The sequence below is a fragment of the Delphinus delphis genome, chromosome 5 (genome assembly GCF_949987515.2).
Source record: "Delphinus delphis chromosome 5, mDelDel1.2, whole genome shotgun sequence".
In the NCBI taxonomy this organism is placed as follows: domain Eukaryota; kingdom Metazoa; phylum Chordata; class Mammalia; order Artiodactyla; family Delphinidae; genus Delphinus; species Delphinus delphis.
The window spans coordinates 75987694-76054503 of NC_082687.1; the positions used below are offsets into that span (position 1 = coordinate 75987694).

The following is a 66810-nucleotide window of genomic DNA, read 5'->3' on the forward strand; positions in this document are numbered from 1 at the left end:
AAAACAGCTTCAAATTTAGATGAGAACAAGACCTCTTTTCTTCCTGAGATCATTTCTTTATTCTTTCTTGTTTAGAAGATAGTTTGAAAGTGCTTGTTAGAAGATAGTTTTCTTAGTGGAAAGTGACTCAAAAATGAAGTCTCAGTTCAAGGCCTCCTTTTTATAAAAAAGGAAGTGAGTATGAGGTAAGCTGTATAAACAAAGTACCGCAGAGATGAAACTTAAACCAGGAAGAAACATGCCATCAATGTACTTGATGAGAACACATGTGTCATGTGAAGAGACATGACAAATACAGCCCTCCTTAAATTACTTTTGGCCATGGTAATCACGTTCATTTTAATTTTGCCAGAATATTTCAAGACACCAAACAGTGAGTATTTAATTACAATCTATTTTTTCTTTTTTAATTTTTAAAACTTATGTCAGCTAATGGTTACAGGAAAGGCCTTTGTTTTTGAGTACATGTTGTGTGGGCTGAAGTTCTATGCCTGAAAAGCTAATAAAATGAGATGGCAATTTTAGTTGACTGTTATATAGTACAGTATAGTACAGTACTTAAGTATTGTAGCATACAACAATGAAATGAAAAAATGAAAAGAAATACTTGAAATCTGTAGTCTAGCTTTCAAACATTGAGTTTACGATAATCTCATCATATGATTTTGCTCTTTGAAAGTTTCCTTCAAAACAGTTTTAATTATGCTTTTACATTCTGGAATTATTTTATAAAGAAAGTAACATTTACTATGTTAAAAATGCTTGAATTCCCTCTATCACAACTATTTCACACACATCACTTACTGTCACTTTATGGAAATGTATTTAGATTTTTTTCAAAATAAGATGGGTGCAAATTTAAGCACGTGTATGCCTGTGCATATTTGCAACTAGAGAAAAATGGAACAAAATTAGCTTTGTGTGTATTTCAGAAAATTGTGATATTGCTGAAACCTAGGGTAGGAAAATAAATAGATGTAAATTTAAACTATGTTTATGTGTCAGTAAAAGATTTGAAAATATATTAGTGTGATTGTTTGAATGGTAATTGTACTCCCTAGCATTTTATAAGAAGAAAAAGTAAAAAGAAAATGTTGTGTTCTATCATTAAAAAGTTATCATATGAATTTGATTAAAATCAGAGAAAAGCTTATATTTCATGACTTTTTGCAATGATTATTTATTATTGCATATACATAATACTAAGTGGCCAGATGAAAATACTTTTGCTAATAACATTTGGTGACATATTGCAATGATTATTTAATATTGTATATACATGATGTAAAGTAGCAGATAAAATTTTTTTTGATAAATAAACACTATGAATGTCCATTTTGTGAATAATTGAATTTTTCAAATTACTCTTGGTTTTCTGGCATTATGTTGCTTAGATTAAGCAATCATAGCATATATTTTAATTCTTGATTTCACTGAGTGAAAATATAAAAGGAATAGTTAGAATTGGAATGGAGATAACCTATTTCAATTTTTAAGCTATTGTGGGCTGAGGGGTAGCTCATTTAATAGCTGTCTAAGGTAGATCAGATAGATGTATCTAGCACCTCTAAAGAAAATCAGGTTGGATCTAATGAAAACCAGGTAATCAGTCTAAAAGATTTAATGATCTATTTGCTAAGTATTGGTTAGTGTTTTGTGAGAACTGGTGACTACAAGAGCATGTTAAAAGTTTTTCTTTTGGGGGCAGATGTCTCGACAATAATCAACCATCATTGATAATGATTTTGTACTCTTAGTTTCTTAACTGATTACAATAGCTTCCAATACTACCTTTACTGCCTCCTAAAATTTAAAATACCCATTTCTCTTTTCCTTGTCCAAGAGCAACGTAGATATTTCCTCCAACTCTTTTTAGAGTGATGGATTTATCTGAGAATTTTGTTTCAAAGGAACTCTCCTTGGAACCAACAAACAAAACTGTTTGAAAACCACCATTTTGTCCTAATATCATTTTGTGGTAGAAGGAATTTTGCACAGAGCTGCCATAAATGAAAAGTTGATTCTTAGGCAAAATGTTTTACACATGCAATAGTGTAATAATAATGCTTTATATTTTATAATGGTTTATGGATCACCAGGAGCAAGTTTATATATCTTCATTTTATACAGTTCTATATTGATTAAACTAAGGGCACATAATTGTTTTGTCTTTTTTAAAAATAATATATTTTTTTCTTTTTTTTGCGGTATGTGGGCCTCTCACTGTTGTGGCCTCTCCCGTTGTGGAGCACAGGCTCCGGACGCGCAGGTTCAGTGGCCATGGCTCACGGGCCCAGCCGCTCCGCGGCATGTGGGATCTTCCCAGACCGGGGCACGAACCCGTGTCCCCTGCATCGGCAGGTGGACTCTAAACCACTGCACTACCAGAGAAGGCCTAAAATAATTTTTAATCACAATAAGTTGCCTTATGAAATGAGTTGACTTGTTAACTGATGTATTTCATAAAATATCTAGTAAGATTATTTAGATGATAAGATAAAAGAGTTCCAGAAGTGCTAAAATTAACCTTGAGAGTTTCCCATGTAGTCTTACCCTTCCTATCAGTTACTTGTGTCTTTTTTCCATTCTTATATTCTATTCACTTTAATTTCTAAGATAAATATTATAAAATGATTTTTACTTGCAAATTATTTATTGATACACTGTCTTTAATGTCGAATGAATTCAAAAGGAATCTTAATGAGGAATAATGTATTCACCAGGTTTAATAGATTTGATTTCAAAATAATAAATCCTCTGAAGGCCTAAGTTAAAAATAGAACAGTGTTTGATCATTTTTCATCAAGAATGTATCTGAATAATCATTACACAGAATATTCAATTATTATAATTACATAGTATAAGCTATTTAGTCTAACTTTAGCAAAGATGGGGAACTTCTTTAATGGTGTTTGGGACTTCTAATGACTTTACATTGGTTTGCACTGGCAAGATAGCTTATTCTAGTTTTCAGTTTATTGGAAAGGCAGCTCATACTAAGACACAGTAGTTAATATAACGGTTTCATACTCTTATATTGCATTAGATAATAGAGATATAAAAGGGTATGGATATATTTTTATTCAGAGTTCTTGAAATTAAGGGAGCTGGGTTGTTCCAAATAAAAGATGTTTTACCAACCTGCTTTAGGTGGACTTACAGTGTTTAAGAGAGAGAGAGAGACCTGGTTAACTCATATAAATCTCAGTGATCTTTGTTTATTCTTTCACTTATGAATAGTGTATAACTGTACTAGGAACCCAAGGCTACAAAAATGAAGGCAATTCTTCCTTCAAAAAGTTTTCAGTCAAGGGGAGGACTGACTGGTAAATAATTAAATACAATACTGTAATCATGAAAATAGCAACGTTAAAAAGATGCAATGGGAACATAAAAGTTGCTTCCAGTCCTGTCTGGGGGAGGATGTTTCTTCCATTTTCATTCACAAAGAGAAATAATTGTCAGGGTTCTAATGATCACCCAATATTTCTCCTTTGCTACTTGCAGGAGCACTTTCTAAAAGAAGCAATTGTTATTGATTTTCAAATAAAATATATTCGTATTTATATCTCAGAAATTCTTGAAGCCAGAAATTTTAGTGAGTTATGTGAGTATATTCCTGACTTTGGTGACGAGGACCAGGAATAGCACAGATGAAAACACCTCATACCTAATTTCATCTAGCTGTTTTGACTTCCTCTCTTACTTTTTTTTTTTTGCGGTATGCGGGCCTTTCACTGCTGTGGCCTCTCCCGTTGCGGAGCACAGGCTCCGGACGCACAGGCTCAGCGGCCATGGCTCACGGGTCCAGCCGCTCCACGGCATGTGGGATCCTCCCGGACCGGGGCACGAACCCGTGTCCCCCGCATCGGCAGGCGGACTCCCAACCACTGCGCCACCAGGGAAGCCCGCCTCTCTTACTTTTAAGAGCCAAACTGATATACACTATGTTTACCAGCTTTCATTTCCCTTCCACTTCACACTTTCTGATGGAAATGGCTGTATAGTGAGCAGTGCAATGGAAGAAAACAAAGGATAAAGGAACCTCAAATACTTACAAACTAGGATAAACCCTGAAGTATATGAGCGTATGTACATATTACTTATGTCTATATTATAAAGACCAGTGTAATCAGGGTAACTGCAATTAATTTGAGAAATTCTTATCTTAGTTCTCAAAAAATGGGCACTTTATTTTCTTATTGGCTGATGCATTAATAATTTAATCAGTAATCCCCAGTCAGGTCTGGGATATAGTCATGACTATTAAAAAAAGTTTTTTAAAAATTTAACAAATATTTATACATACATCTGCAGGTATTATACACCAAGTACTTTTACATATAATAACTTATTTTAACTCATTAAAGATTTCAACTCATTAATGGTGAAGCATCATTCTCAAGGGAGACTATTCCGAAAATCTACAGGAAGAAGGAATAAGCCTAGATGGATAAATTTGCTTTTTTAAAGATTTTATTTCTTACTGATTTTTCTGAATCATTATAGTTTTAAAATGGCTACTAATGGACATGGTATTTTTACATATATATCTTAGACATACGTACTGGCAAAAAAATTACTGCTGAAAACAATGCTTTTCACTGCTTTGGCAGAATTGGCCTTATTCTCTCATAGGCGAGGTTACAATACCAATAACCCTTGCTTGGGAAGCTTTCTCATTACATGTCTCATTCATCTGCATTGGTAGATAAATGTTCTCTTGGACTATCTTTTTTGTTTTTATAGAAAAAATGGCTTTCTCTAAAACATTAATATGGTAACGTATATTCCCCTTATACCGTTCTGTTTCTTTTCTCCATAGCACTTACCACCTATATTATTTACTTATTTATTGTTTATATTTTTTGTTGCCCGATTTCTCCAAATAGAACATAAGCTCATGAAAATGAGGGTTTTTTGTCTGTTTTGTTCATATTTCAAGCACTTAGGACGTACCCGCCACATTAGAAGGCACTCAGTTTGTGCTTAAGTGAAATTTCTGAGTCATATTGTAAAGGAAATTAAAAATGTTATAAAGGAAATAAAAAAGAAAATGCTTTCTGGAAGAAAGTATTTCCCATCAGACCCTCACAACCATCTTTTAATTTAGGTAGGTCAGGCATTATTATCCTCATCTTACATTTCTGAAACATAAAATTTCACCACAAACCTAGAACTTTTAGGTTGTGCACCCTCTGAAATTTATTTCACAGAATCTTTTACTTAAAAGATATGCATCACTTTACCCTGAATCATTTACCTACCATTTTTTTCCCCAATGAAGAATTTCACAGTGTGCATTTACTTTCCTTGTTTTGACAAATAAAACCAGTAGTCTCTTCCTTATGTCCCAAACCTGCCATTCATATACTGCGACCATAGGTTAAAAGTGATCCCAAACCTTGCCCCTTCCTCCTAGGAAATATTTTATATTGTCTTCCCCAAATGATCTCTGAATAAATCTATATTCTCTCTAGACTGCCCTTTTCCTAATCTGGTTAACACCATGGATATATCAACCATACACAACATGATATTTTTTCACCCTTTCCCGCTCAATATTGCTAGAGAAGCTTCAACTATTGTACTCAAATGGAAATATAATTGAGTTTTTGCTATTGAAATTGATACTCTTTTGAGTCTATGCCAGTTGTTAAAGAAGCAGACCTGTGACCAAAGGAAAGCAATATATATTAACTAACGTCTCTGTAAATTAGGCAGGTAAGCCATGAACTTCTATCCTGGCAACCAATATGCATATTTTAATTCTTGTGGAATAGAAATTTATCATGGCATATCTTTTATGCAGTTTATGTGGTTAGAGACAAGAATTTTTTAATTAAAAATTTTAAATTTAAGTATAATTGACTTACCATATTATATTAGTTTCAGGTGTACAACATAGTGATTTGATATCTTTATATATTACAAAATGATTGCCACAATAAGTCTAGTTACCATCTGTCACCATACAAAGTTTTTACAATATTATTGATTATATTCCCTATGCTGGACATTACATCCCTGAGAGTTAATCTCGCTCATCTAGTTCACTCTTCCCCTCACCCCTCTCCCCTCTAACAACTACCAGTTTGCTCTGTATGAGTCTGTTTCTGTTTTGATATGTTTATTTTGTTTTTAGATTCCACATATAAGTGAAATAATACAGTATGTGTCTTTCTCTGTCTGACTGATTTTACTTATATAATACCCTCTAGGTCCATCCATGTTGTCACAACTGTCAAGATTTCGTTATTTTCTATGGCTGAGCAATATTCCATTGTATATACAATTGACCCTTAAACAACACAGTTGTTAGGGGTGCTGACCCTCCTTAAAGTAAAAAATCCATGCATAACTTATAATTGGCCCTCCAAACACGCAGTTCCTCCACACCCACCCACTGTTCTGCATCTGCAGATTCAACCAACTGTGGATCTTGTAGTACTGTAGTATTTACTATTGAAAAAAATCCATGTAAAGTTTGGACCCATGCAGTTCCAAACCTGTGTTGTTCAAGGGTCAACTGTGTATACCACATATTGTTCATCTATTCATCTGTCAATGGATACTTAGGTTGCTTCCATATCTTGGCTATTGTAAATAATGCTGCAATGAATATAGGGATGCATATATCTTTTCAAATTAGTATTTTTGTTTTCTTTGGAAAAATACCCAGAAATGGAATTGCTGGATCATATGGTAGTTTTGTTTTTATTTTTTGAGTAACCTCCATACTATTTTCCATAGTGGCTGCACCAGTTTACATTCCCACCAGTAGTGCACAAGGGTATCCTTTTCTTCACATTCTTGCCAACACTTATTTGTTGTATTTTTATAACAGCCATTCTGACAGGTGGTATCTTATTGTGGTTTTGATTTGCATTTACCTGATGATTAGTGATGTTGAGCATCTTTCCATGTGACTGTTGGCCATCTGTATGTCTTCTTTGGAAAATGTTATTTGGGTCCTTGGCCCATTTTTAATTTAGTTGTTGGATTTTTTGCTGTTGGATTGTATGAGCTCTTTGTGATATTAATCCCTTATCAGATACACTGTTTGCAAGTATCTTCTCTCATTCAGTAGGCAGCCTTTTCATTTTGCTGGTATTTTCCTTCACTGTGCAAAAGCTTTTTAGTTTGACATAGTCCTGTTTGTTTATTTTTGCTTTGGCTTCCCTTGCCTGAGGAGACAGATCCAAAATATTAATAAGACCAATATCAAAGAACTTACTGCCTATGTTTTCTTCTGGAAGATTTATGGTTTTAAGTCTTACATTGAAGTCTTTAATCCATTTTCAGTTCATTTTTGTATACGGTGTGAGAAAGTACTCCAGTTCGATTCTTTTGCATGTATCTGTCCAGTTTTTCCAATACTGTTTATTGAAGAGGCTGTCTTTTCCTCATTGCATATTCTTGCCTCCTTTGTCATAGATTAATTGACCATTTAAGTGTGGGTTTATTTCTGGGCTCTCTATTCTGTTCCATTTATCTATGTATCTGTTTTGTGCCAGTAATACTCTTTGATTACTGTAGCTTTGTAGTATAATTTGAAATCAGGGAGTGTGATACCTCAAGCTTTTCTTTTTTAAGATTTTTTTTTTAAACTATCCGGGGTCTTTGTGGTTCCATACAAATTTTAGAATTATTTGTTCTAGTTCTGTGAAAAATGCCATCCTTGCATCTCTGGGATAAATCCCACTTGATCATGGTGTATGATCCTTTTAATGTATTGTTGACTTTGGTTTGCTAATATTTTCAGTGATATTGGCCTATAATTTTCTTTTTGTTTTTGGTGGTGTCTTTATCTGGTTTTGGTATCAGAGTGATGCCGTCCTTGTAGAATGAGTTTGGAGGCATTCCTTCCCTTTAAATTATCTGAAATAGTTTAAGTAGGATGGGTATTAACTCTTTTTAAATGTTGGGTGGACTTTATCTGCAAAGCTCTCTGGTCCTGGACTATCGTTTGTTGGGAGTTTTAAAATTATTGATTCAATTTCATTATTGCTAATCAGTCTGTTCATACTTTCTATTTCTTCCTGATTTGGTCCTGGGAGATTGAACGTTTCTAGGAATTTATCCATTTCTCTAGGTTGTTCTTTTTATTGGTATATAATTGTACTAATCTCTTATGATCCCTTTGTATTACTGTGATGTTGGTTGTAACTATTCTGGTTTATTTATTTGGGATCTCTCTCCTTTTCTCTCTCTCTCTTTTAAAAATTTTATTTATTTATTTATTTATTTAATTTATGGCTGCCTTGGGTCTTCGTTGCTGTGTACAGGCTTTCTCTAGTTGCAGCGAGCAGGGGCTGCTTTTCATTGCAGTGTGAGGGCTTCTTATTGCGGTGGCTTCTCTTGTCGCAGAGCATGGGCTCTAGGCACGCAGTCTCAGTAGTTGTGGCGCAGGGGCTTAGCTGCTCTGCGGCATGTGGGATCTTCCCGGACCAGGGCTCAAACCCATGTCTCCTGCATTGGCAGATGGATTCTTAACCACTGTGCCACCAGGGAAGCCCTCCTTTTCTCTTGATAGTCTGGTGAAAGGGTCATCAATTTTATTTATCTCTTCCAAGAACCAGCTCTTAGTTTCATTGATCTTTTCTTTTCTTTTTTTTTCCAGTCTCAATTTCATTTATTTCTGCTCTGATCTTTATGAGTTTTTTCCTTCTGCTAACTTTGTCTTCCTTTTCTGGTTCCTTTAGGTGTAACGTTAGATTGTTTACTTATTTTTCTTGTTTCCTGAGGTAAGCTTATATTGCTATAAACTTTCCTTTTAGAACTGCTTTTGCTGCACCCCATAGATTTTGGATTGTTGTGTTTCCATTTTCATTTGTCCAGGTATTTTTTTATTTCCTCTTTAATTTCTTCAGTGACCCATTGGTCACTTAGCGGCATATTCTTTGGCCTCCATGTGTTTGTGTTTTTTCCAGTTTTTTTCTTGTAGTTGATTTCTAGTCTCATACTGTTGTAGTCAGAAAAGGTGCTTGATAAGATTTCAATCTTCTTAAATTTACTGAGACTTGTGTTGTGGAGTAGCATGAGATCTATCTTGGAGAACATTTTATGTTCACTTGAAGAGAATGTGTATTCTGCTGCTTTTCTATGGAATGTTTTATATATATCTATTAAGTCTGTCTGCTCTAATCTGTTGGCCAGTGTTTCCTTATTGATATTATGACTGTATGATCTGTCCATTGATGTAAGTGCGGTGTTAAAAGTCCCTCACTGTTGTTGTGTTACTGTCAATTTCTCTCTTTACATTTGTTAATATGTGCTTTATGTACTTAGGTGCTCTTATGTTGGGTGCATATATGTTTAAAGTTGTTTTATCTTCTTGGATTGAGCCCATTATCATTACATAATGTTCTTCCTTGGCTCTTGTTATAGTCTCTGTTTTGAAGTCTATTTTGTCTTATATAATTATTGCTACTTCAGTTTTTTTTTTCATTTGCATGGAGCATTCTTTTCCATCCCCTCACTTTCAGTCTGTGTGTGTCTGTAGATCTGAAGTGAGTTTCTTGTAGGCAGCATGTATATGCGTTTTGTTTTTGTATGCATTCAGCCCTGCTATATCTTTTTTTTTTTTTTGTGGTACGCAGGCCTCTCACTGTTGTGGCCTCTCCCGTTGTGGAGCACAGGCTCTGGACACGCAGGCTTAGCGGCCATGGCTCATGGGCCTAGCCGCTCCACGGCATGTGGGATCTTCCCAGACCGGGGCACGAACCCGTGTCCCCTGCATCGGCAGGCAGACTCTCAACCACTGCACCACCAGGGAAGCCCATGCTATATCTTTTGATTGGAGCATTTAGTCCACTTAAATTTAAAGTAATTATTGATAGGTATGTACTTACTGACATTTTGTTAATTGTTTTGGGGTTGTTTTGCAGTCCTTATTTGTTCCTTCCCTCTTCTTTTGCTCTCTTGTGATTTGATGATTATCTTTAGTGTTATGTTTGGGTTCCTTTTCTGTTTTTTGTATGAGAATCTATTATAGATTTTTGGTTAGTAGTTACCAAGAGGTATATATGACAACCTATAATATATGTAATTGTTTTAAGTTGATGATCTCTTATGTTTGCATGTATTATAATAACCCTGCATTTTTACTATCCCCCAAATGTTTAATGCCTTTGACATCATATTTTACATTTTTTTGTTTTGTGTATCCCTTAACTACTTATTGTAGATATAGATGATTTTACTGCTTTTGTTTTTTAACCATCATAATATAAGTGGTTGATCTACTGTTTGCTTTCACCAATGGGATTTTTCCCTTTGTAACTTCATATTTCTAGTTGTGGTCTTTTTTTTCCACTTAGAGAAGTCCGTTTAATATTTCTTGTAAAGCCAGTTTAGTGGTTCTGAACTCTTAGCTTCTGCTTATCTGTAAAACTCTTTATATTTCCTACAAATCTGAATGATAGCCTTGCAGGATAGAGTGTTCTTGGTTGTAGGTTTTTTTCCTTTCATCATTTTGAATATATCCCTTCTGGCCTGCAAAGTTTCTGCTGAAAAGTCAGCTGAGAGTTTTATGGGAGTTTCCTTATATGTAACTAGTTGCTTTTCCCTTGCTGATTTTAAGATTCTCTTTATCTTTAATTTTTGCCATTTTAATTATAATGTGTCTTGGTGTGGACCACTTTGGGTTCATCTTATTTGGGACTTTACGTACTGCTTGAACCTGGATGTCTATTTCCTTTCCCAAGTTAGGAAATTTTTTAGCTATTATGTCTTCAAATAAATTGTCTGCACATTTCTCTCTTTCTCTTCTCCTGGGATCCCTATAATGCAAATATTAGTATGCTTGAAGTTGAAAAAAATTCCTTTTTCTGTTCAACTTGGATGATTTCCACTACTTTGTCTCCTAGTTTGCTAATCTTTTTCTCCGTATCATCTAATCTATTGTTGATTCCTTCTAGTGTGTTTTTTATTTCAGTTATTGTATTCTTTAGCTTTTGGGTTCTTCTTTATATTTTCTCTTTGTTAAACCTCTCACTGTGTTCATTTATTCTTCTGAGTTCATTGAGCATCTTTATGGTCATTGCCCTGAATTCTTTATTGGGTAGATTGCTTATCTCAACTTCACTTAGTTCTTCTGGGATTTTGTCTTTTTCCTTTGTTTGGAACATATTCCTCTGTCTCCGGATTTTGCCCAGTTCTCTGTGTTTATTTATATGTATTTTTTAGGCCATTTACATTTCCCAGTCTTGGAGAAGTGGCCTTATGTAGGAGAAGTCTCATGGGGCCCAACAGAACACTCCTTCATGGTCACTGGAGCTATATGCTCTAGGGGTACTTCCTACTTGGCTGTGTGGTCCCTTCCGTTGTTTTGGGGCCAACTACTGTTTGCACTCTGGTAGGTGGGGCTGGCCCCTGGCTGGTTGGCTGCCAGGCTCTGCTTGTGTGGTGGCTGCTGGCCAGCTGGTGGAGCCAGGTCCTGGTGCAGCTGGCTGTGGGGCCTGCGGGGGCCTGGTGCTAGTGGCTGGCCTGCTAGTGGGTGGGTAAGCCCTTGATACTAAAAGGTTGGAGGGAGGACTCCAAAATGGCACTTTCCAGCACCTGTGTCCTTGTGGTAGAATGAGCTCCCAAGAATGGCTGCCACCAGCATCTACGTCCACAAGCAAGAATCTCAGGTGCTTCCCACGTCGCTGGGAGGCTCTCCAGGATCAGCCTGACCCAGGCTTCTTTCAAGCCTACTTCTGTGCTGAGACTTGGGGGGTGTGAAATTTTCAGTGGAGTCCCTGTTTCCTACAGCCCTCTGACTCTCCCATATGTAAACCTCTCTGGCCTTCAAAACCAAGTGTTCTGGGGGCTCATGTTTCTGGTGCAGAACCCCTGGGCTAGGGAGCCCAAAGTGGGGCTCAAACCCCTTGCTCCTTGGAGAGAACCTTTGCAGTTGTGATTATGCTCCCATTTGTGGGCCACCTACCTGGAGGCATGGTCTTGACTGTGCCACGTCTCTGCTCCTCCTTCCCATCTAATTGTGCTTTCTTCTCTGTATCTTTAGTTGTGAAAAATCTTTTCTGCTAGTCTTCAGGTTGTTCTCATTGATAGTTGACCTATAAATATCTGTAATTTTCGTGTGCCCATGGAAGGATGTGAGCTCAAGATCTTCCTACTCTGCCATCTTGTCTACACCTCTGGCAGCTAATATTTTTAAATTGCTGAATTTAGCTACAGAATATCCAGTAATGATGAAAGATCTTTAGAAACAATTGGCTATGTTTTGTTCGGTTTGACTTTTTTTTTAAAGACATAATTTACATATAATAAAATGGAAAGGTCTTAAGTGTTCAGTTTCATGAATTTTCACAGTTGTATGCACCTATCTATCACCCTATACAAGGTACAGATTGTCATCACTCTCAGGAAGATTCCTTCTGCTCTTTCTGATCAACTCTCCTTCCAACCCCAAGGCAACTTTCTGGCCTAGCTCACCATAGTTTAGTTTTGTCCCTTCTTATACTTCGTATTTTTTTTAAAATATATTTATTTATTTATTTATTTGGCTGCACCAGGTCTTAGTTGCGGCATGCAGGATCTACTGCCCTGACCAGAGGATTGAACCCAGGCCCCCTACACTGGGAGCATGGAGTCTTAACCACTGGATCACCAGTGAAGTCCCTTATACTTTGTATAAATGGAATAATCACAAAGTATCTACTTTTGGTCTGGCTTCTTCAGCTTAGTATAATGTTTCTGAGATTAATCTATGTTATTGAGTGTATCAGTAGTTCCCTTCTGTTTATTGCCAAGTAGCCCATTGTCCAAATACACTACAATTGTCCTTTCAACCACTGGGTTGTTTCCAGTTTTGGGCTATTATAAAAATGCGGTTATGAACATTCTTCTACAGATCTTTGAATAAATATATATCTTCATTTCATTGGATAACCATCTAGTAGTGAAATAACTGAGTATATTTAATTTTATAAGAAATCACCAAATGCTTCTCCAGAGGAGTTGTACTCACGATAACTTATGGTAAAATTTATCTTCTCTGGTTTATATCTAATATATTGGACCAATAACACTTAGAATATATATATTGTCTGAAATAATCCATGCTTCCTTAGAGTTCCCTGACAACTGATTAACAGAGGAATAACCTAGGTATTGGGAAAATATGACATAAAGTAGTTTCTGGAGCTCCTGTTGTGGGCCAAACAATGAAGATTTTATTATAAATTATCACTTACTTTTGAAGTTCAACAGATAGATGAGACTTCTGTTCTTGCAATCATACTTTAAAAAACACTTCTGGCACAAAATATCTAAAAATACGAGATTAAACATATTAAAAACTTTAAAAATACATAGTTGAACTGATAAGAAAATAAAAAAACTCCTTAAAATTGGAAAATGACTAGAAATTACAAATCTAGGTGGATAAGCAAGAGTGAAGAAATTGGTCACCTCAGGAGCATCTACCAATTCCTGGTGGCTAGAGTCTCAGTTTCATTGGGCCATGCATGGGCAGGACATGTAAGTCTGGGACCCAAAAGATGATATGCTCCATGAAAGAGTAATCAAGGAAAATAACCTGTTGGTTTGTAAGTAAATTTTGTAAGGAAAAAATTCCTTTGAGAGTCTGTGAACACAAGATGGTCATAATTTGGATACTGAGGGTCATTGTCTATGAGGTGTGAAAAGCCCAATCCAAAAATTTAATTTAAAGTGATTTTGGATTAATGGTGTCATTAGACATCAAGTAGAGGCAAACACAATCCTCTCTGGAGGAAAATACCTTCAAACCAGATCTCAGATATTCCTGAATAAAATTCTAAGGAACATGTGCTACTATCAAAAATCATAAAACATATTAAGACTCCAGTTGACAAGAGTCAACAGAAACAACAAATATAATCGGATCTTTAAAGAATTCAGATATCAGAATTACGAGATATAAAATATAAAATAAGTATTTAATTTGTTTCAATACATTAAAAATGGTATCAAAATGTATGATTAAGAAACAAGATTATTAAATATAACCAGGCAGATTTGAAAAAGAACCCTACTAGAAATTCTAATTATGAAAATATAATAATTTGAAGTAGAAACACAAGGAATGCAATAAATAGATTAGATGCAACTGAATAATGAAGTGGATTGTAGATGTAAGGAAATTACCTAGAACACATTTCAGAGAACCAAAGAAATAGAAAATGTGAAACAGAGTTGAATTAGAAATAGCTCTCCATGGGAGAACAAAGGGAGATATTTCTAATTAAACCTATGAAAGGAGAGAAGAGACAGAATGGGGAAAATGTTCGTAGAGATGTGGCTGATAATTTTACAGAAGCAATGAAGGACTCAAATCCTCAGATTCAGGAAACCCAATAAATTCTAGATAGAATAAATAAAAAGAAATTCTGTAGAACATGAAACCTAAAGAGATCTTAAAAATAACCAGAGATAAAGGCAGATTGTCTTCAAAGGAACAATAGTTAAGCTGAGAACTCACTTCTTGAAAGCAACAATGAAAATCAGAAGGCAATGGAATAATGTCTGCTAAGTGCTGGGGAAAATTATTGTCAATCTAGAATTGGTGAGATATATATCTTCAGATGAACAAAAACAGGGAGTGTATAATCAGCAGATCCTCAGTAAAGGAACTGCTAGAGAATTAATTTCAGGAGAAAGAATATGATCCCAAGAGAAAAGACAGAGATGAAAGAAGAAGTGGCAGGAAAAGAACCCTCAACAACAATTATAAACATATGAGTAAATCCAAATAAATCTTGAAAATATTACTGTATAAAACAAAATTAACTACTAATTTGTGTGTTAATGAAAAAACAAGGTAGAACTAAAATGTTGTACAAAAATAGCATTTAAGTCAGGAAGGATGTGATCAGAGTTAAAGTATTCTAAGATCCTTATATTGTTTGAAAGAGGGTAACATTATTGATTGGCTTTAGACTTGTTAAGGATGCCTGTTAAAAATTACTAAAATAATAGAAATATAGTGTCTAACCTGCAAATAACTAAAGGGAAAAACAATGGAATTTTAAAAATCATTAAATCAATAGATAGCAAGAAAGGTAATAGGGAAAGTGGTAAAAATAGAAAGCACTAAATAATATGATGGAGTTAAATCCAAATATATCAATGGTCTCAGTAAATGTAAGTAGGTAAATCTATCCAGGTAAAGACACAAAAAATTATCAGGTTAAATTTTAAAAAATTCAGCAATATGACATTTAAACGAGACGCATCTAAAGCATTAGAATATGAGAAAGATAAAAATAAAAGGATGAGGCTTCCCTGGTGGCGCAGTGGTTGAGAGTCCGCTTGCCGATGCAAGGGACACGGGTTCGTGCCCCAGTCCGGGAAGATCCCACATGCCGTGGAGCGACTGGGCCCGTGAACCATGGCTGCTGAGCCTGCGCGTCTGGAGCCTGTGCTCTGCAACGGGAGAGGCCACAACAGTGAGAGGCCCATGTATCGCAAAATAAAAAATAATAATAAAATAAAATAAAATAAAAGGATGAGAAAAATATAAGGTGCAAATAGTAACTGAAGAAAGCATGTATCACTGTCTTAATATAAGATTTTAAGATCAAAGTCATTATTAGCAATAAAGAAGATCAGTATATATAGAAAAGAGTTCACTTCACAAAAATACCTATCAGTTCTAAATTTGTATGCCCCTAATGAGATAGCTTAAAAGAGACATTTATAAATTCATTATTAGAGTGGGAGATTTTAAACATGATCCTCCAGTATAAAATATAATCAGACAGATAATAAGAATATAGATGATTCAAATAATTTATATAACTTGTTTAATCTAATGACATATTTAGAATACTTAACTCAACATCTGGAAATACATATTATTTTGGCACACTTATGAAACATTAATACAAATTCACCACATACTAGGTTATGAAAGTAAGCCTCAATAAATTTCAAACAATCTTTAATATATATCTGACTAAATGCAATTAAGCTAGAATCTAGTAACAAAAAGCAAACTAAAAACAAACACTGTATTTGGAAATGTAAAAATAAGCCATGGATGAGAAGAAATCATAATGGAAATTAGAAAATGGTAAAAATTAATGATACTAAAATAACATCTATTAAAACTTGTGGGATATTATAAAAATGGCAGATATTTAGAAGAAAATTTATAGCTTTAAGTACTTACATGTAAGATGTCAGAAGAAAGACAGTGAGATAAACCCAAGGAAAGTAAAAGGCAGGAAATAATAAAGACAAAAGCAAAAGTCAATGAAATTAAAAGATACAATAGAAAGGATCAATAAAGTCAAAAGTTGGTTCTTTGGAAAGACTAATTAAATGGACACACTTCTGGAATGACTGATGTATTAGTTTCTTATGGCCACTGTACAAATGACCGCAAACAGTAGCTTCAAACAGCACAAATATATTATCTTACAGCCTGTAAGAAGTCCCACAGAGTTTTCACTGAGCTAAAATCAAGGTGTTAGTAGGGTTACATTCATTTCAGAGGCTCTAGGAAAGAATACATTTATTTTCTTGTCTTTTCCAGCTTCTGGAAGCTGCCTGCTTTCCTTGGCTTGTGGCTTCCTTCCATCTTCAAAGCCTGTTGAGTTTTTCTCCCATCTGACACATGTATGATTACATTATGCCCACCCAGATAATCCAGGATAATTTCCTTATTTTAAGAACAGTTCATTAGCAACTTGAATTCCATCTTTTGCCTTAATTCCTCTTTGCCATATAATATAACATATTCACAGGTTCTGGGAATTAGGATATGGACATCTTAGGGAGGCCATTATTCTGCCTACTAAAACTGAATAATCAAAAGAGAGAAGGCACAAGTAACAAATGTTAGGAATGAAAAAGGGACATAGAAATTTAAAATATAATGAGATTATTATGAATAACTTTAAGTCAATAAAGTTAAAATATAAAGACACATTTCTAGAAAAATATAACTTACCAAAACTTACTTGGGAAGAAATGGAAAACCCAAGAATCATACAGCAATAAAGAAAATTGAACCAGTGGTTTAATTTTCCTGGAAAAGCACTAGGTTCAGATGGTTTTATATGCAAGTTCTGCCAAACTTTCAAGAAATGGATTGAACAGATAAATGCAATTTTATTTTTATTTTATTTATTTATTTATTTTAACATCTTTATTGGAGTATAATTGCTTTACATTGTTGTGTTAGCTTTTGCTGTATAACAAAGTGAATCAGCTATACGTATACATATATCCCCATATCCCCTCCCTCTTGCATCTCCCTCCCACTGTCCCTATCCCACCCCTCTAGGTGGTCACAAAGCACCGAGCTGATCTCCCCATGCAATGCATAAATGCAATTTTATAATAAACCTTTTTAGAAAATAGAAAAAGGGGAACATGTTCCAATTTATTTTTAAGGCTAGTATATCTTAGTATCCAAACCCAACAAAGACAAAAAGGAAAACTTTACAGGCCAATCTCATTTATAAATATAGGTAAAAAACATTTAAACAAAACATTAAGAATCTGATGGCAGCAATGTATAAAAATGATCAAATTTGATTTATTCCTGGAATGCAAGATTGAGTGAGCATTAGAAAATCTAATAATGTAATTCACTGTATTAACTGATTAAAGAAGAAAGACTATATAATCATCTCAATAGTTGTTGAAAGAGCATTCAATTATATTCAACAGCCCTTATAATTAAAAACTCTTAGCAAACTAGGAATAGAAGAGACCTTCCTTAAAGTGAAACGGGATATCTAAAAATGATTATACATCACTCTCAGCGTTGAACATCATAAGCATGCAGGAGCAAGCAAGGATGTCTGCTCTCAACACCTCTATTTATCATGGTGCTGGAAGTCCTAGTCAGTGCATTAAGACAAGCAAAAGAAATAAAAGGTATAAGAATTGAAAAGCAAGATATAAAGGTGTCATTATCTGCAGTCAACATGCATATCTGCATAGAAAACTCAAAAGATTTATAGGAAAAATTAAAATTAATAAGGAAGTGTACAAGTGGTAAAAAATAAAATTGATATCCAAGAGTCAACTGTATTTCCATGTACCACTAATAAACAGAAAACATATTTCTTGAAAGATACTATTGGCAATAGCAACAAAAAATAAGGTAGCCAGGAGGAAATCTAACAAAAGATATATGGGACCATAATGGTGAAAATTTGGAAGCTTTATTAAAAAATATCAAAGAATACCTATATAAATAGAGAGAAAAAAAAGGAAGAAAAGAGTGATAGGAGAAACTCAGTAGCATATCTTTTTTCTCCAACTGATTTTGAGATTCAAGTCAGAATCACAACTGGGTTCTTCACTGAACTTAGTAAGCTGATTCTAAAATGTATTGGAAAGAGCAAAGGGTCAAGAATCGCTAAGATGTTCCTAAAGAAAATGAACAAGGTGAGGGGATTTTTCCTGTCAGATATAAGAGCTTTACAGAGCAAAAGTAATTAAGTCAGTAAGATATCTTTGCCAAGATAGAAAAATGGACTGATGGAACAAAATTGAGAAACCGGAAACACAGTCATACATACATGGATACTTTGATAGATTATAGAGATGTCATTACAGATAGTGGGGACTACTTAATAATTGGTAGTACAATTGATTATCACATGTGGGAGAAATTAATCTGGTTTCCTACTTCATACTGTACACAGTATCAGATAGATTAAGAACTTAAACATAAAAGGCAACACTTCAAAACTTTTAGAAGACCATGTGGATGATGATGTTTTTAAAGGAGAAGGATTCTTTTTTTTATAAATTTATTTACTTATTTATTTTATTTTTGGCTGCGTTGGGTCTTCGTTGCTTCGCGCGGGTTTTTCTCTAGTTGTGGCGAGTGGGGGATACTCTTTGTTGTGGTGTGCAGACTTCTTACCTCAGTGGCTTCTCTAGTTGCAGAGCACGGGCTCTAGATGCGCGGGCTTCTGTAGTTGTGGCATGCAGGCTCAGTAGCTGTGGCTCATGGGCTCTAGAGTGCAGGCTCAATAGTTGTGGCGCATGGGCTTAGCTCCTCTGAGGCATGTGGGATCTTCCCGGACCAGGGCTGGAACCCATCTCCCCTGCATTAGCAGGCGATTCCTAACCACTGTGCCACCAGGGAAGTCCAGGAGAAGGATTTCTTAAACAAGACACTAAGCACAAATTGTAAAGAAAATGATTGATAAATTCAATACATTCAAGTTAAGAGCTTCCTTTAACTAAAAGATCATAAAGAAAATGAATGGACAAGGTACAAACTGTGAGAAGATATCTTAATAAAAAATGTAAAGAACTTCTTAAAATTTTTGAAAGGAAAGTTAAAAACTCCTAAACATTAATAAGAAAAAGACAAACAACCTACCACAAAAATGGAAAAATAGAAAAAGTAGGGAAAACCAGGAAAATACACTTTTAAACCATGATGAGGTTCTATTTAACATTCACTGAATTGTCAAAACTTGAAAAGTGCTGGCCAAGATATGCGTCAATGGGAAACCTTTATACACTGCAGGTGGTAGATTATATTGGTCCAACTGCTTTGTACAATGATTTGGCATTTTCTAGTAAAATCAAAGGTGTGCATACTGAATACCCAGCAATTTCATTCAATATGTATGCTAGAGAAACTTCTGTATTTGTGTACCAGGAGACATGTTCATGAATATTCATAGTAGCGCTATTTTAAAATAAGCTTTATTGAGATATAATTTATATATAATAAAATGCTGCCGTTTTTAAGTATAAAGTTTGAGGTTTGACAAATGTTTGCAGCAATGTAACTGTCAACACAATCAAGATATACAACTTTCCAATACCTCCAAAATGTCCCTCTTTCTCCTTTGCAGAACCCTTCTCCCACTATCAATATAGTTTTCCATTTTCTAGAACTTCATATGAATGGAATCACATTAGTATCTAGTCACTTGTGTTTGGCTTCTTTCCTTTGGGATAATGCATTTGAGATTCATCGTGTTGTTGTTTGTATCAGCATTTTCTTCCTTTTTGTTGCTGAGTAGTATTTCATTCTATGGATATGTCAGGAATTGTTTATATATTCACTAGTTGTTGGACTTTTGGATTGTTTCCAGTTCTTAGCTATTATAAATTTTAAAGGTGCCATGAAAATTCATGTACAGGTATTTGTGTGGACATATGTTTTTATTTCTCTTTTGTAAACTCCTAGGAGTAGAATTGTTGGGTCACGTGCTAAGTATATGTTTAACTTAAAGAAAATAAAAATGTTTTCCAAAGTGGTTGTACTATTTTACATTCCTACCAACAATGTATGAGAGTTATGGTACACAGCAATATTATCCAGAACAGCAAAAATAGAAACAACCCAAATGCTCACTGTCAGAAGAATAGATACATAAATTGTAGTATATTCATTCAAAATGTACTGCAAATAATTAACTACAGCCATGTGTAGCAACACGACTAAAACATAATCTGCAAAAAAATCAAGTCATAGATGAATACCTACAATATAGTCCATATATATGTATACAGTATGCTAATGCAATAAAATTCAATGTGGTGCTTAACCTCTGTGAAAGAAGGAGTATGTAGGGGCAGGGAGGGATAGGGTGCTTCAGAGATGTTGCTAATATTCTATTTCTTAACCTGTGTGATAGATACATGGGTGTTCGTTTATTTTTATTATTCTTTAACTGGAATAATACATTTTATATAGGCTTGTATATGATATATGTTTACAATAAAAGTTAAAAAAGAAAATAAAGACAGTTTAACCTTACTCTTTGCTTTTCTTTAAAAACAAAAAATCATTGACTTGGGCATTTGTCCTATACTGTAAATTACTTTCCTAATTCTAGTTAGTATTCTATATCCTTATCTTGAAAGATTGCAGTCTTAGTACTGGAGTAATTCTGGAATGCATTTCTATCTCTGGGAGTGAGAATTTAGATGTCTGACTCTCAGCAATATTAATGGCAGTAGTTAAATTCATATATCCTTGTTTATGAAGATGAGAATACAGCCCACCTGATAACAAAAATGATTGAGTAGAATTCATTTATTTCTTAAAATTATACTGGGGAAGGATATGTCCTGTATTTCTTTCTTTCCTAATTGAATTATTTAAAACTAAGATTTAAAAACCATCATAAAATGACCTCATAGCCAAATACAACGGATAGATCTCAACAATTCTAGAAAGCCAAGTTTGTCACTTATTGGATAAGAAGACTGCAATATTGACAGTAAACATTTCTCTATGACAGTAAAAATTTCTCTATCTCCCTTCTAGGTCATAACATAAGAATATAAATTCAAGAAGTTGAAAATTTCATAAGATGAAAAATGCCAGTGAGGAAAATGGAAAGATGGCAAGAAATAATTTTTTCATGTGTTTAGTAATACAAAAAATCTACAGATTATAGATTTCTATCAAATGATACATTCCTATCTTCTTTTTGAGACCTTATTATTGAAGACAATTTTTTAAAAAATAGTTTTAATTTGATTACAACTTTGTTTACAAATATATTGAGACATTACAAAATTGTGTATTTGACTAAAATACAATCTCTACCTCCCAAAACTTTTATAGCAACTCAAGTATGAAATGTGTTTATAGCTGGAAATTACATGTGAATTATTACAGAAGCAATTTCAAATGTAGAGGGCTGGTAAATGAACCTTTAATTTGTTAAGTAATAAAAATATCATCAGTAACGAAACAATTATGAAATTACTATCAAAGTACAAATTCAACAAGTAAAAAATGTGCTTTAATATAAATCAATAGCTTGATTTTCTTTTACGTTTGAATCAAGATGTATGACTAGGAGTAATCATTCTTAAAAATGAAGAAATTCTTTCATTGTGCTCCACATTATTTAGAAAATTTTAAAAATATATTTTGCCCCATGTGATTATGAGAAATGGTAAAGAAAGCCACATAAATGTGGAACTGAGCGTGTCAGCTATTTTCTCATGCTAGTAAATGACTGTCAAATTGAGAATATCTGAAAGAGAGGTTACCTATTCCTTAGTTTATCATTACTGCTACATAGGGATTCCCAATTTTCATATAGTGAGCTTTAATTACTCATGTGGATTAAATCTTACATAATCTCATCTTAAATAAAGGATGAATTTAAAATTTTTACTTTGGAATATGGGTTTGCATTTTAATAATATACATTTGAACAATTTTCAAAAATATTTTCATATATATCACTTGATGCTACTATAACCCCACAAGGTTAGCAGGATCTTGTTATTATCTCTATTTTGCTAATGAGAAAATGAGACTTGTGGAGACAAAGTAAATTATTCAGGTATCTTGTCTAATAACAGCTTTAGCACTAAAGTCTTTGTCTTTTGCTTTGAACTCAGTCTTCCTTCTATTATGCCATTATTTCCAAATCTAATACTTGTCTTCACACCAAAATAAAAATTATGATGTTATCCTATTAAATTTCAAGTAGGTTGAATAATGGTCATCCAAATATATCAGGTGTTAATCCCTGGGAACCTATAAATGTTACCTTATAGGGAAAAAGGGTCTCTATACATGTGATTAAGTTAAGAATCTTGAGATGGGGAGATTATCCTGAGCCTTATCCCAGTGGAACCTAAATCTAATCACAAGTGTCCATATAAGAGAGAGGCAGAGGGAGATTTGACACAGACAGAAGAGTAGAAGATGGAGATACAGAGGAGAAAGTAATGTGACCATGGAAGCAGAGATTGGAGTGATGTGGTCACAAGCCAAGGAATGCCAACAGTCCCCAAAATTTGGAAGAGGTGCAAGGTCTTCAGAGGGATCGTGGTCTTGGGAATGCTTCGATTTCAGACCAGTAACACTGGCATTGAACTTCTGGCCTTCAGGACTGTAAAAGAATAAATTTCTCTTGTTTTAAGCCACCAAGTTGTAGCAGTTTGTTACAGCAGCCCTCAGAAACTAATACAGAGATACTGTTCAAGTTGTCCATTCCCTGTTCAACTCCATGCAATTCACTTGAACCTCTATTTGGGAACAGATGGATTCAGAGGAAACTGAGGTTTGTCCATTAAAATTTTCCTAGAAAAGAGAATGGTTACAATGCTAGGGTTTCAAAGAACTTCTCAGCAGGACTTCTCTTCTCTGAAAATTAATAGGGAATGTTGACAAATTTTTAAAAAAATATTTAAATGGACTAGATATTGTTAATTCATGTGAAAACAAAGTCTTGTCAGTGATAAACTGAAATGTACTGAATCTGCCTAAGAAAAACTGAGAGCTTATTGTGTATTCATTTGAATGCGCAAAACTCAAAATTTTACAGTAAAGAAAGTTGTTTTTTGTTTTGTTTTGTTTTTTCCTTTATAGGAAACACGTTGGAGCTATCATGCCTGGAAGTATGTTTACAACCTAATTTCACCTATTCATTCTCCTCTTTAAATTTTTCTTTCGTGACTTTTCTGCAACCAATAAAAGAAACTCAGACTATTATGGGAATCTTTCTAAATCACTCCAGTTTTCAAAACTTCACCAGGATTTGCCAAGACATCACAAGTGAATTTAAAATGTGCTCCTCATGTTTGGCTTGTGAGTCCAAAGGAAACATGGATTTTATTTCTCAGGAACAAACATCAAAAGGTAAATGCAAAAGAAAAGTGAGAATTAAAATTATCAAGGATAAATAACCTCATTCTGTTAAAAAAGTATTAATAATACATCCCAATGTTAAGTCTAGTGGCCCTGGAACACTCAGCCGTGTGGTGCTTAATGAGTGACTTACAGGCTTTGAGATAGGATAATAACTTGTTCTTGGTTTACTTTATCAAAATATCTATGCTTAAAATACATCAAAATGCCACTAATCCATGTACATTTAATGGTTAAAGTATTATTTAGCAAGCTCTCTTCAAAAGTACTGAAAAAATTCTAAGTAAACTTGCAGGTTCTCATATAAAATCACACTTTGATTCCCCAAGGAGTCATTGAATCCTTGATACATCCTTATAAATAAAAAAAATTTGGATATAGACATGCACACATAGGGAGAATGCCATGTGAAGATGAAAGCAGAGATCAGGGTGATGCTTCTATTAGACAAGGAACACTAAAGACTGCCAGCAAACCACCAGAAGCTAGAAGGGAAGCATGGGAGACATTGTTCCTCACAGCCCTCAGAAGGAAGGAACCTTGTCAACACCTTAATCTTGAAAGTGTAGCCTCCAGCACTGTGGGACAATAAATTTCTGTTGTTTAAGCCACCCATTTTGTGGTACTTTGTTATGACAACCCTAGCAAACTAGTATAATGTGGGATGGGAAATACTGTTGTGGCCATTTTGGAAAATAAAATCTGCCCCACAAGTCATCAGGAAAATGTTTGCTTTTTCTTTGAGATGCTCCAATTTTATTTCAAACTCACCTAGTTTTCACTCTCTTAAAAAATGTAAGCACTGTAATTGTTATTTTTAGTGCTGGTAACTTCTTGTTTCTACTCTTTTTTGTTGTATAGGAAGGAGGGGATTTAGTTTTGAGTTGTATGTGTTTTCTTACTATGTACTACTATTTTTTGTGAATAACATTTTCTTAATCTCTTTCTAGTTCTTATCATGAGAGGATCAACGGAAGTGAAGGCAAATGATTTTCATTCACCTTGTCAACATTTTAACTTCACTGTAACTCCTGTGGTTGACCACTTGGAGCAATGTAACATTACCTGTAATCTAAAAACACACACTAGAAGGTCAGCAATTGAAGAGGAAGATCCAAACAAGGAAACAGATATAAACCATACTTGTAGAATTATGGAACACCCGACTAATTGTATAAATATTTCTTTGCACCTAGAAATGGATGTAAAATGTAAGTTTTTAAGGAAATTGGAGGGAAAAGGAGAATGGAATATAGACACAAAGTTAAGTAAGGACTATCACATTAACTGCATTGAAAGTTGAATAGTTGAAGAATTTTATTGATGAAATAGCAACACTGGAAAGAATGTTAGCCCTTTATCTGTTTATTTTTCTTTCAAAATGTGCTTTTTGTGGAACCCAGCTGTACTCAGAGGTGAAGGAGATGTCTATGGGTTGTGATCTGAGGGGCATTAGAAAGACCCTCTGCCCCAGAATAACTTCTGGGAATGCCTATTAGCTGTGCTTGAGGTAACACTATCACATTTGTGTATTAAAGGATGATATTTCTTTTTAAATGTAAATATACATATACATTGTGATGTGCTATTAAATTTTGAATTGATTTAACATGTCCTCTCTTAGAGCTGAGAAACAGACCTGAATTAAAGGGATTTTTGATATATTGCTGTGAAGTTAGGTGGGGTACAGATTAAGCATTTTGAGGCACTGGATGACTCTGAGGGAAAGGTAGGAGTCTGAAATATAAAACTTACATATATCTTAATTCTGCTTAAGGTTGATTAACACTCTAGTCACCCTATTCTAAATTAACACAGTTGATCCTCACTACTAAGCAGGGTACCCTCACTTGACCCATATACTCTACTCTTGAAGAGCATTTTATGATACAACCATTTAATGAGTGCCTGCTGTATGCCAATCAGTGTGCCAGGCACTGGAGACACAGAGATAGATGTATGTAAAACAATGGAGTCAGTGCAATCAGTGGGACAGGTGCTAGGGCAGAGTAACTTGCTGTGTTTTCTGAGGTTCCAGACATAGGGAAGCCTTTCAGATTGCCTTAGAACGAGTTTCTAAAGCTTTAATTCTATTAGAGGTAATTATTTTAAAATGTTATATTTATTTTAAAGCAAATGCAAATATATAATATGCATGCATTTTTAAAGTGAAATATAAGACTTCAAATAAATTTCTCCTGTGAGTTAGTTTGCCCAAGGCCCTACAGTCTCTGCAGTTAGGGGGGTATTTCAAGGTGTGTGTATGTGTAGGGGGTATGGGAGAGGATCTGAGAAGCTGAACAGAGGGGTTAATTCCCTCTGGCTCAGGAATGAGGTTGGAGGTTTTGAAAAGACCACATAGAGAAGGAGACGATGATGAAATCTGAAAGATAAAGAGGTTTGGATTATAGATATTTAAAGCTTATATTTGTTTCAATGTCCATTTATGTATCTATCTAATTGCTTTTTATGTTTTCTAAAACATGAAGGAAAAATAAGCATTACCATATTCCTTATTTTGAGAATTAATTTTTGTGTTAATGGAAAAAATCATAAATTCCAACGTGAAGTAGTAATTGACAGCTTTTATGGGTCCATAAATCAGAAAGATAACAGAGGTGTACAAATATGTAGTCTTTTTTAACCTAATTTTTATTGGAGTATGGTTGCTTTATAATGTTGTGCTAGTTTCTGCTGTACAGCAAAGTGAATCAGCTATACATGTACACATATCCCCTCTTTTTTGGATTTCCTTCCCATTTACGTTACCACAGAGTACTGAGTAGAGTTCCCTGTGCTATACAGTAGGTTCTAATTAGTTATCTATTTTATACATAGTAGTGCAAATATATAGTCTTGTATTTGGGGAAAAGTATACCTATTTTGCCATGTGTAGAAGATTAAAAATTTATTCATATTTTACTCTGCTGTCCAAAGACTAATTTGATCTCCCTTAAAAGTCCTATCTACTGGAGAGCGGCGGAGGGGGACTAAATTTAGTCCAGTCTGGTAAATTTACTCAGAAAAAATAATTTAATCTACCTCTTTAGATTTTTTTCAGACTCCTGTCCATTTCCCCTTGTTCCTCTCCAAGACGGCTACAGGGACAGGGAGTAGGGGGACAGCATAGGATGTAGGGAGATACGTTCATCTGTGTTCTCACTGGTGCTTCGGTGGGTGTTCTGGCTGGCTTGGTCCGAGCTGTGTACATTCTGCTATTGTAATATAAAGTTGGTGAATGCATGGTCCTTTTTTCATAGCTTGATCAGTGCCCCATGATACCTTGGTATTGGGTCCACCTTGACTCTTGCTGGCACTGCACATTCTCTATGCCAGTTAACTGCATGCTTTTATTTTGCTGAGTGAGGTATGCAAGTCTAAATAGTATGGAATGATGTTAGGAAGGCCGAGTGCTGCCATTCCAGTCAACCTCTACCTTCTCCATTCAGTGTCTTCTCTAAATAAATGTTCACTGCCTATTTAATGTACATCTGCTTATGGAGTGGGGGACCTGTAAAAGGGGTACCCAGATCATGAGCCCCCAAACAGCAGTCATCTAAGGGTATTCAGAAGTTATATATCCTGCTAAGTTGAATAAGTACTAGCTGTGTTTTGCATACAAGGAAGAGAGTACATAGGGTGGCTTAGAAAGTCAGTAGACAATTGTGTTTTGGACATAATGAAGTCAACCTCCTTTAAGTCACTGATTCCTGGGTCTGCTGGCCAGTGTGTGTTTATGGGACGAAAGAATATCGTGCTAAGCTATTGCTGATGGTGACTCTACTTCCATATTGCCTCACTGTCATTTGAATGAGCGATTTTTTACCTGTATCCTTATTAAATTCAGGCGAGAGTAACTGTATGTTTAACTAATGCATGCACTTGATCTGATCATTGCCATGCAAGCCCCTGTGGAAAGAACGTATGATTAATCATCTACCCCGGTCTCTTGTATGCCTCAATCCAACCTCTTTCTTTGCCTTTCCCTTTCTTCCCCATCCTCATCTTACACACTGTATCTTTGTTGATTTGAGGATACAGTTTTTGGCTGCTTGGTCCAGGGCCAAATTGTTAATCACAAATGGCTCTGATTCTGGCACTCTGCTTGTTGTGGTCTTAACCTAGTGATAGCAATGATAGCAAAACTAACATCAGTATAACTTGGAAGTGAAATTAATCCTAGAATTATGAAACTAAGTGGATCCCTGGAAACCACTTGGTCATGTTTCTTCATTTAATACGTTAGGAAAGAACTCAGGAAAGCAAGTGACCTTGTAACAGTGATGGTTATATATTCAACTTTTCAGTTATGGGCAGAATATATAGTAGAAGCCAGCTACATCACCATATTGCCTCTTATCTGCTGCATCATTTTACCGTATTTTTATAGTACATTTTTTTTTTGCAGATTTTATTTGTTCCATGAAGATCACTTGGTATGTTCTGGTTCTATTAGTTTTTATATTTTTGCTCATCTTCATTATCCACAAAATACTTGAAGCCCACAGGAGAGTGCAGAAGTGGCAGGGTAAGTATTGAAAAATAAATCCATCTTTTGGGAGAATTCATCTAGTATCAAGGTACTCCTAATCTTATCTGTAGGTTCAATTTCTTTTTCTAGTTCAATTTACCACTAACTGAGCACCTACTGTGTGTAAGTGGTGATTCTAGGTAACCCAAGGAACATAAGCATAAGTAAGACATAGTGCCAGCACTCAGGGATTTTCATGTATCTTTCTCCAGCCCAGACAAGTGAATAGAAGGGGAAGAAAGGCTGCGGGAACTGGAAGGAGTTGGTGGACTGGAGGTTGAGCAGAGCTTGGTGGAAGTGAAGGCAGAAGAGGGGTAGAGGAATAGGGAGTGGTGATAAAGAATTTCGGAGTTGGAGTTCTTGAGCTCTAGGCTCTAGGTGATGAGCAGGAGTCAATCTTTAATAAGTGTGGGGGGACAGTAGATTTTTGACTGTGAAGCACTAAAATGTGTAGTTGGAAATCAGGAAGTAGGGATGATATTAAAAAAGAATTAACCAGCATAACACGGGCATCCACCTATCAGAATGGACATTGACTGTCAACTACTATCGTGGTCTTATGGTGTGTACCCATGTATATACTGGCCCTACTGGTGTGTGAGCATGTATACATGACCCTTCTGGTGTGCACCCATGCACATACTGGCTGAATATCAGACCTGATGGACAGTTTATAATATGAGTAGTTGGTCTCTTAAAGACAGGATAAAATGTGTCATTATAAGACTAGGCTTTGGGGCTTCCCTGGTGGTGCAGTGGCTGAGAGTCTGCCTGCCGATGCAGGGGACACAGGTTCGTGCCCCGGTCCGGGAAGATCCCACATGCCGTGGAGCGGCTGGGCCTGTGAGCCATGGTCGCTGAGTCTGTGCGTCTGGAGCCTGTGCTCCACAACTGGAGAGGCCACAACAGTGAGAGGCTCGCATACCGCAAAAGCAAACAAACAAAAAACCCAAAAAAACTAGGCTTTGGAGTCAGGTGGACTTAGGTTAGAATCCTAGTGCTACCACTTACTAGTTATGTGACTTTGTGCAAGTTACTTGCCATATTTGAGTGTCCCTTTCCTCCTCTGTAAAACAAGAATAATCACCATTCCCACAGGGCTGAGGTAAGGATTGAACTAAAGAGATGACATAAGAAGTGTAACAAAGTGCCCTGTGCCTAGTAGTTCTCAATAAAGGATAGTAGCATTGTGCTGGTGTAGTATTTCCCAAGGCTCTTGTGTTCTTTACCAGGCAAGGCTGTGTTAGTCCTTTCAGTAGGCAGAAAGAGTGGTTGCCTGTAGGGCTGAGTGAAAGTTTCATTAATTTTTTTGGCTAAGTGTTTGTTGGAGATATTTCTGAGAGCAGTTTCATATCAAGTCTTGTCATTGGTACCTTAGTATATACGGTCCTAAATGCATTGGTTAATAACATCATCAGTATTGTATATTTGTAGAATAAACATTTTCAGAACATTTTCATGAGATTTTTACTAGATTCTCAAGTTTATAAACAGGGTTTATAAACAAAGTTTATTTATTTATAAACAAAGTTTATAAACAGGGTATGTGCTATTCCTTTCATTTTTTATATATGAAAAAACCCCTGAGCCTCAGAGAGATTAAGTGTTTTGTCCAAAGTAATACAGCTAATAAAATGACAGAATTAAGACCCAGGGTCTTTCTAGTTTTGAAAATTATATTATTTTAAATAAATGTGTGTCATTTGCAATTAGTGCATAGTTTTGAGTTTCTTGATCTGTTTTTCTATAAATGATTACATATTAGGAAAGAGAGAACAGAAGCCACATAGAAAAAAATGCCTAGAAAGAGACCAATAGTGGGGCGTGACATTAAGTTTTTATGAACATCTACCTAAATGACAGGCTTACTGGCTTTCAAAAGCTGCCTTGCAAATTGAAGCATATGAAGTAGTGAAAAATACCACACCATTTATGACATTAAATATTATTAAATATTAAATATACATCAAATATTCTGTATATATCTATTGTATGTAATAATGTAAATAATATTCTGCATTTAAGAAGAGATGCATAATGGAATTTATGGCAGTGGAGAAGCCACTGGTTTTAGAAAGTACCTATTTGTTAATGGAAAATAACTTAATAAGAAAAGGCTGTTAATGTCTTGTTACTCCAGGCTCTGCTGTGAATGGCCCATTTTCTTTGGTAATCCTTGGAACCAACATGGGGAATATATATTAAGAATGTGCTTGCTTAGCATCTAAATATTTAATTTCTTTTCTTGGAATAGGTCATAAATACAAACCTACATCTGTCCTCTTAAGAGGAAGTGATTCTGAGAAACTGCGAACATTGAACGTGCAGGTCATTTCAGGTGAGTTCTGCGACATGCAGAGTACCACTTATGAAATTCCAACACTTCACCACTCACTATTGAGTAAACATAAGATCGAGTGATCTGAGCTCATTTAAATTAGTCTTGTAGCTGGAAGAAAGGAGCTGTGAGCAAATGAAATCTAGTTTAATATGTCTTATTATCAGGCGACAGTTATGATCAAAACTACCTCCTTAAATAATGGAAAGTTGGTTTAATTGGCAAGATGAAATTCATGTGAGTAGGCAGAGGAGAGAAAGCAATAAGGAATAAGCCTCAGGTTTATTTTTAAATGAGACAAGATACCATTATTCCTCGGAATTGCAAGAAGTAACTGCAGAGTGGGCGTGGCTTTTGCTGGAGCCTTCGCTTAGCAGAGGGTGTCATTGTACAAAGAGAACGTCTAATAGCCCCAATTAAAAAGTCCCCTGTCCTCTCCTGAGAACTAGAAATGGAATAAGGGAATCCTAATTAGAGCAGCTAAGGGGGCTGTGAGCACAGATGCTGTGGTTCGATCTCGTTCTTCTAATTGTGAAACCTTCTGAATTCAAGTTGTCAAACCGCATTAAAAAGAAAGAGAGAGAGAATGCAATGTGGGCAAAGGCCTCTTTTTCATCAGGGAGAAATAATGTCCTTGACTCTTTGAAAACCCCAGAATTATGACTAATGTTACCACAGCTCCTTGCACACAGCCAGGGAGCGGGCGCCTTCGTACTCTGTGACAAGTTAGATAAGGAGCTTCAAGTCTGGTATGTAAACGGTTTTCAAAAATGTAAGGAAACTGAACAAACCCCGAGCGCCCACCATAGCTGCATCTGTAACCACGTGGAGATTTGCACAGCATTTCACTAGGAACTGTGCTGAGACTTTCCTTAGTTATTTAAACTAGGAGGTACTCACACCCCTAGCGTGAGGAAAAATTGGGTTGGGTGCACCTAAAGAGCTCAATTAAAAAAAAATTAGACTTTCTAGTCTCATAATTAGCAGTAAAATTATTAACCTATGGCTAGTAATAAGCATTAGCTAAGTAGTCATTTGACACCAGCTAAATGTGAAGAAAGTTGATGAAAATTTTGTGGGGTCAGTGACAATCTTGTTTGATGAATGACATAAATATCATAGGGCGGTTTCAAATGGCAAAACTAACTTTTATGGGGAGAAAATTGCATTTACTCTGTTCTCCCCTCTTATCAGTACTCTGACGTTCATGTACCAGGCGTGTTTTAACCTGGTGCTGCTGGGCTTTTGGTTGCCTTAGGAATTCTGGTACTTTCTCTTTTTAAGTCATAATTTTGAGCATCACAGCCTCGTCTGAGAAAAGGTCAGCAGTTCCCATCAACCAATATAATCGGGGGAATCGCAAATTTAAAGTACTAGCTAACCACAAGACTAACCTCACAGGTTCTATTTATGAGCCTGTGATTTTCATTCACCAGAGGAATCTGTCCCGGCCATCCTTTCCCTTTAATGGCTCTCACAAAAAAATCCTCTGGCTTTATTACCAGGCATATAATATTAATGTTTAGAGCAGGCCAAGGGGTGATGGCCTTTTTTAAAACCAAGAGGCCTTTTGAAGCTCAGCATCTTAAAGAGGGGTAGAAGCAGATGCTTTCTTGTTATATATATTCCTTTAACCTAAATGCAATTTCCCCCTCCCATTATAAGTTGCTCTTTCTGAGAGCGAAATGGGAAGGAAACAATGTCTCCCCCGAGTGCTGTTCTTAAGGCCTCTCTTTGTAATGATGGATTATAGGCAGCAGTGAGAATCTAAGGGGAAAAAATGTGCCAGCGTGGTTCTCGGGAGAAGCAGTAACACGAGCGAAAAAAAAAATGTATTTCAAAGAGAGCAGTGAATATAGTCATATTCAGCCGAGCAGCTTGCTGTCAGCTCTGGCTGTACATTCCAGAATGTCTCTCTAGTTGTTCATGTATTGCAAAGTAAGTATTGTGACACACATACGCACAGAGCTATAGATAACTCACACCCTCAAAAAGATAAGAGAGAAATAAGGAGAGATTACCAACACCCTGGCACTGCACGGGGCTTGGCACGTACTGGCGCAGGTTAAACACCGATAGAGTAAATGAGCCTCATCGCTGTAGAAAGAGATATCATACAGAATCGAATCCCAAGCTTTTATGTGTCTCTGATATTTTCTTCCTTGCTTGGGGAAGTGTGATACCTTCTGTTGATTGCCTTGGTGTTAATCTATTTTACATTTTATTCACTCAACTATTCTCTTCACACAGGTGATAACTCTGTCTTATTCATCTTTGGATCCCTGTCCCTAGCATAATATCTGGCATGTAGTTCATGCACAATAAACGCTTAGTAAATCGCACAAACCTTAAGGGGAAATGAGTAAAAAGAGAAGATGAACGAGAAATGAATCTTGGGGGTTGGGAAATGTGAAAACAAATGGAGAAACAAAGAGTGTTCAGAGGGAACACAATTCCATTTCATTGAAGAACATAAAATTCACTTTGTAGAATTGCTAAGGATATCAAAGAATAATAAAAAAAGTCTTGAAGAAGAGATTTTGAGAACGATGCAAAAGTAACTTTGAAATGCATCCCTAGAAACAGTGCTTAATGAGTTGACCACATTGGGAGACCAGGGCCAGGGGCAGGAGCAGTGTACTAGGACTCGAATTATTGGATGCAGACAGTAGAAACCAACTTGGCTGACTTGGCAGAAAGGAAATTTATTGGAAAACCAGTAGGTAACCCATGCAAGCAACAGGAACATAAGGCAAGCTGAGCTTATGCAGGAGTCAAGAGAGGCCAAGCAGCCAAAAATACAGCCCCATAGGAATGGTCTGGGGAGAATGCCTCTGCTGGTGTCACCACCACTGGATGCTCCCTCTGGGCCGCTAGAGCTTCCCTCTGACCACCTTGCAACTTTGCAGCACTGTCCAGGATTGCAAGCCCTAAGGAGGGGTATCTGGTTGACTGAATGCAGGCCACAGACTGGTACTCTGGGTACCAGGAGGCAGGGAGAGGAGATATATGCCCCTCTGGCTTCCTGCATACTGAGAGTACCCCTGAGATGTCCACATGCTGGTCAGCCAACAAATAAATATCTACAAGCACGACACTAGGTTCTTAGGATTCGAGCCTCCACCGCATGGGTCAGCCAAGGGAGTCCTGTCATCTCTCTACTTTGTCCATCAAAAATGGTGAGATCTTTACAACTTGAAGTTCTTCACCTTCGAATATTCAACCAAAATCTGTTGAACACTGACTATGGGCCAGAAATTGTGCTAAGCATTGCCGATGCAGTGGCTGTACCACAGCGCAGTCCCCGCCTCCATGGAGCTGACACCACCCTTCAGGAGATTCAATTCCTAGTTCCTTAGGAGAAGGGAAGCTAATTAAGCTATACAAACTCATTCAGCACCTTCCATGTGCACAGTACTTCCATACACATCATTTGATTTCATTTCATAAGAGCCTCACTTTTTTTCCTGGTGAGAAAACTGAAGCTAAGGGAGTTTAAAGTAACTGACCCACTGCCAGATCCCAGCAGGGTTAGGGTTCAAACTCAGTTCTGTCCAATGGCTGCACTTTCCAGCGCATCACTTAATGCCAAGATGAACTGGGGAGTTTACTCCTGCTGGTTCAAGCCACAGATCAAAACTTTTCTCACTACTTTACATTTAGTGCTGGGAACTGAGATGAGACATTTTCTCTGTAAGGTATCAGAAGCTTGGGTGAGACAATGTGAGTCATCCTCAAAGTAATATTTCAGCATTGGCACTTAATGTGGGTGGGCTCTTAGGGACCACAAAGCAAAGAAAACGGAAATTCATTGTGAAAGAGAATTGCTAAATGCCAAAGGGAAGTGGATGACCCAGTAATATATATTACCCCAAAATAAAACTAGTGGAAATGTAAAATTATAATTTGCAACATGTTTAAGACCAACATAATAAAGACTAAGCAGGTTTCAATTTTCTGCCAAAGAGAAGATAAATTACTGGTGCCAGATGTCTAGCAACCAAGCAAGATAACATGAAAATTTAATTTTTACTTGCTTAACTATAATATTTAAGACTCAAAATACAGATTGGGGTCCATAAAACAGTAAAGGTTATAGCCATCTGCTTGGTTACAGAATAGATCAAGATTCAGAGGGTGACTCTACCTGCAGGAGGAAATTCATAAAGTGTGAAGAATCTATAGGCAAAATAGGATGATTTATTCTATTCATCCATTGAATGACTTTATGTGACAGCCATTTGTGCCAGGTCTGAAAAAACTGATGATAAAACATGCAGATAAACATCTTCTCCATCCTCGCACAGACTCCCCCTGCCTGAACCATCTGGCCTCACTCGCCACCTCCCTTGCAATCCTCCCCTTTTCCCACCCTGCCTTTATCTAGTTAAGTCCAACCCTGTCCTCTGATTTTGGCTTAACTAACACTTCCTCAGGGAAGTTGTCTCAGAGCTGGTGGACCAGGTAAATTACACCTTCATAACATCACACTTCTCTCTTTGTGGCAATTATCACTGTTGCTCTTTTACATTTCTGTTATTATTTGATTGATGTCTCTCCTATGAGCCAGGTAGCTCCTTGAGATCCGGGACACTACCTGATAATAATTATCACTGCATCCCCAGCTCATGGCACAGTGCATATGAGTTCATAATAAGTACCCAATAAATATTTGTTAAATAAATACAACTCTACACCCTCTATGTTGAAAGAATGACTGCTGCTGTCTTACAAAGACCTTTCAAATACTTTCCCCCACCCCCAGCGTATAACTTTTGATAATGCCTACCCAAAATAACAAAAGGAGAATGGTTAAACACTTCATCAGTTTTATTCCTTGGAGTATTTAGGATACCTGAAGTGTGAGTGAATTGGAAACTGAGTCAATGGCTCAGAATATTGGCAGTTGTCTGTTCAAGGAGGGTTTTTTCCCCTCTTTAATTGCTATTTCTAGATAATTCTGCAGTCATTTATTTTTCCATCCTCATTTGATTTTCACACTGGCCAGATTTGGAATAGCTGAGTAGTTTTAGGTTCACTGTTAAAAATAACAGATGGATCTTTGAACATAGTAGGGAGTTGGCCTCTTGAATAGTGGAAATCTATTTTAAGCCACCATAATTGGTTCTATTAACCCTAAAAGGCTACTAGCTATCTTGGACTTGCACAAAAGTGCCTGTGTTTTTATATGATGGAAAGGTCAGAATGATGCATAGCAATACTGAAATTCTGCATTCCTATGACAGTAAGAAGAAATAATTAAGACTGAAAAGTTTTTTTTAAGCCTGATTAGAGAACTGAATAAGAATCACCAAACCATCTGAAAATGTCCACATCTGTCTTGACCGAAGAAATCTGTGACGATTAACTTGAATTCCTTCCTTTTTGGAGAGGGTCTTATGAGGAAACCAAGTACTCTGTGGGTAACAGTTTAGACATTTATTGCCATTGTCTCCACAAAGAGTCATGGCTGAATCTCCACAAAGAGTCATTGTCTCCACAAAGAGTCATGGCTGAAGTATGAAGGAGAGAAGGAAGCGCCCAAGGTCATCGCTTCCGAGTTTAGCTATCCATAGTCCTTCTCTGCTGAGTTCACACACAGGTCCTACTAAATTCTGAGCAGGGCCCTCCAGTGGGCTTAAAAAGATGCCAGTAAAAATACCTTGTTTTGCACTTGGTGGTGCTTTCTCACAGGGCACTCTTATTTTCCTTATCTCCAAATTCCTGGGTGGTACCCCAGAGTTGACTTTTTGTTCTGCTTGAACCCACACCATTTTATTAAGAAACATGAGGCACAAAGAAGTTAAATAACATTCTTTCAGTCATTCAACATGTATTTATTGAGTACCTATTATGTGTCATGCTCCAAGGTGGGTTCTGGGGAGTAAAACCATGCATAAAAATACAATCTCTGGGGCTTCCCTGGTGGCGCAGTGGTTGAGACTCCGCCTGCCGATGCAGGGGACGCGGGTTCGTGCCCCGGTCCGGGAGGATCCCACATGCTGCGGAGCGGCTGGGCCCGTGAGCCATGGCCGCTGAGCCTGCACGTCCGGAGCCTGTGCTCCGCAACGCGAGAGGCCACAACAGTGAGAGGCCCGCGTACCGCAAAACAAAACAAAACAAAACAAAACAATCTCTGTACACAAGTGGGCAAATAAGGATAAATTATGCAAATTTATGCAAAATTGGATAAATTCACTATTGGGAAAGTAGAGGTCACAGAGGGTCATAGATAGTATGGATACATAAATCTGTTTTGTTCTTCTTTTGTTTTTTGGCTTTCCAATTTAATAACCAAGTAAAATTTAGCTGAACAAGTATTTTTGGAGATAACGAATATCAAACATTGATGGGGCAAATTCCCTTAGCAGCCAAGACAGACTGACTAGGATGGGGAAGTTTTAGATGTGTCTTCAGTGTGGGAGATGTACCTTGTCTTTGACATGAAAATCATCAGGAACAAAGTGAAGAAAATACCTCGTAAGTTTCCATTACTAAGTGGGAATCAAGAATTACTTTGGAAAGATGAATTGAGGTTAGATACCAGATGACATAGATATAAAGCATTTTGAAAAGTGATAACCTTTTTTAAAAAGGAGAGAAAGAAATATCAGAGGTCAGCTTGGACACTGTCATGGATGGAATGATAGGGGCTTTATTCAAGAACCTAAGGCATGGAGTTTTATTTTTAATCAAAGTTTCTACTGTTGGAAATCCATTTTGTTCACTAGACTCAACCAGGTCAAAACTCAGACCGGGGTTCTTTTTAATTTTTTAGGCTCTGCTAAGGTTCTTGGAAAAAGTCAAAGAAATGTTTGGTTTAGAGATTTGACAAATTCATGAAAAGACTTCTGTGAGGTTTTAAAATACTTCTGACTGCTTCTGCTGACTTAACTAGTGTTGCTGAATTAATATGATTTGAAAGAAACCCTATTTCTCAGTGTAAAACTAGAAAAAAATTCCACCTGTTTTAGCTATTCTAAAGAACGTATAAAAATGAAAGGATATCCTACCTTTTTGTCTTTTTATCAATTTTTCAGAAGTTTTCCTATTACCATGTAACTTACATGACTTTGGATACTAGGAGAAATAGAAGATAACGTACTACTAGAGAGTTACTTCGGACTAGCTGTCATTTTGACAGATAATGGCTTTCTGAATTATGGTTATACCATACTATAAAACATCAGCAAACCTAATGAATAAGCAAATGATGAGCAGTTTGGCTTTCCAACCAAAAGAGCTCTGTTAATTTTCTTTGATAATTATTTGGTTTCATGAATAGGCTCTTTTGAGATTTTAACCTTTAAAAAGAATTATCTCCAAATCTCAAATTCTGGAAGGTTATATGATGTTTTGTCAGGGAGGAGGGGTTGTGGGAAGGGATAGTTAGGGAGTTTGGGATTGACATGTACACACTGCTATATTTAAAATAGATAACCAACAAGGACCTACTATATAGCACAGGGAACTCTGCTCAATATTTGGTAACAACCTAAATGGGAAAAGAATTTGAAAAAGAATAGATACATGTATATGTATAACAGAATCACTTTGCTGTACACCCGAAACTAATACAACATTGTTAATCAACTATACTCCAATATAAGATAAAAAGTTAAAAAAAAGATGCTAAAAAAAAAAAAAAAAAAAAAAAAAAAAAAAAAAAAAGATGCTTTGTCAAGGATGTCTAAACAATTATTTGCAATGGTAAATTCATTCTGAAGCTTTAATGTGCATCAGAATTAACCATCAAAGGCTCCTGGGCCTTTATGAAAGGAGATTGTAATTCAGTAGATCTGGGGCAGGGTCCTAGAACCTGCATTTTAAATTACTACCTCTGGGGATTTTCAAGCCAAGGCTCTGTTGATCACTTTATTCATTTTCTATTGTGTGTAACAAATTACCACAACCTTAGGGGCTTAAAACAACACATGTTCATTATCTCACAGTTTCTTTGGGTGAGAAATTTGGGAACAACTTTGCTGGATCTCAGGGACTCACAAGCTTGAAATCAAGATGAGAGCTGGCCTGTGTTCTCATCTGGAGGCTCTCCTTCCAAGCTGGTTCAGGTTGTTGGCAGAATTCCTTCCTTAGAGGCTGTAGACTGAAGGCCCTGGTTTCTTAACTGGCTCTCAGTCAGAGGCCACTCTCAGGTCCTAGAGGCCAGCTGCAGACCCCTGCTACATGACCCTTTCCATAGACGGTGCAGACATGGCGGCATGCTTCCTGAGCCCAGGGAGGGATGCTCTCTGACCCCAGGGAGGGCCCAGTCTCTATTAAAAGCTTTCACCTCTTTAAGTCAGACCCACCCAGGATAGTCTCTCTCAAAATCAACTGATTTGGGATGTTAATTACGCCTGCAACAGCTCTTCATCTTAGTGTAACCTAGTCACCGGAATGAGATGCTATTTACCGCCCTGCCCATGCTCAAGGGAAGGGAGTCACAAGGGTGGCCATGTACACCAGGGGTGGGAATCTGGGGGCTGTTTGAGATCCTGCTTGCTACAGCCACCCTTGAGAAGCACAGATTTCAGAGGACAAAAATCACAGACGCCTGGGAACTTTCAGTGTGACACAGATAAAGCTGATAGATCTAGTCTCATAGGTGCGGTTGGTCCTTACTGACAATAAAATAAAAATGGAAAGACTGGTCTTGTTTTCCCACCTTTGCTCTAATCAGTCAGGAAAGCTTTGTCATTTACTCTTTACAGCTAAAGGCTCCATAGGAAAAAATGTGGACTTTGGTGGTGATTTTAGCATTTCTATAGGAATGAAAGGGCCCTCTGTGTCTGCTGGACATGGCCTCAAAAAGGCATCTAATTCCCTTAAAGAGTAGTTGCTACCTTAATTTTTAAAATGTCTAGTTAAGACGGATACTTTTCTGAGAAAACTTACAAAACCTCACATCAGAAGAACAGAAAATCTAAACAAAACTATTGTCATAGAAGAAATAGAAAATTTGTCAGTTATCTCTCAAAGAATAACAGGAAGAGCAGTACACAGTGGAATTTTAACCATTTCTAAATAACAGATATTTCCAGTGGTATTTTAACTGTTATAGACCACAGAAAAAAAGGATGTTTCCTACGTCTATTTATGAAATAAACATTTATATTCAAGCCCAAGGAAGATTGTCTAAAATGAAAGTATCAATCTTACTTATGTCTATCTATGCAAAAATCCTCAACAAATATTAGCAAAAGAATCCAGTAGCACAGTTTAAAAAAATATGTATACATACATACACACACTCCTATGATCAAGTGGGGCTTATTCCACGAATACAAGAACAGTTCAGCATTAGGAGATCTATTAATATCACTCATCATACTAACAGATCTAAGGGAACGATTGTTGGATCATTTCTATAGATGATAAAAATGTATTTGATTATATGCACAAAAGAAGAAGACTTAGAAGACCTACTTTTCTCATTATTTATTCTACAAATTTACTTCTAATTTTTAAAAGACAAATATAGCTGTTAAGCTATATTCAATTGATTTAAAACATTTCAGCATAGATAATATGATGTTACAGTTAAATATTAAGCACACCACAAGGGTCTGAGCTATCAACCAGAGACTTTGCTAAGTAGAATGATGAATATTAGAAATGAGTTTTCATTAGTAAAATTAGTGGTAATCAAAGTCCGAATTGTATGTTCATTGTTGAAATTAGAGGCATTCAAGATTTGTTAGCTGGATAAAATACTGTAGAAAAATGCTCCATGGCTGCACTAATGGGGTATGAGAACCCAGCCAACACTGTAACCTCTACTTTAGGAATCGTCCAACTCCTTGCACAGGTCCCTGGCTGCATGATGCCAACTGCAAGCCTAACCAAGTCCTACCTCTGGAGCATGTCCTGTCCTCCCCAAGTGAGCTGTGAAGCCCAAGTGACAGGGAGCATGGACTCACATCAAGCCTATACAGCAGGTTTTCCAAGCTGTGTCCTTGCCCTCTCTCTACTGGCTAACAAATACCTAATAAATGCCTGTATGTGAGGAAAAATTTCTCCTGGTGAGACTACCCATGCTCAAACTTTTTGGTGGTTGATTTTATCTACTGATAAGAACCTAAGGGTTGTGCATGGTTAGATTGGCTTAGGTCATTTCACAGCAATAGCTGTAGGGATTTTGTAAACCTTTAGTAAAACTAGTAAAATTAAAAACAATTTACCTAACGATCAAAACACCTAAGACTAAATTACAGAAAGCATAATTCATATAGTAAAATCTAAATTAAAAATCCAGAAACCACACACAAAAAGCAAAATGTATAAAATTTAGACAAAGTAAGGAAGACATAATGCTAAGTATAAACAATTGGGTATTTTGTATAAGTGTTATTTAATCTGTATTGTATACTTGAAATCTGCTAAAACGATAGATTTTAAATTAAATTTTCTCAACACACACACACACACAATGGTAACTATGTGGAGGTGACGGATAAGTTATTTAGCTTTATCGTGGTGATCTTTTCACAATGTATGCATATACCAAAATATCAAGTTGTACGTATACCTTATATAACTACTATTTTTATATGTCAAAGATATCAATAAAGTTGTTAAAAATGAAAAAAATGTATTTGACAAAATACAATACCCATTCTTCATAAAAACACCTAATAAAAATAAGATAAATAGGTACTTCCATAATATCATAAAATATATCTGTCTCAAACAAAAACTCAGAATCATGCTTAGTAGGGAAATACTGAAAGCATGCTTAGTTAAAGCCAGAAATGTTCAAGAATGTTCACTATTGCCACTTTATCTACAGTTATCCTAGAAGTACTAGTCAACACAATTAGATAAGAGGCAGAACCACAAGGTTCACAAGTTGGAAAGAACAAGTAAAATGATCACTTATTTTGCAGATGATATGTACCCCAAAAATCTAATTCCCTAAAAACATCTTTGAAAAGTTCAGTAAGGGGTAGGGTACAAAATTAATATAAAAAGTCAAACAACATTTATATATTTAAACAACAACGAGTTAGAAGATATACTGCATTTAAAACAGCTGCAGAAAATAAAGTAATTAGGAATAAACTTCATAAGAAATGTGCATGATCTTTCTGAAGAAAACTTCAGAAAAATGCTCCTGAGAGACACAAAAATGACTTGAAGAAAAGGAATAGTATATAATGTTCTTGAAAGTAAGATGAATATAAAAAGATGCCAATTTTCCCTAAGTCAATAAATAAACAAGTTCATTTCCATATCCCAATGAAAAATAAACTGTCAATAGTAGACAGGAAAAAAATGGACATAGAAGAATAAACAGAAGTATCCATTCCATTATGGTACTGGTACAGACTAGATAAAAATACCCAATGAAACATTAGAAAGTTCAGGACTTTAGTAAATGATGAAAATGGCATATCAAATCAGTAGGGAAACAAAGAAATACTGAATGAATGATGTTGGAACAACTGAATAATCATCTAGGAAAAAAAATTTACTTAATCCAGAGCCCACACTAATACTGGAGTAAATTCCATTCAGATCAGTGATTTTAATGAAAACATGAAACCACAAAAGTAATAGAGGAAACAATGGTAGAATTCATTTACAATTAACGCAGAACTAATCATGACACAAAACTCAGCTAAAACACTAATAAATTTGACCCTATGAAAAAGAATGTACACAGCAAAAGCAATTGGGGGGAAGTTATTTGTAGTTCATCACAGATAAGCAACCTTTCCTAGTATATAAAGAGCTTCTAATAGTTGATGAAGAAAAGACCATAACCTAGTAGGCAAATGGGTAAAGGACAAGAATGGACTGTTTACAGAAAAAGGAAATACAAATAGTTCTTAAACATATGAAAGGTTGTTTGGTCTCACTCAGACCAAATTCTTAAAAAAAATTTTTTTTATTGTTGTTTACTATGTGCCAATAATATTGGTCACTTGGGTATAGGAGACACAGCAGTGAACCAAACAAAATAAAGATTTCTGCTCTCATGGAGCTTCATTCAGGTGGGAAAGCAAGTTGAAGCTACACTGAGATGCCACTTTCATCTATCAGATTGGCAAAAGTCCAGAAGTTTGATGTTACACTCTATGGCAAGGGGCAAGAGGTACTCTCATACTTTACTAAGGTAAACTGAGAGGCAAAATTGGTGCAACTTCCATGATAGGTAATTTGGCAATAACTATCAAAGTTACAAATGTATAAGCCCTTTGAGCCAGCAATTCTATTTCTAGGAATTTATCCTATAGATTTACTCACATAGGAGAGAAATGGCATCTATACAATGTTTACTGCTTGTGTATTTATAAGATCAAAAATGATTAGACACCATCTAAGCAGACACCATCTAGGCTGTTCAAAGACATGGTGTTACATCCATACTGTGGAATACCAGGAAGTTGTAAAAAGGAAAGAGGAAGCACTTATGTGGAAAGATCCCTAAGATATATCATTCATGATATATATGTATGGTATTCTACTAATTGTGTAAAGAAGAACAAAAACAAAATTTTAATAACACATATATTAAAGTATAAATTTATCATCTCTCTCTCTCTCTCTCTATCTATCTATCTAACTATCTAGAAGGGAAAGAACTATGTGAAATGGTGGGAAGTGATTGCCTGGGAGATGGGGTAAAAAGGAATATTCACTGAATATCCCTTCATAGTTTAAAAAATTTTAATCAGGTGAATGTATTCCTTATACAGAAAATTAAGTCCAGAAAATAAGTTTTTCTTATCAAAAATTTTTTTCTAATTAAAGGAATAACATTCTGACAGAAGCTTTGACAGGATTTCCCTTTTGGTAAACTACACCAGTGTTTAATAATCTTCTAGGAAAAAAAGCATCATATTCTTGATTATACTTAAATCTTCCTTTCTGATATCTATTCTTAAGAAGCAACTACACAAATTTCTCTTTAAATTAGAGGTCACCTCATTTCCATCCATGTTCAGGGCTTTGTATAAAAAGTAGAGACATCTGTGAAGCAAAAAACCACGTGTATTATGTAGAACCCAAGTTTCAATATAAAGACTAGAAAAGCAAGACCCAGGACCCCAGTGGAATAAAAGAGATACCATTGAGCCACGGACATCAAGTTTTACCTTCTATTTGAAGTCAGTTGAAGATAATATTAGAAGAGTTTTATAAAGTCACAGAGTCATAGCAAAGGAAGACAGGTTAGAGTTCATCTAATTTGTAACCTTGCTTTTTGGTAAAATTGTCCCTGAAATCAAAGATGTTATTTATTAATATTATTCTTAGGGACATATTTCAACAATATGCAAAGAAGGAAATGTTTGTACTTTCCAAACTAAAATTCTTTTCTTGCTACTTGACATTGTACCTTAAATTTTTTCTTGACTTTGCTCCACCTTAACTATACTGCAGGTCTTGTGCTCAGAAGGAGATGGGAGAGGACGAATTGAAAGGATAGATACAGAGTTGAGAGAAATGGGTCAAAAGTTTCAGAGTTGAGAGGGCAGACAGCAGAAGCAAGAAGAACTACAATCCTGCAGCCTGTGAAACAAAAACCACATTCACAGAAAGATAGACAAGATGAAAAGGCAGAGGGCTATGTACCAGATGAAGGAACAAGATAAAACCCCAGAAAAACAACTAAAGGATAGATACAGAGTTGAGAGAAATGGGTCAAAAGTTTCAGAGTTGAGAGGGCAGACAGCAGAAGCAAGAAGAACTACAATCCTGCAGCCTGTGAAACAAAAACCACATTCACAGAAAGATAGACAAGATGAAAAGGCAGAGGGCTATGTACCAGATGAAGGAACTAGATAAAACCCCAGAAAAACAACTAAATGACGTGGAGATAGGCAACCTTCCAGAAAAAGAATTCAGAATAATGATAGTGAAGATGATACAGGACCTCATAAAGAATGGAGGCAAAGATTTAGAAGATGCAAGAAATGTTTAACAAAGACCTAGAAGAATTAAAAAACAAACAAACAGAGATGAACAATACAATAACTGAAATGAAAACTACACTAGAAGGAATCAATAGCAGAATAACTGAGGCAGAAGAATGGATAAGTGACCTGGAAGACAGAATGGTGGAATTCACAGCTGCAGAACAGAATAAAGACAAAAGAATGAAAAGAAATGAAGACAGCCTAAGAGACCTCTGGGAAAACATTAAACATAACAACATTCACATTATAGGGGTCCCAGAAGGAGAAGAGAGAGAGAAAGGACCAGAGAAAATATTTGAAGTGATTATAGTTGAAAACTTCCCTAACATGGGAAACGAAATAGCCACCCAAGTCCAGGAAGCACAGCGAGTCCCATACAGGATAAACCCAAGGAGAAACATGCTGAGACACATAGTAATCAAACTGGCAAAAATTAAAGACAAAGAAAAATTATTTAAAGCAGCAAGGGAAAAACGACAAATAACATACAAGGGAAGTCCCATAAGGTTAACAGCTGATTTCTCAGCAGAAACTCTACAAGCCAGAAGGGAGTGGCATGATATACTTAAAGTGATGAAAGGGAAGAACCTACAACCTAGATTACTCTACCTGGCAAGGATCTCATTCAGATTCGATGGAGAAATCAAAAGCTTTACAGATAAGCAAAAGCTAGGAGAATTCAGCACCACCAAACCAGCTCTACAACAAATGCTAAAGGAACTTCTGTAAGTGGGAAACACAAGAGAAGAAAAGGACTTACAAAAACAAACCCAAAACCATTAAGAATATGGTCATAGGCACATACATATCAATAATTACCTTAAAAGTGAATGGATTAAATGCTCCAACCAAAAGACACAGGCTTGCTGAATGGATACAAAAACAAGACCCATATATATGCTGTCTACAAGAGACCCACTCCAGACCTAGGGACACATACAGACTGAAAATGAGGGGATGGGAAAAGATATTCCATGCCAATGGAAATCAAAAGAAAGCTGGAGTAGCAATACTTATATCAGATAAAGTAGACTTTAAAATAAAGAATGTTACAAGAGACAAGGAAGGACAGTACATAATGATCACGGGATCAATCCAAGAAGATATAACAATTATAAATATATATGCACCCAACATAGGAGCACCTCAATACATAACGCAACTGCTAACAGCTATAAAAGAGGAAATCAACAGTAACACAATAATACTGGGGGACTTTAACACCTCACTTACACCAATGGACAGATCATCCAAAATGAAAATAAATAAGGAAAAAGAAGCTGTAAATGACACAATAGACCAGATAGGTTTAATTGATATTTATAGGACATTCCATCCAAACACAGCAGATTACACTTTCTTCTCGAGTGTGCACAGAACATTTTACAGGATAGATCACATCTTGGGTCACAAATCAAGCCTCAGCAAATCTAAGAAAACTGAAATCATATCAAGCATCTTTTCTGACCACAACATTATGAGATTAGAAATGAATTACAGGGAAAAAAATGTAAAAAACACAAACACATGGAGGCTAAACAATATGTTACTAAATAACCAAGAGATCACTGAAGAAATCAAAGAGGAAATCAAAAAATACCTAGAGACAAATGACAATGAAAACACGACGATCCAAAACCTATGGGATGCAGCAAAAGCAATTCTAAGAGGGAAGTTTATAGCTCTACAAGCCTACCTCAAAAAACAAGAAAAATCTCAAGTAAACAATTTAACTTTAAACCTAAAGGAACTAGAGAAAGAAGAACAAACAAAACCCAAAGTTAGTAGAAGTAAAGAAATCATAAAGATCAGAGCAGAAATAAATGAAATAGAAACAAAGAAAACAATAGCAAAGTTGGTTCTTTGAGAAGATAAACAAAATTGATAAACCATTAGCCAGACTCATCCAGAAAAGGAGGGAGAGGACTCAAATCAATAAAATTAGAAATGAAAAAGGAGAAGTTACAAGACACCACAGAAATACAAAGCATCCTAAGAGACTACTACAAGCAACTCTATGCCAATAAAATGGACAACCTGGAAGAAATGGACAAATTGTTAGAAAGGTATAACCTTCCAAGACTGAACCACGAAGAAATAGAAAATATGAACAGAGCAATCACAAGTAATGAAATTGAAACTGTGATTAAAAAGTCTTCCAACAAACAAAAGTCCAGGACCAGATGGCTTCAGAGGTGAATTCTATCAAACATTTAGAGAACAGCTAACACCCATCCTTCTCAAACTCTTCCAAAAATTGCAGAGGAAGGAACACTCCCAAACTCATTCTACAAGGCCACCATCGCCCTGATACCAAAACCAGACAAAGATACTACAAAAAAAGAAAATTACAGACCAATATCACTGATGAATATAGATGCAAAAATCCTCAACAAAATACTAGCAAACAGAATCCAACAACACATTAAAAGGATCATACACCATGATCAATTGGGATTTATCCCAGGGATGCAAGGATTCTTCAATATACACAAATCAATCAATGTGATATACCATATTAACAAATTGAAGAATAAAAACCATATGATCATCTCAATAGATGCAGAAAAAGCTTTTGACAAAATTCAACACCCATTTATGATAAAAACTCTCCAGAAAGTGGCACAGAGGGAACCTACCTCAACATAATAAAAACCATAAATGACAAACCCACAGCAAACATCATTCTCAACGGTGAAAAACTGAAAGCATTTCCTCTAAGATCAGGAACAAACAAGGATGTCCACTCTCACTGCTATTATTCAACAGAGTTTTGGAAGTCCTAGCCACGGCAGTCAGAGAAGAAAAAGAAATAAAAGGAATACAAATTGGAAAAGAAGAAGTAAAACTGTCACTGTTTGCAGATGACATAATACTATACATAGAGAATCCTAAAAATGCCACCAGAAAACTACTAGAGCTAATCAATGAATTTGGTAAATTTGTAGGATACAAAATTAATGCACAGAAATCTCTTGCATTCCTATACACTAATGATGAAAAATATGAGAGAGAAATTATGGAAACACTCCCATTTACCATTGCAACAAAAAGAATAAAATACCTAGGAATAAATCTACCTAGGGAGACAAAAGACCTGTATGCAGAAAACTATAGGACACTGATAAAAGAAATTAAAGGTCATACCAACAGATGGAGAGATATACCATGTTTTTGGATTGGAAGAATCAATATTGTGAAAATAACTATACTACCCAAAGCAATCTACAGATTCAATCCAATCCCTATCAAATTACCAATGGCATTTTTTACAGAACTAGAACAAAAAATCTTAAAATTTGTATGGAGACACAAACAACCCCGAATAGCAAAGCAGTCTTGAGGGAAAAAAATGGAGCTGGAGGAATCAGACTCCCTGACTTCAGACTATACTATAAAGCTACAGTAATCAAGAAAGTATGGTACTGGCACAAAAACAGAAACATAGATCAATGGAACAAGATAGAAAGCCCAGAGATAAACCCACGCACCTATGGTCAACTAATCTATGACAAAGGAGGCAAGGATATACAATGGAGAAAAGACAGTCTCTTCAATAAGTGGTGCTGGGAAAACTGGACAGCTACATGTAAAAAAATGAAATTAGAACACTCCCTAACACCATACACAAAAATGAACTGAAAATGGATTTGAGACCTAAATGTAAGACCAGACACTATAAAACTCTTAGAGGAAAACATAGGGAGAACACTCTTTGACATAAATCACAGCAAGATCTTTTTTGATCCACCTCCTAGAGTAATGGAAATAAGAACAAAAATAAACAAATGGGACCTCATCAAACTTAAAAGCTTTTGCACAGCAAAGGAAACTGTAAACAAGATGAAAAGACAACCCTCAGAATGGGAGAAAATATTTGCAAACGAATGAACAGACAAAGGATTAATCTCCAAAATATATAAACAGCTCATGCAGCTCAATATTAAAGAAACAAACAACCCAATCCAAAAATGGGCAGAAGACCTAAATAGACATTTCTCCAAAGAAGACATACAGATGGCCAAGAAGCACATGAAAAGCTGCTCAACATCACTAATTATTAGAGAAATGCAAATCAAATCTACAATGAGGGGGCTTCCCTGGTGGCACAGTGGCTGAGAGTCCACCTGCCAATGCAGGGGACACGGGTTCATGTCCCGGTCCAGGAAGATCCCACATGTTGCGGAGTGTCTGGGCCCGTGAGCCATGGCCGCTGAGCCTGTGTGTCCGGAGCCTGTATTCCACAACGGGAGAGGCCACAACAGTGAGAGGCCTGCGTACAGCAAAAAAATCAAAAAAACAAACAACAAAAACAACAATAAAAACTACAATGAGGTAGCACCTCACACCAGTTAGAATGGGCATCATCAGAAAATCTACAAACAACAAATGCTGGAGAGGGTGTGGAGAAAAGGGAACACTCTTGCACTGTTGGTGGGAATGTAAATTGATACAGCCACTATGGAGAACAGTATGGAGGTTCCTTAAGGAACTAAAAATAGAATTACCATATGATCCAGCAATCCCACTACTGGGCATATACCCAGAGAAAAACATAATTCAAAAAGACACATGCACCCCAATGTTCATTGCAGCACTATTTACAATAGCCAGGTCATGGAGGCAACCTAAATGTCCATCGACAGATGAATCGATAAAGAAGATGTGGCACATATATACAATGGAATATTACTCAGCCATAAGAAGGAACGAAATTGGGTCATTTGTTGAGACGTGGATGGATCTAGAGACTGTCATACAGAGTGAAGTAAGTCAGAAAGAGAAAAACAAATATCGTATATTAATGCATGTATGTGGAACCTAGAAAAATGGTACAGATGAACCGGTTTGCTGGGCAGAAATGAGACACAGATGTTGAGAACAAATGTATGGACACCAAGGGTGAAAGCCGCTGGGGGGTGGGGATGGTGGTGTGATGAATTGGGCGATTGGGATTGACATGTATACACTGATGTGTATAAAACTGATGACTAATGAAAAAAAAAAAAAAGAGTGTCAGAGTTGCAGGCAGGAAATTTAGTAAGTCATGGAAACTGCCAAAGTCCTGTCTAGGTGGAAGGCATGGTTCTCTTACTACATTGGAATATACTGTGTCTACTTTCGCATTGCTCTTGACTAAATACAGACTAGAACAGCTCTCCTTCTTAAACAGCAGAGACCATGCAGAGGCTGCCTATGGCTCATGTCAAGGACGTGCTTCCTCCAATACCAGAACTAGAAGTTACTTCCACGGCGCATCAGCAAGATCAATATACACGGTGAGTGATGCTTCAGATTTATTGACGATTTGACTATTCATTATAAACGTGAATAGATCCAAGGAGGTATAGTTTTCCCCAAACTGCATTTCTATCCGGGTGTAGGTGATAGAAAGTGATGAACTTGCAAAATCAGTTCATATGAATTAGATGGCATGAAATAAAATCACTGTTTCCTCCAAGGTCTAGGAAGGACCAGTAAACTAATCTCTTAGTTTGTTGAACAACATGTGCCCTGAGATGTCTGCTCATCTCTTGGTACTGTTTCCTGGGGTTGAGTCATAAGTCCAGTAGGCTAATCATTATTTCACTTGGAACATGAGAAAAGAGAGAATGTAAATTTGTAAAGCAGAACTACTCACTGACTTTCAACTACTGAAATAAAAACTTCTCTAAATTTAATACTTGATAACCTAGATTAATGCACATTGATTACCATGTATTTGAATACAAAACTGTGATCAGAAGTGTCTTAGTGTCTTTTTCTTTCATTCAACAAATATTTATTAAATAGCTATTTTGTTAAAGGCCCTACTGATAACCACTGCAGGGGGTATAAAAATTATAACAGGGACAAGAAGGGAAACTAGCATTTCTTGGTATTCTTTTATTATGCTTGGTGGTAATAGACTAGATCATTTACTGTTTATAGTATTTGGGTCCTGGCAGGAAACTGATGGTATACTCATATTGAATAATTTGGGGAGAGTTTCATAAAGGGCCTATTAAGCCAGGATGTGGGGAAACCAAAAAAGGACAGTGTAGCATCCTAGGACTAGTAACTGGGGGCACTGCTACTGTCCCTAAGACTAAAGGGACAAGGAACTCAGAGAGACAAAGACAGAAGCACACACATACACACACAGAAGGAATATGTGGGGAGGGCTGACTGATAGGAGCTGTGGCATTTGGTCATGGACACAACAGCCTGTGGTTGCCCTGAGGAGAGAGAATGAATATCCTAACTTGGCTGTTCTCCTTTTTTCCCAATGTCCAGTACTCCCCATTGGCCAAACCCAACCAGAGCCAGAGGACACTGGCGCTGATTGAGACAATTCATATAGATTGGCCTCCCAGAGCACCAAGCAAAGTGGACAAAAGGGGAGGGCAGATCTGGAGAGACAACCAAAGGGATCCAGCATAGGTGGCCCAATACATCAAACTGGAAACTAAGTGCCAAGGAACACTTTGTCTTCAGGACTAGAGAGAGGCAGGTCTTTGTGCTTGGGTCTTTAGTGCAATCAGGGTCTGCTGTTGGCTCAGAAATTCCTAGGGAGAATATAATGTCATCATATAATTGTTTTAATGAAATGTTACTGGCTATTATGCTTGATATTTCTCATTCTGGTCCTCATTCTCGGATGCTCAAGCTTGCACGTGAAGAGCTCTCCTCTGTCCTTTTACCAAATGCTTTTGGAGCACCTACTGTGTGCCAAGAATTCTGCTACTCATTGGCAAAATAACATGCAGTCCATCAGTGGAGGAATCAGATTAGGGAATCCCTAATTCCAACTGAGTGTCAAGTACCATGATGGAGGTACCCACAAGGGACTTGGGGAGCATTATGGGGAGACCCCTCATTCAGAGGACATGTTGCCTAGCATGTAATAGATGTCCAATAAATATTTAGTGGACATAAGTATTGAGTGAATGGATAAATCTCAACTTCTGTGTCTCTCTAATAGAATCATGGACTCCTGTAACCAAAAGAAACTTGCGTGAACACTTTCACTTTTATTTTATATAAGTGGGAAATAAGCCAAAAAAATATAGTGGCAAAGGTTGGAGGAGACCCCAGGTTTCCTGGGACCTAGGCTGAGAAGTTTATTACCACTAACCACACTGTCTACTTGGGGATATAAAGGAGGCTCCATGGCATAACAAAGGATTGGAAAGAGCCCTTAATCAGTGACTTTAGGAAGTTTTTCATGTTCTTATAAGACATAGTTTTAATAAACGGTTTAAAATTTTTTTCCACTAATTATTTTCAGGTCAACAACATTTTTGTGTGAATAATATTTGCCTTTTTTTAAATCTTCAGACTATCCATATGAATTCCTCTGGGCGATTTGGACTGAACCCTTCTGAAGAGTATTCATAATTCTATTCTGGGAATGAGTTAACTGGTAATAGCTGGTCTGGCTGAGGATGCACAATAGGAACCAGTAGGAGTGCTGACTGGTTGATGGAAACTAACTCAACAGCACTCATTTGACCCAGGAGATCAAAGGCACAAGAGTTTTTTTCAGGAAGGCATTATGAGTCATGGAAAACAAGCTAATGAAACCCATGGAAAAAGCAAGAGAACACTTACTCTCTTTGTTTATCCATCATTATACAGCTTACACTAGTCCCAAGATTTTGATTTTGAGGAACCAAAAACAGAGTTGAGGATGCAAATCCTTTCTCTCACTGGCCCACATTGCAGATCCTGATTTGATGTGTTTTCTTATATAGATGGATTGTTTCTATTTGGCAAATTGCTTAAGAGGACCTGGGTTGTTTGTTTATACATTTGCTTGCATGTGTAAAGCCTTCCTTCCTTTTGGCACTGGGATGTTTAAAAAAAATTCGAAACACCAAAATAAAATGAATTTAAGTGAAATACTTGAATGTTTAAATCTAATAACAACATGTTTCCTCTGTTTCCTTTGGCTTTCATCTTTTCATAGCTATCATTGATGTCAAGAATAATTATAGTTATTAACTACAGTAAAATCAAATATAAAAAAGAGGATAGTTCTTAACATTGAAAAATACTTTCCAAAGAATTAATATTGTTAAAATGGCCTTACTACCCAAAGCAATCTACAGATTTAATGTGATCCCTATCAAATACCCATGACAGTTTTCACAGAACTAGAACAAATAATCCTAAAATTTATATGGAACAATAAAAGACCCCAAATTGCCAAAGCAATCTTGAGGGGGGGGAAAAAAAAAAAAAAAACCAAAGCAGGAGGCATAACCCTCTCATACTTCAGACAATACTACAAAGCTACAGTAATCAAAAGAGTGTGGTATTGGCACAAAAACAGACATATGCATCAATGGGACAGAATAGAGAGCTCAGAAGTAAACCCACACACCTATGGTCAATAATCTTTGACAAAGGAGGTAAGAATACACAATGGGAAAAAGACAGTCTCTTCAGCAAGTGGTGCTGGGAAAGTTGGATAGCTGCATGTAAATCAATGAAGTTAGAATACACTCTCACACTATGCGCAAAAATAAACACAAAATGGCTAAAAGACTTAAACATAAGACATGACACCATAAAATTCCTAGAAGAGAACATAGGCAAAACATTCTCTGACATAAATTTTACCAATGTTTTCTTAGGTCAGTCTCCCAAGGCAATAGAAATAAAAACAAAAATAAACAAATGGGATCTAATGAAACTTACAAGCTTTTGTACAGCAAAAGAAACATAAACAAAATGAAAAAAAACCTATGGAATGGGAGAAAATATTTGCAAATGATGAGATGAACAAGGCCTAATTTCCAAAATATACAAGCTCATACAACTCAACAACAGAAAAACAAACAACCCAATCGAAAAATGAGCAGAAGACCTAAATAGACATTTCTCCAAAGAAGATATACAGATGGCCAACAGGCACATGAAAAGATGCTCAACATTGCTAATTACAGTATGTCCCCTACATATGAACCTTCAAGTTGCGAACTTTCAGAGATGCGAACATGTGTTCGCATGTCCAATCATGTAAATTCATGTGTCTGGCATACCTTGTCATGTGTGTGCATCCTCTACAAGTGGTTGTGCTTTTGTGTACAGTACTGTATAGAGTACAGTATCATTATTTCAAGCCCAGGATGTCCAGAAGCAAGCGTAAAAGCAGTGGTATATAGCCGATTGTGTTAGTTGGGTACTTAGGCTAACTTTGTTGGACTTACGAACAAATTGGACTTATGAATACGCTCTTGGAAGGGACCTTGTTTGTATGTAGGGAACTTACTGTATTAGAGAAATGCAAATCAAAAGTACAATGAGATATCACCTCACACTGATCAGAATGGCCATCACTAAAAATTCTACAAATAATAAATGCTGGGGAGGGTGTAGAGGAAAGGGAACCCTCCTACACTGTTGGTGGGAAAGTAAGTTGGTGCAGCCACTGTGGAAAACATTATGGAGTGTCCTCAAAAAACTAAAAATAGAACTACCATATGACCCAGCGATCCCACTCCTGGGCATATATCCGGGCAAAACTATAATTCAAAAAGATACATGCACGCCTGTGATAACCTAGAGGGGTGGGACAGGGGAGTGGGAGGGAGACTCAAGGGGAAGGGCATATATGTATACATATAGCTAATTCACTTTGTTGTACAGTAGAAACCAACACAACATTGTAAAGCAACTATAATTAAAAAAAGAAAAAGGAAAAAAAAGATACATGTACCACTATCTTCATAGCAGCACTATTCACAATAGCCAAGACATGGAAACAACCTAAATGTCCATCAGCAGACGAATGGATAAAGAAGATGTGCTGTATATATACAATGGAATACTACTCAGCCTTAAGAAAGAATGAAATAATGCCATTTACAGCAACATGGATAGACCTAGAGATTATCATATTAAGCGAAGTAAGTCAGACAGAGAGACAAATACCATATGATATCACTTCTATGTGGAATCCAAAATATGACACAAATGAATCTATCTACGAAATAGAAACAGACTCACAGACATAGAGAAAAGACTTGTGGTTGCCAAGGGGGAGTGGGTGGGGGAGGGATGGAGTGGGAACCTGGGGTTAGCAGATGTGAGCTATTATATATAGAATGGATAAACAACAAGGTCCTACTGGATAGCACAGGGAACTATATTCAACATCCTGAGATAACCCGTAATGGAAAAGAATATCAAAAAGAATGTATATGTATAACTGAATCACTTTGCGGTACAGCAGAAATTAACACAACATTGTAAACCAACTATACTTCAATTTTAAAAAGGAAAAGAAAACACCTTCTGAGAGTTAAGGTGGAACTTAATCTCCTGATGTCATTATATGGTTAAAATTGCTTATCTGAGTAGATTTTCAGAGCTTAACTGCAGGGTCAGATTTAACATTAAGCAACCTAACAGGAATGAATGTTTCAGCACACAGGTTTTTTTGGTACTCCAGTTTTTTTTGTTGCTGTTGTTAGATCACAAACTGAGATTCTAATTGTAAAATTTAGGGATTGAGGATTTGGCAAATGGAATTCTACTAGTCATACTTTTTCTTATTTGTATATCCCTGATTAATAGGTGAGTCAGGCTCAGGCCTGGGATACTTCAGCAGGAATTGAGGGATGTCACACTCTTTGAAGTATGGACCTTATATACAGTTTCTGAGAAGTCAAATTATTGTTTCCTTGCATATCACCTATTATGATCTGACAAATGACTTGGAAATCAATGGCAACTTGGCTTACAAAAGGCATGAATTAAGCTTCAAGTTCTGTTACATTGTGGCAGCTTTTAGAAGCTAATTTCACTTATTTATTAAAATCCTAGACTTTAACAGAAACTGTGAAACACTGAAAGAGGTAGTGTTATGGGCTGTCTGCCCACAGCAAGCTTACAATGTGATGGAGGAGACAGGATATGAATGCCGCTAGTTATAATACTAGATGCAATGGTAAGGTAAGTGTCACTAGCAGGCTCCATGCTTCATGCTGAGAGTTCACAGGCCAAAAGAACCACTGCCAGTGGGGGTAATCTGGTGGGCTTCTTGGGAAGGCCACTTTTGAGCAGGGTCTGGAAGATGGCTTTTCCTGTCCTCTCAGTAGAAGTCAAATCTCCCACGTGTACATGTTCTCAGCCCTCATAGCCCTTTTCATATTGGTCACTTACAATTATTTTTGTGGTTGTTAATTAATGTCTGTCTCCTTCTCTAGACTGGTTCTGCTCACCATACTATCCCTGGCAGCTGGTAGAATGCTCAGCTCACAGTAGGCGCTTAATAAATATTTGTTGGATGAAGAACGATTTATGGAGCCTCCCTGTGCAGCAGGCACAGTCCGTGTATACTCATTTCCTCTCACAACTGCTCTTAGGTGTCATCACCCCTGAGGAAGCTGAGGCCAAGGGAAGCTCACCAGTTTGCCTGCCATCTCTGGACTAGTATTTGGCTCCAGGCAAGGTCTGTAAAGCCGGTGCTACTCCCAGGACTCACACTGTGGGGTGGAGATGGGGCAAAGGGTGCAGGATCCTTGGAGGGGGTGCCTGAGAAAAGGGCTCCCTCTGAGAACACCAGCGGCCTCTCTTCTGGGAGCGCAAAGAGGCTGGGTGAACCTGCCTTCGGAGGAGGCCTCTGATGGAACTGCCTCGGCATTGCTGGTCCTGCATGTCTCCCTCAGCCCCGCAGTTCTGCTCGCCTCCCTGCCCGCCTGGCTCCAATAAAAACGACCCTGTGTTCCTGGGTGCCTGGTGGGATGCCTGGCTTCCAGTCTACACAGCTGAGCCTGACTTTTAGGCCATCCTGGTTTTCAACTGGTTCCACGTCTGACATTGACCCACCTCACACCCCTTCCCTATGACTTATATCTTTGTCGTCGTGTGTCTGTGGCTCTCACCGCAGGCTCCCCTTCCCAGCTGTGAGCCACACTCACCTCCTTGACCTCTGTGTCCTTCTCAGCAGCCGGGACCCCAGCACTCCATGCAGAGGGGTTCAGGTGTGGACCGGAGGGGGAGGGAACCCGGCACCAGGCAGGGAGGCTTGCCAGCGTTGCTCAGTCATTGAGCAGACATGGTGGAATTAGAGTGGTAGAAAGAGGGAGAGAGAGGGAGAGAGGATGTGAGGGGAGAATTGGTGGCACTTGGCAATGATTTGATGCAGGTGTGGGAGTGAGGGTGGGGCAGGAGAAGGCGGAGAGAAGAGGCACGGAGGGCACCCCTCAGATCTCTATGTGGGGAAAACAGCATCACCCGAATTTATAGCTGCTAGCTTGGGTTTCTAGAAGAATTTTCATTTCTCAAAGGATTCCCTTCAAACTTTACTTTCATCCTGGTTGTAACTTCTACTTCCCCCTGCCCCCTGCATCCTTAGTCATCCTGAATGGAGCAGTCATTCTTCAGACCACCTTGCTCCTTCTGCCTCCTTTCTGACTGTGACATCTGATCTTTCCTTCCATCTGTAGAAATCCTCTCCACCCTTCAAAGGCAGAAAGGCTACCTTGTCCATGGAGCAGCCCCTGCTGACCGCAGCTGGAATAATGTCTCTTTTCTGTGCTTTCCCAGCATTTAGTCCTCTTGCAAAGTACTTCTCCATCCTGCCTCACACCACAACCATTGTACTCATGTCTGTTTCCCCACCAGATGGTGAGGAGACTTGGAACCACATCTTCTGCAGCTTCTGAATCCCCAGGGACAGGTACTCACTTCTCCCTACCCGCTCCTCCCTCGCAATGCTCATCAGTGGAGATTGACAGATGTTGGCTGTAAATTCAGCACAGTGGTTACCTCTAAGGCGATGGGGAAGGGGATGGGGCTGGGCAGCTACATGCCAGGGACTTCTAACACAACTGTCATGTTCTGTTATAAACTTGATGGTGGGTATATGGAAGTCTTTGTGCCATGATTCTATGTAGCTTACATATATTTTAAAATATACTTTTGTACCTACACGAAATTTAATAAAACCAAATTTTACAAAGGATAAATAGCATATAAATTGCATCTTCCTTTCTCCCTCTGTCAGAAGATAGCTCTGTCTGTCTCTCTCCCAACTATATTTCTTTCCCTTCATGTAAAACATGGTAGAATAAAGACTTGGAATCAATTTTTTGACAGTTGATTCCCATGATCTGATTTTGCTTACTTCCTTCTCTATTTTTTATTTTACTTCTCTTTTCTGTCTGTATCTTTCTTAACCATCTCCAACTATTGGTGCTATTCTGATGGGTGGCAATCTTAGGATAATGAGTGGAAGGAAGTTCTTACATTTTTAAAATCCAAATAAGGTATGTTATTGATTAACTGAGAGATATGACAACAAAAGATGCATTTAAAAATCCTCTATGAACTGGGAATCATGTACTTTAGTAAAGATAGGGTAGTCTAGAAGCTTCTATAATTTGAAGGACAAGATGAAGTGTGCCTGCAAGGGCATGGAGCAAAACAGGACATTGTGGCAAAAAAATAATACTCACAAAATTCTTTGGATGAGTTATTTTTTCACCTGAGAGTTAAGGCTGTTTCCAGAGAGAAATATGGAGATAAATTTATTGCTTATTGAAAGAATATCATTTTGAGGGTTATAATTGAGGTACTTTCATCTGCAAATAATAGCAGGCCCAAATCAAAATGACAGAAATTATAAGATAAATTAAATTACTGTCTTACCTAATAGAAATTCTGAATAGGGTGCTTCCCAAGTTGGTGAATTCAAGAACTCACATCATCGAGCACGCAGGTTCTTTCCTCCTTTTCCTCTCTGCCATCTTCAACTTGTTGGCTTTTGCCTTCAGGCTTCCCCTCTTATGGTTTCAAGAAGAGATTGTATTAAATGGTGATGCCACGGCATCAGCCATCAGCACATTCTTACACCACAGTATCCTTTTTAAGAGTAAAGAAACTTTATAAGAAGACCCCTCCTGGAAAGATTTCTCCTCATGTCAGAGCATCTAGAATTGGATCACAGACCCACCCTTAAACCCACCAACGACAGGACAGAGGGTTGGGAACATTATGACTAGTTTAGAAGAACTCAGATTTGCTTTAGGGGAGAGGAATTGACCATCAGAATGAAAACAGGGCTCTGTAAACATGGAAGAAGAGGAAATGACTATTGGGTGGCTCTGGGAATGTTCCTCCTCAATTCCAAGGAGATGTGCAGAGAGAAACTGATTGAAGACAAAACACAGGCTTGTTTATGTTTCCCCCAGAACAATCTCTTGGGGGCATGCTAAGGCTGTTTGCCAAGCATGTGTCATTGCCCAACATTTCACAATGGGTGTCAACAGCGTTGTCGTGGGGCCATTATCTCCCTCCAAAGACATGTCTATTTTCAGAAGGACTGTGAAAATAACCCAACAATTTCCACATAGAAAAGTGATATCAGTGTGTGATATTACAAAGGCAGGCACAACATTTGTAGTGAAGAGCTGCATGGTCGTCATTACCTTTCTTTCGTGGCCTTATGTGACTTTCCTCTTAGGAATTCTCTCTCGTCCACTGAATGATGTCTTGGCAAGACTGTAAATCATGGTTTCTTTCCCATTGGGCAAGGGGTGACATATGACCCGAGCTAGACCAATTTGACCCACTTCCTTAGGACTTTGATTTATAGCGACATGAAGGTGGAAAAAAAGATATGAGCTTCTTCATTTCAGCTGCTGAGTCATTCCTGCTTTTAGACACCCCAATATCTCCCTACCCCCACCAAACTGCCTTGGTCCTGAGCCTGATTCTCCAGTCTTCCCTTTGATTCTGTGAGCTACCAGTAACATCCTTGCAAAAAGATTCTTTCCTGCTTCAGTTTCACAGTTGGTTTCTGTTGCCTGCTATATACATCTAACATCTACTTTATTTCATAAAATCACAGGATGTCTGAGCTGTAAGAAATCTTATAGATCATTTGGTCAATGCCGTCATTTTACAGCTGAGGAAACTGAAGCTCCCAGAGGTTAAGGGTTTCACCCAAGGTTACATCACAGAGCTTGTCAGTGACAGAACTGGGAATAAGACAGGGTCTCCTTTGCCCAGGGTAGTGCAGTCAGTTTTTAATTTTAATTCCTTTTTAGTATAAACCACAGCCTGACTTTCTCCTCTCTCTCTCATGATTAACACAGAATAGTGACTTTAAAATCTTCATTTCCCCCTGCAAACTGACAATTTGCTTTGTGTAGTTAAAAAAACTTGTTTCAGAGATAGTCCTTTCAGGTATATGGCATCTGGTAAAGACAGGCATCAGTTTATATCCTTATATGGAGCCTTAATTCCTTCCAGCTATCTATAAATATTTATTTTTCTCTTGAAATTCATGTTTGGAAAGGAAGTGGTTTGCTCTAGGGAAACATATGGGCTAGGGCTCTGAAAGTGATTATCTACCATTTTTAACTCTAGCTTCTAGCTGTGTGCATTTGGGGAGAGCCTTCCTCAATTCACACTAGAAGATATATATCTGCTCTATTTTTTCAGGTGCTTTAGGGCAGTCGTACCTCATATAACTGCTGCCAAAATAGCCCAGTGTTAGGGTAGGAGTTGAGGAGGGGTTTAATGTAGTACTAATTATGTGCCTGTCTCTATTTTAAGCACAATACCAGAAGGTAAGTACCTCTATCAGGATTCCAGCTTATAGGTGAAGAAATTAAGGCAAAGAGAGGTCAAGCAGTTGCTCAAGGACTCACAGGTTTAAGTGGCAGAGTTGAGATTTGAACCCAGGTGGTCTGGGTTCAAAGTCCATGCCCTTAACCCTCTTCCCCGTTACATCTTAATTATGGAATCTCTCTGTGGAGGTAAAGGTAGATCCATTTTCTTAGGAAGAGATTGTCCAACACCTTTTCATAAACACTTCTAGCAGGGGGTTCTATAGCATGAATCTCCCGTGTCCCAACAATGCTTGGACGGTATACTTAAAAAGCACTGCTCAACGGCAAGTACTCCTCCACAACAAACGCTTTTCTTGTCTCTACCCATGCAACAAAGCACATCTAAAGAACTTAATTATTTGGTAGTTGAGAAAAACTGCACAGAAGGAAGCTTTTTGCTCTGGATGCTCATAAAATAGGATCAAAGGTAAATCATTTAATAGATTTTTAAAAGAATTAAATTCTTTGAACTCATCTCAAGATCCCCTTTGGTGAATGATACTAATTACAGTGCAAAAACAGCCAAATATTGATTAGAAAAAGCTGTGAACTAAGTACCTGGAAATTCCCTTTCTGCTTATGGGTTCAAAACATTTTTCTACTTGAAATTTGTTACAGTGAAACAGGAAATCATCTCTATTCCCCATCCTATTTTGGCAAACGGACAATGTTTTATTTTTAAGCAATTTACCAAAACAAAGTTCCACTACATCAAAACAAATCAAGAGTGTTTAATGGGGGACACCTTCAAGATGGCGGAAGAGTAAGATGTGGAGATCACCTTCCTCCCCACAAATACATCAGAAATACATCTACATGTGGAACAGCTCCTACAGAACACCTACTGAACGCTGGCAGAAGACCTCAGACCTCCCAAAGGGCAAGAAACTCCCCACATACCTGGGTAGGGCAAAAGAGAAAAGAATAAACAGAGACAAAAGAATACGGACAGGACATGCACCTCTGGGAAGGAGCTGTGAAGGAGAAAACGTTTCCACACACTAGGAAGCCCCTTCGCGGGCGGAGACTGCGGGTGGCAGAGGGGAGAAGCTTCGGAGCCGCGGAGGAGGGCACAGCAACAGGGGTGCGGAGGCCAAAGCGGAGAGATTCCCGCACAGAGGATCAGTGCCGACCAACACTCACCAGCCCGAGAGGCTTGTCTGCTCACCCGCCGGGACGGGCGGGGCTGGGAGCTGACACTCGGGCTTCGGTCGCATCCCAGGGAGAGGACTGGCAGCGTGAACACAGCCCGAAGGGGGTTAGTGCGCCACGGCTAGCCGGGAGGGAGTCCGGGGAAAAGGCTGGACCTGCTGAAGAGGCAAGAGACCATTGTTTCGGGATGTGACAGGAGAGGGGATTCGCAGCACCGCCTAAACGAGCTCCACAGACGGGCGCGAGCCGCGGCTAACAGCGCGGACCCCAGAGACGGGCATGAGACGCTAAGGCTGCTGCTGCCGCCGCCACCAAGAAGCCTGTGTGCGAGCACAGGGCACTATCCACACCTCCTCTCCCAGGAGCCTGTGCAGCCTGCCACTGCCATGGTCCCGTGATCCAGAGACAACTTCCCGGGAGAACGCGCAGGCGCGCCTCAGGCTGGTGCAACGTCACGCTGCCCTCAGTTGCCGCAGGCTCGTCCTGCACTCCGTGCCCCTCCCACCCCTGGCCTGAGTGAGCCAGAGCCTCCGAATCAGCTGCTCCTTTTACCCCGTCCCGTCTGAGCGAAGAACAGACAGACGCCCTCAGGCGACCTACACGCAGAGGCGGGGCCAAATCCAAAGCTGAACCCCGGGAGCTGTGCGAACAAAGAAGAGAAAGGGAAATCTCTCCCAGCAGCCTCAGGAGCAGCGGATTAAATCTCCTCAATCAACATGATGTACCCTGCATCTGTGGAATACATGAATAGACAACAAATCATCCCAAATTGAGGTGGTGGACTTTGGGAGCAACGATATATATATATTTTAACCTTTTTCTCTTTTTGTGAGTGTGTATGTGTATGCTTCTGTGTGTGGTTTTGTCTGTATAGCTTTGCTTTCACCATTTGTCCTAGGGTTCTGTCCATCTCTTTTTCTTTTTAACTTTCTAAAATTTTTTTCTTAATAATTATTTTTAATTAATTATTTTATTTCCTTCCTTCCTCCCTCCCTCCCTCCCTCCCTCCCTCCCTCCCTTCCTTCCTTCCTTCCTTCCTTCCTTCCTCCCTCCCTCCCTCCCTTCCTTCCTTCCATCCTTCCTCCCTTCCTTCCTTCCTTCCTTCCTTCCTTCCTTCCTTCCTTCCTTCCTTCCCCCTTTTATTCTGAGCTGTGTGGATGAAAGGCTCTTGGAGTTCCAGCCAGGAGTCAGTGCTGTGCCTCTGAGGTGGGAGAGCCAACTTCAGAACACTGGTCCACAAGAGACCTCCCAGCTCCACGTAATATCAAACGGTCAAAATCTCCCAGAGATCTCCATCTCAACGCCAAGACCCAGCTTCACTCAACGACCAGCAAGCTACAGTGCTGGACACCCTATGCCAAACAACTAGCAAGACAGGAACACAACCCCATCCATTAGCAGAGAGGCTGCCTAAAATCATAATAAGGCCACAGACACCCCAAAACACACCACCAGATGTGGACCTGCCCACCAGAAGGACAAGATCCAGCCTCATCCACCAGAACACAGGCACTAGTCCCCTCCACCAGGAAGCCTACACAACCCACTGCTCCAACCTTAGCCACTGGGAACAGACACCAAAAACAACGGGAACTACGAATTTGCAGCCTGCGAAAAGGAGACCCCAAACACAGTAAGTTAAGCAAAATTAGAAGACAGAGAAACACACAGCAGATGAAGGAGTGAGGTAAAAATCCACCAGACTAAACAAATGAAGAGGAAATAGGCAGTCTACCTGAAAAAGAATTCAGAGTAATGATAGTAAAGATGATCCAAAATCTTGAAAATAGAATGGAGAAAATACAAGAAACATTTAACAAGGACCTAGAAGAGCTAAAGAGCAAACAAACAATGATGAACAACACAATACATGAAATTAAAAATTTTCTAGAAGGAATCAATAGCAGAATAACTGAGGCAGAAGAACCGATAAGTGACCTGGAAGATAAAATAGTGGAAATAACTACTGCAGAGCAGAATAAAGAAAAAAGAATGTAAAGAATTGAGGACAGTCTCAGAGACCTCTGGGACAAGATTAAATGCACCAACATTCGAATTACAGGGGTCCCAGAAGAGGAAGAGAAAAAGAAAGGGACTGAGAAAATATTTTAAGAGATTATGGTTGAAAACTTCCCAAATATGGGAGAGGAAATAGGTAATCAAGTCCAGGAACACAAAGAGTCCCATACAGGATAAATCCAAGGAGAAACATGCCAGGACACATATTAATCAAACTATCAAAAATTAAATACAAAGAAAAAATATTAAAAGCAGCAAGGGAAAAACAACAAATAACATACAAGGGAATCCCCATAAGGTTAACAGCTGATCTTTCAGCAGAAACTCTGCAAGCCAGAAGGGAGTGGCAGGACATATTTAAAATGACAAAAGGGAAAAACCTACAGCCAAGATTACCCAGCAAAGATCTCATTCAGATTCAACAGAGAAATTAAAACTTTACAGACAAGCAAAAGCTAAGATAATTCAGCACCACCAAACCAGCTTTACAACAGATGCTAAAGGAACTTCTCTAGGCAGGAAACACAAGAGAAGGAAAAGACCTACAATAACAAACCCAAAACAATTAAGAAAATGGGAATAGGAATATACATATCAAGAATTACCTTAAACATAAATGGATTAAATGCTCCAGCCAAAAGACATAGACTCGCTGAATGGATACAAAAACAAGACCCGTATATATGCTGTCTACAAGAGACCCACTTCAGACTTAGGGACACATACAGACTGAAAGTGAGGGAATGGAAAAAGATATTCCATACAAATGGAAATCAAAAAAAGCTAGGGTAGTAATTCTCATATAGGACAAAAAAGACTTTAAAATAAAGAGTATTACAAGAGACAAAGAAGGACACTACATAATGATCAAGGGATCAATCCAAGAAGAAGATATAACAATTGTAAGTATTTGTGAAACCAACATAGGAGCATCTCAATACACAAGACAAATGCTAACAGCCATAAAAGGGGAAATCGACAGTAACACAATCATAGTAGGGGACTTTAACACCCCACTTTCACTGATGGACAGATCATCCGAAATGAAAATAAACAAGGAAACACAAGTTTTAAATTAAACATTAAACAAGATGGACTTAATTGATATTTACAGGACATTCCATCTAAAAACAACTGAACACAATTTCTTCTCAAGTGCTGATGGAACACTCTCCAGGACAGATCATATCTTGGGTCACAAATCAAGTGTTGGTAAATTTAAGAAAACTGAAATCATATCAAGTATCTTTTCCGACCACAATGCTATGGGACTAGATATCAATTACAGGAAAAAATCTGTAAAAAATACAAACACATGGAGGCTAAACAAGACACTATTTAATAACCAAGAGATCACTGAGGAAATCAAAAAATACCTAGAAACAAGTGACAATGAAAACACGACGACCCAAAACCTATGGGATGCAGCAAAAGCAGTTCTAAGAAGGAAGTTTATAGCAATACAATCCTACCTCAATAAACAAGAAACATCTCAAATAAACAACCTAACATTACACCTAAAGCAATTAGAGAAAGAAGAACAAAAATAACCCCAAAGTTAGCAGAAGGAAAGAAATTATAAAGATCAGATCAGAAATAAATGAAAAAGAAATGAAGGAAACAGTAGCAAAGATCAATAAAACTAAAAGCTGGTTCTTTGAGAAGATAAACGAAATTGATAAACCGTTAGGCAGACTCATCAAGAAAAAAAGGGAGAAGACTCAAATCAATAGAATTAGAAATGAAAAAGGAGAAGTAACAACTGACACCGCAGAAACACAAAGGATCACGAGAGATTACTACAAGCAACTATATGCCAATAAAATGGACAACATGGAAGAAATGGACAAATTCTTAGAAAAGCACAACCCTTTGAGACTGAACCAGGAAGAAATAGAAAATATAAACAGACCTATCACACGCACTGAAATTGAGACTGTGATTAAAAATCTTCCAACAAACAAAAGTCCAGGACCAGATGTCTTCACAGGCAAATTCTATCAAACATTTAGAGAAGAGCTAACACCTATCCTTCTCAAACCTTCCAAAACATAGCAGAGGGACGAATACTCTGAAACTCATTCTACAAGGCCACCATCACCCTGATACCAAAACCAGACAAAGACGTCACAAGGAAAGAAAACTACAGGCCAATATCACTGATGAAAATAGATGCAAAAATCCTCCACAAAATACTAGCAAACAGAATCCAACAGCACATTAAAAGGATCATACACCATGATCAAGTGGGGTTTATCCCAGGAATGCAAGGATTCTTCAGTATACGCAAATCAATCGATGTGATACACCATATTAACAAATTGAAGGAGAAAAATCGTATGATCATCTCAATAGATGCAGAAAAAGCTTTTGACAAAATTCAACACCCATATATAACAACCCTCCAGAAAGTAGGTATAGAGGGAACTTACCTCAACATAATAAAGGCCATATATGAAAAATCCACAACCAACATCATTCTCAACGGTGAAAAACTGAAACCATCTCCACTAAGATCAGGAACAAGACAAGGTTGCCCACTGTCACCGCTATTATTCAACATAGTTCTGGAAGTTTTAGCCACAGCAATCAGAAAACAAAAATAAAAGGAATCCAAATCGGAAAAGAAGAAATAAAGGTGTCACTGTTGGCAGATGACATGATACTATACATAGAGAATCCTAAAGACGCTACCAGAAAACCACTAGAGCTAATCAATGAGTTTGGTAAAGTAGCAGGACACCAAATTAATGCACAGAAATCTCTTTCATTCCTATGCACTAATTATGAAAAATACGAAGGAGAAATTAAGGAAACACTCCCATTTACCATTGCAACAAAAAGAATAAAATACCTAGGAATAAACCAACCTAAGGAGATAAAAGACCTGTATGCAGAAAACTATAAGACACTGATGAAAGAAATTAAAAATGATACAAATACATGGAGAGATATACCATGTTCTTGGAGTGGAAATCAACATTGTGACAATGACTCCACTACCCAAAGCAAACTACAGATTCAGTGCAATCCCTATCAAACTACCACTGGCATTTTTCACAGAACTAGAACAAAAAATTTCACAATTTGTATGGAAACACAAAAGACCCCGAATAGCCAAAGCAACCTTGAGAAAGAAAAACGGAGCTGGAGGAATCAGGCTCCTGGACTTCAGACAATACTACAAAGCTACAGTAATCAAGACATATGGTACTGGCACAAAAACAGAAATATAGATCAATGGAACAGGATAGAAAGCCCAGAGATAAACCCATGCACATATCGTCACCTTATTTTTGATAAAGGAAGCCACAATATACAATGGAGAAAAGACAGCCTCTTCAATAAGTGGTGCTGGGAAAACTGGACGGCTACATGTAAAAGAATGAAATTAGAACACTCCCTAACACCATACACAAAAATAAACTCAAAATGGATTTGAGACCTAAATATAAGGCCAGACACTATAAAACTCTTAGAGGAAAACATAGGCAGAACACTCTATGATATAAATCACAGCAAGATCCTTTTTGACCCACCTCCTAGAGAAATGGAAATAAAAACAAAAATAAACAAATGGGACCTCATCAAATTTAAAAGCTTTTGCACAGCAAAGGAAACCATAAACAAGA

General features: G+C 37.4%; 1 protein-coding gene across 1 annotated transcript; it reads left to right on the plus strand.

Annotated features, from left to right (window-relative positions):
* Positions 1 to 259: 259 nt before the first annotated feature.
* Positions 260 to 52269, plus strand: TMEM156 (transmembrane protein 156). Its single transcript, XM_060011763.1, has 7 exons — positions 260 to 373; positions 23324 to 23593; positions 24553 to 24813; positions 28011 to 28130; positions 30388 to 30471; positions 49570 to 49675; positions 51717 to 52269. Exons 1-7 carry the CDS (start codon positions 286 to 288, stop codon positions 51727 to 51729), a joined length of 942 nt encoding a protein of 313 aa, XP_059867746.1. The 5' UTR covers positions 260 to 285; the 3' UTR covers positions 51730 to 52269.
* The last annotated feature ends 14541 nt before the right edge of the window (positions 52270 to 66810 follow it).

What these genes read in the sequence shown, in the direction of transcription:
- TMEM156 (XM_060011763.1), top strand. Translation starts at nt 286, where the DNA reads ATGACAAATACAGCCCTCCTTAAATTACTTTTGGCCATGGTAATCACG. An exon ending in ATATTTCAAGACACCAAACA is followed by an intron (nt 374 to 23,323) that starts GTGAGTATTTAA and finishes TTTCCTTTATAG; the next exon opens with GAAACACGTTGGAGCTATCA. An exon ending in CCTAGAAATGGATGTAAAAT is followed by an intron (nt 24,814 to 28,010) that starts GTAAGTTTTTAA and finishes TTTTTTTTGCAG; the next exon opens with ATTTTATTTGTTCCATGAAG.